A 71,688-nucleotide genomic window follows, 5' to 3' on the forward strand; every position below is an offset into this window, starting at 1 on the left:
ATAAATAAGGTTGACTAAGAGACTATATCTCACCTTACAGGTGAATTTTAATTTGGATATAAGTAGTAGTAGTTGTATAAACAGAGGGAAGTGAAAGTCGCTCAGTTGTGTCTGCTAAAAGTGAAAGTCGCTCAGTTGTGTCTGCTTCTTTGTGACCCCAGGGACTGTAGCCCGCCAGGCTCCTCTGTCTGTGGAATTCTCCAGACAAGAATACTGGAGTGGGTAGCCGTTCCCTTCTCCAGGGGATCTTCCTGACCCAGGGATCGAACGCAGGTCTCCCGCATCGCAGGCTGATTCTTTACCATCTGAGCCACCAGGGAAGCCCAATAGGCAGGGGACCCTGGTCCAAACCATTCTATTAGCAACATTTCTTTGTTCTAGAATGTCACCCCATAGCTTTCCTTTTGAGAGGAGAACAAACTTTTCTTCTGGAAAAAGCCTGTATGTCTTTTTAAAAATTAAATTCATCAGTTGAATGCCTGAGCTGCATTCTGTGGTTCCTGAGCCAGAATCTCAAGGTGGATGAAAGTATTTTTACATTCTATTCATGCCAAAGGTGATCCATGGGGTTCTTTTCCAGCACTGTTCCAGGGTTGGCTGAGAACTACCTAATGACCGTATTCGATGCTAAGGCTCTAAAAGCCTGTTCTGTTTTTAGCCAGAACTTTTCTTCTAAATGACAAAAGAACCAGCTTTTCTCTCTCAAATTTCATCTGGATATTTTTCAAAAGCAAATGAACTCTGGGGCAGGAGAGGAATCCGAACACGACAAGGTTCAGTGAAAGGATTGTATCAGCCTAGTTGTTGTTAAAGTAAATTCAAGGTAAGATTTTTTGGGGAGAATAAAAACGTTTCCTGTCATGCTAAAGCACTGTAAGTAGATATTATATTATATATTCTTGTTGCATCTTTCGGTGACACTTTAAAAGCAAAGAAATAAAGAAAAAGGAAGCTGTGTTAGTTATATATCTCAACTCAGTCTGCTGCACAAGAAAAGGCTGAATGTGGGGGAAAGTGCCTTGAGGTTGGAAACCTATTACTAATTCAGTAGCAAATACATTAGGAGGTGCTCAGAGCAGTGATCCCATCAGATACTATCAAAGAGCTGCACATGGAGACAAGCCTCTTCATAATTCATGGGGTAATTCCACTGTCTTTCCGGGGAGGTTTCTTATCAATAGAAATGTGTTCTTGTGAGTGAATTGTTAGGAATACCAATTATGTGCTTGACTATTTAATTCTACAGATATTCTTAGTTGAGTCATGAAAGTGTGTAGCTGATCAAAATCGAATTTCAGCATCTTCTTACAGTGTCATTCTTCAGTAGCTCCAGCCTTGTTAAATGTGGGTTAATATAAAGTAACATTTATTAGGAATTTCTTCTTTGATATTCAAAATAGCTTTAAGACCTCTTCCCTCCAAATCACTGAAGTGTCAGTGCTCCATCTCCCCCTAAATTCTTCTAACTTTGATGCCACAAAAGTAACATTTATTTTTTTAATTCAGTTTGATGTTCTCTTCTTCTTGATTTACAACAAAAATAATTCCCAGCTAACACTACTGATGAAAGCAAGTGAATTCACCTATAATCAGTTGTTTATATATTTTAAAATGTTGAAAAGAAAAAAAACTTAGGGTTTAGATTGTGATTTCTTGTGCATATATTTACTTAACAACTCTGTGTTTTTTTAAAAAATAATTTCCCATCTAACACTAAGAGTTACTGAGTTTTAAGTGTTCATTTATTGGAATTCACCCCAGTGCTGAATTCAGCATTTAAGTGCATAGTCTTATATAACGTTAGTTCAGTTCATAACTAGACAGGGCAAAAAAAAGTAAACTTTAAATAGAAAACAGCAAAAAGCATATATAATCTTTGAGATTAAAAAAAACCTAAATATTGGATCTTCAACAAAATATGACATAAAGGAACTGATTCTTTTTCTCCACATTGGAATAATCCTGGAAAACCAAAAAGAGCTTTGAAATGAAGATACTTAGGGGAAAGCACTCAGTCTTCCAAAAATTTATAGTGGGGAATATTTTACTGGAACATACCCAAATACTTTTGCCTTTTTATTCCCGAGTGTATATTTTAGAATTCTTAAAATAGAATTCTTGAAAAAGACATCAAAATCATATGCAGACACTGGGAAAATGAGGTCTCTAAGATTTATTTATACTTTGAGAACTTAAAATTAGGCATTAAATAGTCAGGGAGAAGTTTGGGCTATGACATTTCTCTGGAAGTTCTTCCCTGGTGGCTTAGTAGTAAAGAATCTGCCTGCCAATGTAGGAAACGTGGATCTGATCCCGGGATGGGAAAGATGCCTTGGAAAAGAAAATGGCAACCCATTCCAGCATTCTTGTCTGGGAAATCCCATAGACAGTAGAGCCTGGCAGGCTATACAGTCCATGGGGTCACAAAGAGTCTGAAGACTTAGGACTAAACAACTTTTCTCTGGGGGCCCCTGGTGGTGTGACCTAGAAATGATCAGAACAAAGGGGATTTAGGGGAGAGAGAATTTCCCAAGTGGATGGAAACTAGCAGTGCCTCCTTTTCTATGAAAAATGTTAAAGGAGTCAAGATTCTTGTGTTATGCAAGAGGGCAGATTTCAGCATCCATGAAGAAATAGCAGTTTTAGGAAGGGAGTCCCACTGATAGACATTGAATGTGGTAAGCTGTCCAAATTCAGAAAGCAATAGGAAAACCTGATCTGGATCAGAAGGGTGATTGGTCTGAAGATGGAGCTGCAAAGGTAAAGCAAATCCTAGGTTAGCATGCTTTAGTGAGAGGACCAGCGATTCAAGACCTAGATTTGGGATATATTCAATTTTAGGATAAAGGAAGGTGGGAGGAGAGTACATCATGTGAAATGTCAGGCTGGATGAAACACAAGCTGGAATCAAGATTGCTGGGAAAAATATCAATAACCCCAGATATGCAGATGACACCACCCTTACGGCGGAAAGTGAAGAGGAACTGAAGACCTCTTAGTGAAAGTGAAAGAGGAGAGTGAAAAAGTTGGCTTAAAACTCAAAAACTTTTTGAGTTTTAAGTTTTTAAGTTAGCATCCAAAAAACTAAGATCATGGCATCTGGTCCCATCACTTCATGGCAAATACTTGGGGAAACAGTGCAAACAGTGACTGACTTTATTTTCTTGGGCTCCAAAATCACTGCAGGTGGTGACTGAAGCCATGAAATTAAAAGACACTTGCTCCTTGGAAGAAAAACTCTGACAAATCTAGACACATATTAAAAAGCAGAGACGTTACTTTGCCAACAAAGCTCTGTACAGTCCAGTTCAGTTCAGTTGCTTACTCGTGTCCAACTCTTTGCAACCCCATGAATCGCAGCACGCCAGGCCTCCCTGTCCATCACCATCTCCCAGTGTTCACTCAGACTCACGTCCATCGAGTCCGTGATGCCATCCAGGCATCTCATCCTTTGTTGTCCCCTTCTCCTCCTGCCCCCAATCCCTCCCAGCATTAGAGTCTTTTCCAATGAGTCAACTCTTTGCATGAGGTGGCCAAAGTACTGGAGCTTCAGCTTTAGCATCATTCCTTCCAAAGAAATCCCAGGGTTGATCTCCTTCAGAATGGACTGGTTGGATCTCCTTGCAGTCCAAGGGACTCTCAAGAGTCTTCTCCAACACCACAGTTCAAAAGTATCAATTCTTCGGCGCTCAGCCTTCTTCACAGTCCAACTCTCACATCCATACATGACCACAGGAAGAACCATAGCCTTGACTAGACGGACCTTTGTTGGCAAAGCAATGTCTATGCTTTTGAATATACTATCTAGGTTGGTCATAACTTTTCTTCCAAGGAGTAAGCGTCTTTTAATTTCATGGCTGCAGTCACCATCTGCAGTGATTTTCGAGCCCAAGATAGTAAAGTCTGACACTGTTTCTACTGTTTCCCCATCTATTTCCCATGAAGTGATGGGACCAGATGCCATGATCTTCATTTTCTGAATGTTGAGCTTTAAGCCAACTTTTTCGCTCTCCTCTTTCACTTTCATCAAGAGGCTTTTTAGCTCCTCTTCACTTTCTGCCATAAGGGTGGTGTCATCTGCCTATCTGAGGTTATTGATATTTCTCCCAGCAATCTTGATTCCAGCTTGTGCTTCTTCCAGTCCAGCATTTCTCATGATGTACTCTGCATAGAAGTTAAATAAGCAGGCTGACAATATACAGCCTTGACGTACTCCTTTTCCTATTTGAAACCAGTCTGTTGTTCCATGTCCAGTTCTAACTGTTGCTTCCTGGCCTGCCTGCATACAGATTTCTCAAGAGGCAGGTTAGGTGGTCTGGTATTCCTATCTCTCTCAGAATTTTCCACAGTTTCTTGTGATCCACATAGTCAAAGGCTTTGGCATAGTCAATAAAGCAGAAATAGATGTTTTTCTGCAACTCTCTTGTTTTTTCCATGATCCAGTGGATGTTGGCAATTTGATCTCTGGTTCCTCTGCCTTTTCTAAAACCAGCTTGAACATCAGAAAGTTCACGGTTCACGTATTGCTGAAGCCTGGCTTGGAGAATTTTGAGCATTACTTTACTAGTGTGTGAGATGACAAAGCTATGGTTTTTCCAGTAGTCATGTATGGATGTGAGAGTTGGACTATAAAGAAAGCTGAGTGCAGAAGAATTGATGCTTTTGAACTGTGGTGTTGGAGAAGACTCTTGAGAGTCCCTTGGACTGCAAGCAGATTCAACCAGTTCATCCTAAAGGAAATCAGTCCTGAATATTCATTGGAAGGACTGATGCTGAAGCTGAAGCTCCAATACTTTGGCCACATGATAAAATGAACTGACTCATTGGAAAAGACCCTGATGCTTGGAAAGATTGAAGGCAGGAGGTGAAGGGGATGGCAGAGGATGAGATGGTTTGATGGCATCACCAGCTGGATGGACATGAGTTTGAGTAAGCTCTGGGAGTTGGTGATGGACAGGGAAACGTGGTGTGCTACAGTCCATGGGGTCACAAAGAGTTGGACATGACTGAGCAACTGAACAGAACTGAAGGTGGGAGTACATAGTGCTAGAGACAGGCTTCTCTATAGCTTTTAATTCAATGCACATTTAATTCTTAGCATCGAGAATTAGATTATTTAGAAAATTATATTCTTGATATTGGGTACAGAGAATTTCTAAGGGTTTATGGTAATCACTGAAGTTATTTAGGCTTAAAAATAACACAGCATTTCACAGACTCCCACTGCAGGAGCACAGCGTAGTAAATAATTTAACACTGTTCAGCCAGGCAGGTTTTTTTTTTTTTAAATTAAAATATTGTTGATTTACAATATTACATAAGTTTCAGGTGTTGAACATAGTGATTTACAATTTTGAAACATTATACTCCACTTATAGGCATTAGAGGATATTCACTATATTCCCAGTGCTGTAGCTTATTTATTTTGTACATGGTAGTTTGCACCTCTTAATCCCCTGCCCTTATCTTCCCCCTTCCCCCTTCCCTCTCCCTAGTAGTGAACCACTAGTTTGTTCTCTATTACCTGTGAGTGTATTTCTTTCTTGCTACATTCACTAGTTTGTTTTACTTTTTAGAGTCCACATATCATATCACAATGTAAGTGTAATCATACAGTATTAGTCTTTCTCGGCATGACGTATTTCACTAAGCATGATACCATCCAAGTCCATCCGTGCTGTTGCAAATGGCAAAATTTCATTCTTTTTTTATCAGTCAGGGAGTTGTTTTCTTTCTACCCTACCACATCTAAAGCTGAGCAGCAATTTTTCTCAAGACAAGGTTACTCTCTATTTCTTTATCTTCCTCAGAGGTTTTGAGTTTGAGCAAACTCCAGGAGATCGTGAAGGACAGGGAAGACTGGCGTGGTGTTGCTGTCACAGGGTCACAAAGAGTCAGACTCATTAACATCAACAGGTAGTGAGAATATTTAAAATCGAAATAGTTGAAAGGTTGCTGATTTGATACATCTTTGCATGTTTGAGTTGTAACGATATTGTTTCCTTCCAAAGACATTTTTCTGCCTCTGATGAAGGCAAGTTTATGCCTCAGTTAATAGTATCAGATGCTAATAGAATGTCTTTCTAAAATCAGAAGCACTTAAAGGACAACAATGATGTTAAATCACATTTTTAAGATTTAGTTTTGGAAAGAAAAATCATTCAAATCCCTAATAAGGCGTTTACACTTCAGGGCTTACACTCATGTGGTCCCAGTAGCCAACACAAAGGCAAATTCATGATATGGGAATGAAAGCCTAGGCTTCCTTCTACTGAACCGAGCACTTCTAGTTGGTCGATCTAACCCTTAGAAGAGGAAAGGTGATAGCAGGGCCACTGGCCCACAGTGAGGTTGGTCTCCCAGATGGGAGGCTGGGAGCGGGAAACTGCCTCCTGGGAAAAGTCAGAGAATGGGGCAGTTAGAGAATCCGAAGTCCATAAGTGAAATGGTTGGGGGAGTAAAGGTGGAGCCAGATCAAGATGAAAGCGGAGGACTTTCTTGGTGGTCCAGTGGTTAAGACTCTGTGCTTCCAATGCAAGAGGCATGGGTTTGACTCCTGGTCAGAAAAGTCCTACATGGCACATGGTGAGGCCAAAAAAAAGAAAAAAGAAAGAAAGCTGAGCTTGGGATTTGAGAGGCGAGTAGATGTGAATAGGAGACCAGGGACAGGGGCCTCAAGGTGCTTTCTGGAAAACTACTTTTGGAAGGCTCCTTTGACCCCTCTAGCTAGTGTCTCCTCTAATTCTATTAGTGTCTTTTTATGGCACACCTAGTAATGTGCTTTATGATCTATTGAGGGTATATTCTCCTCGCCAAGTCCACGGGGGCCTTCATCCTGTTCTTAGTAAAGGTAATAAGGAGATAAGAAAATGGGCATTTTCGGACCACCTGCTATGCAGTAGGTACCAGCGGAGGTACATTTATGCATTGTTTAATTAACAATTTATGTAGGGACATCCTTGTTTTTCCAGTGGTTAAGATTTCACCTTCCAAAGCAGGGGTGCATTTTTGATTCTGGTCAGGGAGCTAAGATCCCACTTGCCTCAAGGTCAAAAAGAAAAAAAAAAACATTAAAAAAGAAGTAATATTGTAGCAAATTCAATAAAGACTTTAAAAACGGTCCATTAAAAAAAATGTTTAAAAAAGTTATGTAATTGACAGACAAGGAAACTGACGGCTCATGGTCACTGAACTAAGAAGCAAAGGGAGGAGCCAGGATTGAGTTCACACCCTGCCCTGCTTCTCAAAGCACCATCAGCCTGCTGGGCATGAATGAGTGATCCCTGTTCAGAGACCTGCAAGCCACAGTTCACTCCCACTTGGTCCCATGGGAATGCTCCAGCTTGTGCATTATTCAAGCCCCAGCTTCTTCATTTGCCTCTTCTCATCTTACTCCATCTTTACCATGACCTTCACTCAGGGAACAAAGGCAGGACAAGGAAGGAGAACTCTGGTGTGGATTTTACCCTTCATTGCAAGCTCCGGAGGCTTTTGAAGACAGAAATTATTTTAAGTTAGTTTCATGGAGTAAATTTCTGACTTCATAGAAGATTAAATTTTCTTTTTTTTCCTTTTTTTTGCCACGCATGTGGAATCTTAGTTCCCCAACCAAGGACTGAACACTTGCCCCTTGTGGGTTCAATGGGTTCAGTGGCAGGAGAGAATCTTAACCACTGGACTTCCAGGGCAGTCCCAAATTTCCTATTTTGAAGGCTTCTAAGAGATTATCTGTATTACTCATTTGCCTCCTATTTCTCATGAGAGATAAAAGTAACTTACCAGCACACTCTGGAGATCTCTGGAGATAGAGGTGCATTGTTAAATACTGTAGAGAATATATTCTTATTTGTTTTTTAAAAAAATTCTCTATCACTTTAATAAAGAAAGGGGGAGAAGCTAAGTCTCTAGAATGCCTTCCTTTTTGACTATAGAACCTCAGGAGGTAGATATTTAGCAAGAAATCAGCTAAACTAGAGATTAATTCCCTCCAACTTTGGTTTAATTTCTGACCCTTTCATCTAAACCTCTGAAAGTTGTTAGGAATATTTATTTCTGTCTAAGAGCTGAGCATGGACCCCAGATCTGGGTTGTGAGCACAAAGGACCTGTGCACAGTATTTGCAGCATCATTGAGAACCCTTCTAACTTCTCACTCTAAGAGAAACTTTCTCTCTTGTGGCTTCCACTGTTATTATTTGACCCCAGGCTCCATCTCCTCTGCAACGACAAGTAAAAACTGCACTCTTGTCTTTGAATGCCAGGAAATAAAATGAACAGTAATGAGGAGTCTCTGCCAGAGAGGTTTTGTTCTGATGCTCTCTCCATTTGCCTTTACCTCCCCTGGGGTGGAAATTAAGGCAATGCATTTATCAGTTTTTATTATCTTGATTTATAACCTTGGGTTACAATTAGGAGATAAAACATAAAGGCATAGATTTAAATAGTGCCAATCTCGCCTTCTCCATTTCATTCTTTTCTCTCTTTTGCAAGAGATGAAGTTCCTCTTGTCCTGTAACGGTGTACAGGTCTGTCAGTGCAGAGTGTGTGTCACTGCTCTTTATGTTTACTTAACACTACACTTTTCTGCGTTAACTTCAACCCACAGACTTTACATTTGTGTCCTCACCTTCCTGGTTTACACTCATTCAGTTAGATAAACAGTGTGCCTCCCCTACTTTAATGAGTTGATTATGACAAGAGTTGTGACGAGTGGCACTCAGTAGCTTCAGCTGATCATCCAGAAATTTTCATTTTTTCCAACATCCATCAAAGAATTTAAAAATAGCTAGTATGGGGACCTATTGTGAGGCTTCATTCTTTTACATCATTTCACATTTACTATGGTTCATGGTATAGAACAGTGACATTTACTCATCCATTCAAACAAGGTTCATTAAGTTGTGGCAGATACCAGGAGAGGTCCAGGGGCAACAACAGAGAGATAGGCAAAATCCTGGCTTTCAATTGGCTAAAAAGCAAGTAACAGGAGGATAACAGATCAATGAAAAGCATGTTTGTAATACTAGGATGACACTAGGCAAAGGGCTCCTGCAGAAGAGAAGGGAGCTGAAGTCCCAGTAGTCAGGAAAATCTCTCTTAGATGGTGACCTGGGACAGAGGCCTGAATGAAGTGAGGAATACACTGTACAGCTTCAGGCAGCCTTCCAAGCAGAGGGAGCTGTGCACATCAAGGAGCCCAGGACTGAGCAGGGTTGGGCATGTTTGATGAACAGAAAGGACAAAATCTGAACACAAATTCTGAAGCACAGGGAGCAGAGGGGAAAGTGGTTGGAAGAGTAGGTGGCTGATAGACAGACTTGGGAATGGACTCGAGGCCCAAAATAGCAACTTACATTTCATTCTGATAAGATGTGGATGCCAAGGGAGGGTTTTGAGCAAAGGAAACATAATCTGACCTTTTTTCAAAAGAATTGCTCCAACTGAGAGAAGAATGAAATATAGGGGTAACAGCGGAAAGCAGGAGACAAGTTATGAGTCAGCACAAGAAGACAGTGAAGGATAATGGGCTGGGATGGGGGTGGAGGAGGGGCTACAGACAAGGTCAGGTTCATACTGAACTTTGAAGGTAAAGCCAATAGGTTTTGCTGAAAGACTGGATATGTGTAGGAGAGGATAACTCCAAAAATGGGAGATGATTAATGCTAGTGTTTACTGAAAGAGGGAAGCCTGAAGGAAGAGAAGATCAGAATGAAGGAGAAAGATCAAGGGTTGTCTTTTGGACATATTAGCTTAGAGAAGGTTATTGGGTCTGTAGGTAGAGATGCAGTTTAGCATTGAGGTTATGTTGAAAATGTGAACCAAGCCTTTTTTTTGGCATCTATGTATCAGGGTTTCCAGTTGCGGTGCTGGAGAAGACTCTTGGGAGTCCCTAGAAATGCAAGAAGATCAAACCAGTCAATCCTAAAGGAAATCAACCCTGATTATTCATTGGAAGAACTGATGCTGAAACTGAAGCTCTAATATTTTGGCCAACTCTTTGGAAAAGACCCTGATTCTGGGGAAGATTGAGGGCAAGGGAAGAAGGAGGTGACAGGGTGAGATGGTTAGATAGCATCACCGACTCAATGGACATGAGGTTGAGCAAACTCAGGGAGACAGTGAAGGACAGGGAAGCCTAGTGTGCCACAGTCCATGGTGTTGCAAAGAGTGGGATACAATGTAGCTAACAAAACAACAACAAAAAAATATCAGGCTAACCTTGAGTCTTTGTTTATGTCTGAAGTTTAGTTCCTTTTTTCTCTTCCCTTATAGCCACATCCATTTATTTCCCCTCAGAAATACACTTTCTGAATTCCCCTGCCCCTTAACCCACAAATCAGATATCCCCAGAGTGTTGCATGTGAACTCAAGCACTCCTTCAGAAAAAATATAAATCAAGAGAGGGGTCCTTGTGGTGATGGATTTGTTCAGTATCTTAACCATGATAAAATTATTTAGAGCTAAACACACATATACAGTCACATATACAAGTACAAGTAAAACTGGGAGAATCTGAATAAGTTCCGTGGATTGTTTGAATGTTGATATTCTGGTTGCGATATTATACTACAGTTTTACAAATGTTACCCCTGGGGGGAACTGAGTTAAACTACGTGCATGATGTCTCTGTATTATTTCTTACCATGTAAAAATTAGCATATCATCACAAGGAACTTTTAATGCTCAAAATATAAGGAGAAAACTTCAAAAACTCAATTTTTTTTTTTTTTTGGTGGAGATGCCAGAGAACGAACCCGGGGCCTCATGCAGGCAAACAAAAACTCAATTGTTATGGAAAGTTTTAATGCATTACTCCTAGATTGAGTCAACAGATAAAAAACATGCATGGATGTGACTAGTTTTATTATGGTTTAGGTGAATGGATATTTCTGAAAAATAAGGGCAAAACTTGATTTAATAAATTAAAAAAGCAAAAGAGGATAAAATTTATAAGTCCAAAAATTGCTTCTTTTGAAGAGAGCATCATAAAATAGAAATACATCTGCAAAAAAATGTATTCAGTGTTGGTGATGTCACAGTGAGATGGATCTTTACGTGCAAGCCTGGGGAATTGTGAATTAAGTTGCCATTCATTTAACTAATATTGTCCTCTGTATAACATACAGAAGTGAGTGCAGCACCGAGGAAACCAGAATTGAAAGAGACACGTGTACACCAATGCTCATCGCAGCACTGTTTATAATAGCCAGGATATGGAAACAATCTAGATGTCCATCAGCAGATGAATGGATAAGAAAGCTGTGGTACATATACACAATGGAGTATTACTCAGCCATTAAAAAGAATACATTTGAATCAGTTCTAATGAGGTGGATGAAACTGGAGCCTATTATACAGAGTGAAGTAAGCCAGAAAGAAAAACACCAATACAGTATACTAACACATATATATGGAATTTAGAAAGATGGTAATGATAACCCTGTATGTGAGACAGCAAAAGAGACACAGATGTATAGAACGGACTTTTAGACTCTGTGGGAGAGGGAGAGGGTGGGATGATTTGGGAGAATGGCATTGAAACATGTATACTATCAGCTAAGAAACGAATTGCCAGTCTATGTTCGATACAGGATACAGGATGCTTGGGGCTGGTGCATGGGGATGATCCAGAGAGATGATATAGGGTGGGAGGTGGGAGAGGGGTTCAGGATTGGGAACTCATGTACACCTGTGGCTGATTCATGTCAATGTATGGCAAAACCAATACAGTATTATAAAGCAAAATAAAGTAAAAATAAAAATTAAAACAAAACAAAAAATAATAATAATTTAAAAAAAAAGAAGTGAGTGCAGGATATGTTAACCCCACCATTTTGATACCAAGGACATTTTAGAGATTGATAGTGTTTAGAGTGAACTCCATCAACTTCATTTAACTCCTTGATTGATTTTCTGTAGAGCAGTGGTGTCCCATGGGCCTTTCTGAAATGATGGAAATGTTCTACATCTGCACTCTTCAACATGGTAACCCTAGTGTTACAAGGAAATCACCAGGTCTCGTAATTGCTACTGTTTGTATAAACTGGCATCATAACCATGGAGAAAGAAGTATCATTACCTCCAGAAGTTACAATGACAATGTCTCATTATCTCAATTTTTGATGATGCTTTGTATTTATGTTATTTCTTGAAAAATGGACATTTTAAAAGTCAAGTGTGGCTGGTATTACGGTCCAGGTAAACAGTTCTAGACTCTCATCTACCATTCATTGGTTTTGTGATCTTGGGTTAAGTCTAGGCTTAAATTTCCTGAGCTTCAGATGAAGCCACTGGACTAAGTCATTTCCTTTCAAGCTCAAATAATCGATTCTACTATGAGTATCCATATGCCATCTGGGAGACTGGCCAACATTTGTTCCATAGAATTAAAAAGAAAGGCCTTAAGATGAGCACATAGCCACCCTGTGGAGGCCGTGAGGCTCAGGGAAATAGGAGCCAAGGCCGACCTTAGATCCCACCTCCCCTCTGTGAGCTCTAGGCTGTAGGTGATTTTTGGTCATTTTTACCATCTGTAAACCCAAAGGTGGTCTAATGATAAGCCCCTAGGATTTTGCTCTTTTTTCTCTTTTTATTTTTGAAGTGTAGTTGATTTACAATGTTGTGTTAATTTCTAATGTATAGCAAAGTAATTCAGTTATACACACACACACATATATACCTTCTTTTTATATTTTTCCATATGGTTTATCATAGGATATTGAATATAGTTCCTGTGCTATACAGTAAGACCTTATTTTTTTAACCATTCTATATATAACAGCTTACATCTGCTAATCCCAACCTCCCACTCCATCACTCCCCCAGCCTTCCCCTCTCGGCAAACACAAGTCTGTTCTTTATGTCTGTGGGTCTGTTTCTGTTTCATAGATACATTCATTTGTGTCATATTTTAGATTTCACATATAAGTGAGTTCGTATGACATTTGTCTTTCTCTTTCTGACTTACTTTACTAGGTCTGATAATCTCTAGTTGCATCCATGTTGCTGCAAATAAACCCCTAGGATTTCAGATTTAGAATCAGTTTAGGCTCAAATTGTAGTCCTTCCCTGTATGACATCGGGCAGGATTGCTTCTGCACCTGAGTCTACCTCACAGAGTGAGGCTGCATTCCATCAGGGGACTGACCCAGCTGCCAATTCAGGGGTCACAGGTCCCACTCGCTCCCACCATACAAACATATGCAGCTCCCTACCTTTCTCAAGGATGCCTTTCCTCTTTTCCCTTTAGATTTTGGAGGATTTACCTAGTGACAAGAGACAGGAGACAGGGCAGACATGGGTCTTTGGTGTCCACTGAGAAGCCATCATCCTGTCTGGCCCCTGGTCTTCTATCCACACGACCTGGCGCATCCTTGGTTCCTGTAAGCAAGACTTGTCAGGACCAGACCTTCTGTAGTTTTTCACCTCTCCATGATACTGCAAAAGGCCCATCTGCCTAAAAATATCATGCAGCCCCTTCTTCCCTGGAGACTTTCTGCCTCCCTGAGGCTGCACCCAAAGAATAAGACTCTAGCCCTCCTCCAAGGGTAGAGTGTGACTGGGGACTGGGTGGTACAGGCAAGGCCCAGGGAACTTTCTCCTACTCTCTGGCTCAGGACATTGAGCAAGTGCTTGGGGCAAGGAGTCCTGTTTACTAACATGTGCCTCCCCTAAGAGTTTATTTCTCTGCTTTCTCCCTTAAAGACCAGGATTTTTAAAAGCTTTCTTTTTTTCCTTTTTGTTTTTCCATCTTTGAAAAATTAAAATATCTGGCTTTCTGGATCAGATACAAGAAATATCACAGAAAAAAATCAGAATTTTACAACAATATATACTATACAAAAATACAATATCTATGTGAAACATTCAGCACTGGGCCCCATGTGTTGTACACACTCAATAGCCCATAGCTGTGGTGATTAATATCTGTTCTTCAATGTTATTTTAAAGATTATTTATAACATATGCAAAATGCCTGACATATAATAGATATTCAGTAAATGTTCACCAACGTATTGAAGTAAAATGCTTTAGAGTTTAATATAAAGATTAATACTGTTTTTGTTTGTTTTTTAAAAGGCATTTTATCTTTTAAATTTCGTTATATTATTTTTAAAGTTTTTATTGGATTTGTTACAATATTGATTCTGTTTTATGTGTTGGGGGTTTTTGGCTCTATCTTAGCTCCCCAACCAGGGATGGACTTTGTACCCCCTGCACTGGAAGGTGAAGTCTTAACCACTGGATGGTCAGGGAAGTCCCTAAAGACTAATATGGTTTCTGAATGATAGAGTTAACTGAAAATAATATTTTTTAAAAGGCTTTGAGAATTTATCTTTCCTAGTGCTCATTTTTACCTCCTATAAACCACATCCTAGGTTAGCTCAAAGTATACACTTAGATGTCCCTGGCCTTCATATTCTAGAAGATTGTATCAGCAGAAATAACCATTAAGCCTCTGCAATGGCACACGACACATAACATTAAATCATCAATATATCAGACCAAATGGAATTACTTGCTTCATCTAATGGCAGGAAAATGGGAAAAGGAAAATTGTAGAGGGGGCTGTCCTGAGGGCAGAGTCAGGGACCCAGACTTCTAGGCTTATTCCAGAAAAGTATGAAAGTGAATTAGGCTTCTCAGATTTCTTTTGGCTTCTCCAGCTACTTTAGTAAATGGATGTGTCTGATGGAGGTGGAGGTCTCACCATCTAAGTAAAAGGATACAATCTCCTCTTTGCTGCCAATGGTTAGGGTCAAGGGCACTGATCCTTGCAGTGAGTGCATGGGATCTGTCTGAGGAAAACTAGATAGTCTTAATTAGGGGTAGGAAATAAGATGAAATAAATAGAGAAAAATACTAATGTTGCTATGTATAAAGACTAAATATGTCAAATTCATTAAATTTTAGAGTTAATATTGTCCTAAGCAAAATCCTAATGAATATAACACTTGCCCAGATGATTATAAAATCCACTCTGGAAAATACAGAGCTTTTTTTTTTTTTTTTTTTTAAACAAAGAAGAGTAAAGAGGAGATACCTCCTTTACCTCACTGTAAAACGCATTATAATGTGGCAGTAATTAAAATGTCATTGTCCTGGTACATGAACAGAAATGGGAAGGAATAGCCTGAGACAGACATATCCTAGCATGTGGAAGAATTTATAGTGGAAAAGTGTGTAAACATTAAACAGTATTAATCCTTTGACTGCAGCCATGAAATTAAAAGACACTCCTTGGAAGAAAAGTTATGATCAACCTAGATAGTATATTCAAAAGCAGAGACATTACTTTGCCGACTAAGGTCCGTCTAGTCAAGGCTATGGTTTTTCCTGTGGTCATGTATGGATGTGAGAGTTGGACTGTGAAGAAGGCTGAGTGCCGAAGAATTGATGCTTTTGAACTGTGGTGTTGGAGAAGACTCTTGAGAGTCCCTTGGACTGCAAGGAGATCAACCCTGGGATTTCTTTGGAAGGAATGATGCTAAAGCTGAAGCTCCAGTACTTTGGCCACCTCATGCGAAGAGTTGACTCATTGGAAAAGACTCTGATGCTGGGAGGGATTGGGGGCAGGAGGAGAAGGGGATGACCGAGGATGAGATGGCTGGATGGCATCACGGACTCAATGGACGTGAGTCTGAGTAAACTCCGGGAGATGGTGATGGACAGGGAGGCCTGGCGTGCTGCGATTCATGGGGTTGCAAAGAGTTGGACACGACTGAGCGACTGAACTGAACTGAACTGAACTGAACTGAATCCTTTGTGCATTAAAGGTTGCCATCCATAGACTGAAAAGGCAACCCATGAGAAAATATCTGCCAACCATATATATATTTTATAAGGGGTTAATATCCAGAATATATGAAGAACCCCCACAATTCAACAAAAACAATAAAATCAAACAATTTGATTCAAAATGGACTAAGGAGTTGAATAGACATTTCTCTAAAGATGAAATCAGTGATGCACCTGAGGGTAAAAACAGAATCATGTTAGTCTGTCTGTATATCACATACCAAAATTAATTCCAGAACTTCCTTAGTGGTACAGTGGATAAGAATCTGCCTACCAATGCAGGGGACGTGGGTTTGATCCCCGGCCTGGGAGGTTTCCATATGCCTCAGGCAACCTAAAATTCATGCATCACAATGACTGGAGCTCAGGAGCTCTAGGAACCACAACCTGCAACAACCAAGCCCAAGTATTGCAGCTACTGAAACCTGTGTGCCTAGAGCCTGGGCTTTGCAACAAGGGAAGCCACCACAACGAGAAGCCTGTGCACTGTGATGGGGAGCAGTCCCTGCTCACTGCAACTGGAGAAAGCCCACGTGTAGTGACAAAGACTCAAAGTAACCAAATATAAATAAATAAAATTTAAAAATTAATTCCAGATGGATTGAAGCTTTCCTTTCAGTTCAGTCTCTCAGTTGTGTCTGACTCTGCAATGCCAGATCTCCCTGTCCATCACCAACTCCCTTTGCTTCAAAGTAAAAAAAATCAAATCATAGAAAAATTGAAGAAATTATTTTTGTTAATCTGACAACATGGGATAAGGTTGTAAGCATAAAAATAAAACCAAAGAAAAGTTATCACACATTTGGCTAACAGCCTGGGGATTCAAAAGAGTTAGGCTGAAATCGTGTCTTTTTCAAAACCAATTTTAAGCTCCTCCCCATAAATACTACAACTATTCTCTACTCATTTTTTAAAAAATTTATATTGGTGTACAGTTGATTTACAATGTTGTGTTAGTTTCAGGTATACAGCAAACTGATTCAGTTATACACATACATCTGTTCTTTTTCAGATTCTTTTCCCATATAGGTTATTAAAAAATATTAAACAGAGTTCCCTGTGCTATACAGTAGGTCCTTGTTGATTATCTATTTTGTATATAGTTCTACTCATTACTTTTAATGAGCAAAACCATTTCCTTGATATGAAGTTTGCACAGTTTTGTCCCAGGTCATCCTCCCAGTTTAACCTTCAGATGTTAGGTTAGAGGATGCATCCCTCTTCTAAAAAAAGTGAGCCGTGGACCTGTCCTCTTGTTTCACTAAAGATATCCCTGTATGTTTGAATGGCTGGCTGTCTTCTTTCCATCATTTTGCCAACAGTCTCCTCTTTTACTGGATAATTCTCATAAGCATAAATACATATTTGCTCTCTCAGTTTCCAACACACACACACACACATTGGCCCCTCCATCCCTTACCCTCCTCTAGTGATCATCTCACTTCTCTACTCCCCTGCAGAGGACGACTTTTGGAAAGAACTGTCTAGGAACACTGCCTCCGCCTCCTCAGTTCACCTACTCTTCAGCCCACTCCAATCTGGCTTCTGCCACCAGCACACAAATGAAATCACTTTTGTCATGTCACAAGCCAATTCCATCTGCCACAGTCGTTGGGCTCTTTTCGATCCTCATTCAGGCACATTTGACTGAATGGATGGCTCCCTCTTCCTGACATGCTCTCCTCTCTGGGGATATGTGGCAGCGCACCAAGTCCGCAGTTTATGGCCCTTTCTTTCTCTTGAGTACTTGCCCTCGATAATCTCATTCATTTCCATGGCTTTAGAAACATCCTATCTGGGGGAGTTCCCTGGCAGCCTAGTGCTTAGGATTCCGGGCTTTCACTGCTGTGGCCTGGGTTCAGCCCTTGGCTGGGGAACTGAGATCCTGCCCCCAAAATTCCATTTGCTATTTCTGAATTTACACACTCACATGTCCATTAGCTGCCTCTCTATCTCAGCTTGGATGTCCAATAGTATATCAAATAAAACGTCAAAAATGGGTATCCTCAGTTTCCCCCATAGCCAGCCCTCACCTCACATATGCTTCCTTGATCCCATCTCCTATGTTGCCGAGCTGGAAACGTGGGAATCATCCTTGATCTGTAATCACTAAGTCAAAGATTCTGAAATATATCTCAACTTCCCCTGGTTCTATGTCCACTGCCCCCATCCTGGCCTGTGCTGTGTCATCTCTGACCTAGATTACTGCCAGAGTCCCTTGGCCTGTCTCTCCAGACCCATTCTTGCCCCTCCCTAATCATTCTCTGCATCCCTGCCTTTGGCTCCAAACCATTTGCCCCAGGTCTCAGATATGTCCTAGGGGTAAAATCAAGAAGAGTTGCTTTTGAATTGGGTGTCTGATGGGAAGGGAAGAGAAAAATCAAGAAGGACTAGGGTTTTGCGTGAACAACTTTACACGAGACAATGATTTTTATCAAGATGGGAAAGTTTGGGTCAAGTACATGTTTGGCTGATGGGGATGGGTTAGAGGGGTGATCAATAGTCTTCTGTGAGCTAATCTGGAAATGTCAATCAGCCAAGCAGAAGTATGCTATTCAGTTCAGTTCAGTCGCTCAGTCATGTCCGACTCTTTGCGACCCCATGAATCGCAGCACGCCAGGCCTCCCTGTCCATCACCAACTCCCGGAGTTCACTCAAACTCATGTCCATCGAGGTAGTGATGCCATCCAGCCATCTCATCCTCTGTTGTCCCCTTTTCCTCCTGCCCCCAATCCCTCCCAGCATCAGAGTCTTTTCCAATGAGTCAACTCTTCACATGAGGTGGCCAAAGTATTGGAGTTTCAGCTTCAGCATCAGTCCTTCCAATGAACACCCAGGACTGATCTTTAGGATGGACTGGTTGGATCTCCTTGCAGTCCAAGGGACTCTCAAGAGTCTTCTCCAACACCACAGTTCAAAAGCATCAATTCTTCAGCGCTCAGCTTTCTTCACAATCCAACTCTCACATCCATACATGACTACTGGAAAAATCATAGCCTTGACTAGATGGACCTTTGTTGGCAAAGTAATGTCTCTGCTTTTGAATATGCTATCTAGGTTGGTCATAACTTTCCTTCCAAGGAGTAAGTGTCTTTTAATTTCATGGCTACAGTCACCATCTGCAGTGATTTTGGAGCCCCCAAAAATAAAGTCTGACACTTTAAGTATGCTATAGTTGGAAAGAAATAAGAGACATGATAGATGTTTGATGAAAAAATGATCCAAGCTAGGTTACCAGAGAAACAAATTTTGAGGGAAAGATTTGGAAGTTGTTAGACTGGGAGGTAACATCCTGATGGAAATCCCTGGTATTATTTGGATACGTAGGTCTGGTGATCAATAGGAAAATTAGACTGGAGGCTTAGACCTGAGGGTCATCGTGAGAGTTTAAAGTATGGAAAAGATCAAATGGAAGTGAAACTTCTAGAAAACTAAACTATTTTCTTTTTACATATTTTATTCAAAACAAAATTAGTTTTATTGAGTTTGATGGGGGCTTGTTTAGTGACATCCCTGTCTACTCACTAGAAACCAGTAACTTTACTCCTCCCCCACTCCAAGTGATGACAACCAAAAATGTCACTAAGACGTTTCCCGTTCCAGGGGTCCAGGAGGGAATCGGCCCTGGTTCAGAACTACAGGATTAGGGCAATGGTACGTCTTATTAGCCACTGAGATGCTAATATTGGAGAACGCTGGAGAAACAGCTACAAAGTAGTGGCGTTCTGAGCTTTTATCCTGCAGAGAGCACTTGGAAAGAATTTCAAGACCCTGCACCGCAAGGGTGTGGAGTAAGGAAAGAGGGTGGAGGGGAGCCCCCACGGAAGAGCGTCGCTGAAGCGCAGGGCAGAGGAAAGAAGCCAGCACCTGGGCTCAACGTTGCAGAAAGCCCTGTCCCTCTGCAGAAATCCTGTCTGCTTTCCACATGCGGACGGCTTTCCTAGCAACAGAGGACAGGTTCTCAGCATTGCTGGACCCTAGGGATTTTTATTTCACTGGAGATGTCAGTACAGTTCACCTGCTGCCCCCTAGCGAGGCGGCTCGGGATGCCCGGTAAATTCCGAATTGCATTTCCAGATTGAACTGTCAAGCTGGCTTCTGAGAGTAAATAACAGAACACATTGTCCTTCTAGCTTTCTTCCCGTCCTTGCTCCAAATAGCATCCTTAACACTAGCGACTTCCCTAACGTGGTGAAGAGGAAGGCACAGGACGTCAGCAGGACAGCAAGGAGCAGGAGCTGGGTGACGGAAGAGGCACGACCATGGAAAATGTTTCCAAAGCAGTAAAAGTCGCCGGGGGAAAAGTGGGCTGGGTTAGCCCCTAAAGCACCAGGAACGTGCTCTCGGCTGCCCTCTGCTGTCGAGACGAGTGAAGCCAGGCCCTGGAAGAGACAGCGTTCTGTTGCAAGAGGCACAAATTAAGATGCTAGGCACTGATATAGGCCACGGGATGACATTGCTTTTTACCAGCTGCAGCTAAAGACAGAGCATCTATTTTGGTATGTGTGCCAGGAAAAGAAATGCTAATCATAGACAGTAGAGTCCCAAAACACAGACTTGGAAATACTGAGGGACTATTCCTGTCTCTGAAACATAACAACTGGATATGGGAGGCCAGGTGTAGGGGTAAGAATTAGTTCTCTGAGGGGAGTGTTGGTGATCCCTATGCCAGGGATGTATGAAAGACCCCTACTCTTTGTATTTCTTTAACAGGAAATCTTAAAAGTCACACCACACAAATTATGAAAAAGTCATTCATATATTTAAAAGATTAATTAAATCTTTAGAGGTCATTCTGTAGTAAATCTGAAACATTTTTGATTTTACCAAAACTCACAAGGAATATGTATATTTACATCTGTGTATCAACATAAAGCAAAAATCCTCTTGTACATACCTACATGTTTCATCTGAATTAAGGGTTTTTTTTGGCCACTGTTTTTAATTGAAAGATATTTGCTTTACAGAATTTTGTGGTTTTCTGTCATACACCAAGAAGAATCAGCCATAGGTATACAATAGAATACTACTCAGCCATAAAAAGGAATGCATTTGAGTCGGTTCTAATGAGATGGATGAAGCAAGAGCCTATTATACAGAGTGAAGTAAGTCAGAAAGAGAAATATAAATATCGTTTACTGACACATATATATGGAATCCAGACAGTAGTGATAAATTTATTTTCAGGGCAGTAATGGAGAAACAGACATAGAGAACTGACCTATGGACATGGTGGGAGGGGAGGAAGGAGAGGGTGAGGTAAGGTTTTAAGTAGGAATTTGAAGAGAGAAGGGACATGCCTTGATGTGCTTTGAAAGGATTCTGGGTGCTGCACTGGGAATGGACTATAGGAGACCAAGGTGGTGGCAGGGAGACCTTTTAGGGTGGTACTTTGGTTTTCTAGGCAAGATGATGACAGAGGTGCAGGTGGTGATGAATGACCAGAATCTATTTTAAATGTAGAACTGGTGGGATTTGTTCATAGATTGGATATGAGAGACAGAGAGACACACACAGAAAGAGGGACTTCAGGAGTCAAGGATGACCGAACGATTTGGAGAATAAGAGTTGGCATCAACTGAGATGGAGAAGACTGAGGGAACAGCAGGACCTATTGAGAAGAGATTCTGAGTGCAGACACTGGGTTAAGACATCTGATAGACATTTGACTGGAAGGCCAACTTCACAGTTGAATATGAATCTGGAGCTCAGGGGAGAGGTCCATGCAAGAAATACCGAATTGGCAGGCGTCAGACAGAGTTGCTGTTTAAAGCCACAACAGTGTATGACAGCCTCGAGGATGGGGACTTGGGGACTCTAAAAGAGGTTGGGGAAAGCGGGTGGATCAGAATTGGGGCCTGGGAGGGAGACTCAGTGATGTAACACAGAGTGGAGCCAAGAGGAGCAGCGGGAGTGATACGTGTTCTGCTCAACCGCCTGAGGGCAGGGTGTGCACCGCACTGTGTACACACATACAATGCTTTGTGTAGGCACAAAGACTGGGACAAAGCCTGAGGATACCAGACAGGGTTTGATCAGGAGCCAGGTTTTTATCAGGGAGGGATACCATCAAAACTGTTTCGGAAACCACCTCTTGGCGGTGTGGCATTTAGAAGCATATACTCCGTGGTGGTAGATAAATGATTCTTAACTTTCCGTTATATACTTTGCGTTGTTTCATTAATTATAGTATTATTTCTGTAATTTAAAAACTATTAAGATATATGAGAAATATGAGAAGACTGCAAACTAGTAAGTTCATTGTTAACAGCTCAGGAAAGAGATGCTTAGGGTTCAAAGGACTCTGGCTGGGAGATGCAATGAAGTCAGATGCTTAGGTTTTCAGAACTTGGCTATCTGCTAGGAACCAGCTTTAAAAAAAAAAAAAGGGGGGGGGGAAGATGGAGGGAGGGAAGTGCCACCAAGCTCAGAGGACATCACCTCCTCACCATACCTCCCTCCAAAAGTAAAATGTCTCATCTTAATGAAAGGGGCAAGTAGGGATGAGGGTCACTGCTAGTGTTCAAAACATGAACAAATCTTTTACACAAACTAATGATTTTTGTTTCTGATAGTAAAAACTGGAGGTATAAATTGATATAACCTATTATAAAGATAACTTTGTGGGATAACCTCTTCAAAAAGTGATAGGCACTCACCTTTATGTCATGGTTTTTTGACATGAACTAGGTCATCTGGTTTTGCTAATTTGGGGATGCATTTAGTAACATGGCACCCCACTCCAGTACTCTTGCCTGGAAAATCCCATGGATAGAGGAGCCTGGTAGGCTGCAGTCCACGGGTCACTAAGAGTTGGACACAACTGAGCGACTTCACTTAGTAACGCTTACCTTCCATGAATAGCAAACAGAAAGTGGCCCTGATCACATGTTCTCACTAGGTTCAGCTCTGTAGCCTCCTGCCCAATCTATGGAAAATGTGCACCCAGACGTACTTTGCAACCTGATAGTCAACTGAGATGCTGAGTAGGCAGCAGAAGATTCAGGTGTGTACCTTGTTAGCCTTAGCCTCCATGAATCATGTGGGCTTTCCTGGTAGATCAATTGATAAAGAAAGTGCCTGCAATGCAGGAGACTCAGGTTCGATTTCTGGGTGGGGAAGATCCCCTGGAGGAGGAAGTGGCAACCCACTCCAGTATTCTTGCCTGGAAAAATCCCATGAGCAGAGGAGCTACAGTCCAGAGAGTCACAAAAAGTCGGACACGACTGAGTGACTAAACCCCCACGAATCACGACTCTACCTCAAGTATATATACCCAACACTAGGCACTAGGCACTTCTAAGGCTTGTCAGGGGGAAAAATCATTGTCTGCAGAGGACTGCCGGAATAAGAACAAGCAACCAATTCCTTCAGAATGTTTTTTTTTTTTTTAAATACATGAAGGTGCAGCTAAGTCTTCAAAGAGCTAATTACTGAGACTCCAGTATTTTGGAAGATTTCAGGATGTGCTCTCACTGAATCACACTCTAATAATATATCTTTAGTCTATACTGTACGGCATGCAATTGGTCATTTTACTTCTAGGAATGTTTGTTAACATGGATCACAGAATCCTCGTGACATCTCAGGGGCAGGACGTACCTCAGGCGTTTGTCTACAATACCAGGGTAGAGGTACAGTTCTGGATCACGTGTCAACTTGTGGAGACTCATGTATGGATGTCCTTTTCAAGCAAAAGCAAGTTCAGTGCTGAATTCACTGCCTAATTCTTGCAAGTATTCAGGACACTGCAGCATGCATTTTGTTTTAAATATATCCCTGGGCTTTATCTTATTTTGCATACTGATTTTTCATTCAACTATATTTTTTTTACTTTGTGTTTTAATAAGCTATTTCACTTCTAATATTTTTTTTTTCCCATGAGGCAGAAAACACCAAACTCTGGACTCACAGTAGACACAGAAATGGGGGAAGGAGAGGGAAATATGAATTGCGTTGCTAAAAAAGCCATTGTTATAGAGATAAATATGATGAAATGTGAAATAAACTAAAAGGTCATATTAGAAGGAAAATACAAGAGCAATCTCTTCAGTACATTTTCTGTGTGCTATTGAATTCACTTACATCTCCTTTAAAAAATCTCTCTCCCCAAACTATTAATTACAGATCTCATAAACATCTAATGAATTCTGAATATTATTGTGATTTAATGTAAAATGTCAAGAACTGTTCCATCTAAAAAAAGTAATGTACTATGTCTCATACAAAGTGCCATACAAAGGTAATTTTAATTTGCTAAGACAAAAGAAAAACAAGAAACAGAACAACCTTTTTCTTACTGCTACATCAACCATCTTAAAAAAAATGATACCAAGAATTTACATAACCTATTTCCAGGTGTTACTTAAACAAAAGCATACGTGTAAGTATTCTTAAGTAAGAAAAACTAGTCGCAAACAAATAAAACTAGAACCCAGACTCCTAATTTGGGCTATGAATTTTAAATTATGTTTTATCTCTCAGTCCTGAAAATGTTATCTTTACTGAAACTTCACTATATAATAGAAACAGACCCAGAAATATATTGAGCCACTGCAGAAACATTTCGACTTTACTCCTGATGCAAATTACCTGCAAAAAACTAACTGCTTATAAAGGATGTTTGAAGCTACATCGATGACTTAAAAATAAGCACACAACCAATGCAAAAGCAAAGAATCTTCCTTTTTCAGGAGAAAGGTCTTATGTGAAGCTATCCTCTTGAAACATGTTTGCTGTCAATTCTGGGTGAACCAGGACGGCCGCTTCCTCTCTCGCTCAATGATCCTCTTGCCTTGATCGTGCTCGGAGGGTGTCTCCCCTGAGTACAGCACCACGGTCTCCACAGGAGGAGCCTTGAAAGGGCCCCCCTCTTGCTTCCCTATCTGTCTTCTGATTTCTGCTGTCTCCTTGCACACCTTCTCATAGCAATAGCCACAGAGGACATGTTTCTGTTTCAGGTGACCACATTCAGGACAAAAGTCTATATTGTTCTTTAAAAAGAAAGAAAGAAAATTTAATAAGAGGCAACAAAATGCACACATCATCAAGGATGAGGCTTATATTTAAACTTCTTTGGAAATGTTCATCCTGCACAAGGTCACAGAGTACCCAGTTCAACCTCATTTTAATCAGGAAACTAAGGACACATACTGATTTGAATTAATCAATTTGAATTCCAGGAAAACTGGAATTAGAATCCAGGTTTACCAACTTTGAATCTGGTACATTTTTATTTAAATATAACAGTCTTACTATGTGAAATGGTACTCCATTCCCCCAGCCTGAAAAACTAAACATCTGGTAAGGAGCCCATGGGTGATCCACACAGCCAGCATCTTAACTAAGAGACCAAGGCAAAGGGAATTCACTCTTCCTTTCAATCAATCCTGGGAAGAACAAGATGACAAACACATTACAAGTGGGCTTCCCCTGATTATCACACTGCAATTCAAATTCCCGTATGATGTATAGTTGGTATGGGGTGTGATTAACGAACACTGATTATTTCTTAATGTAAAACTCTTGATATATTACAACTTAAGGGTATTTTAATGAGTTTTTATACATCTATCCAATTTTAATAAGACAATTCTAACCTCTAAAGAAGTCCTTTCAGTGGGTTCTAAAGGAAGATTTGAAATATAAAGAAAAATAGTAAACAGGAACATCAAAGAAACTCTAAACATGTCTGAAGACTAACATACAATCATTTATGAGCAGATGACAACAAGAACTTCATTTTCTAAAAGAAACAAGTGTTAGTCGCTCAGTCATGTCCAACCCTTTGTGATCCCATGGACTGTAGTTTGCCAGGGTCCTCTGCCTGTGGGGTTCTCCAGGCAAGAATACTGGAGTGGGTTGCCATTCCCTTCTCCAGGGGATCTTCCCAACCCAGGGATCAAACCTGGGTCTCCAGCATTGCAAGCAGATTCTTTACAGTCTAAGCTACCAGGGAAACCCTGAAAGAAACAAAGAACCTTGCAAATCATTTGATCCACCGACTTCTCATCTTACTCCAATACGTGGAAAACTGGACTGTACATTTAACTTGAGGAATTGAAAAAATACCCATGGTCAGTAAGTGCTCTTTTCCTAACAAAGCCCTCAGCATAACAAATTATATATTAACAGAAAACTGTCTAAATTAATGAAGTATTTTACAGTTCAACATTTTAACTGTGGTCCCAACCATGACTTAGTAATACTTTTGACCTTATGTTCTAAGAGTTTGTTTTAATACTGAATGTGGAGGCTTATAGAAGTCAATTTTCTGTCCTTGAGTTCCATCTGCACTGCCCTGGGGAATGCCATGGAATAAACATGAACTCAAATCATGGCTGTTAAAACCATAGATTAATAAATCAAAGGTAATAAACACTATAGTTTTTGTTACTAGATCAATGAAGAAAGTATACCCATGGGAGATGGTAGGTGGGTGCTGGGGGTGGGGGTGGGGAGCTGGAGAAGGAGCACTGAGATCTAGAATTGTCTAAGGATAGGAACACACACAAAAAACGTTTCAAGAGAATAGGACTTCGATAGGATGCTGCTAAGTCACTTCAGTCGTGTCCGACGACCCCATAGACGGCAGCCCACCAGGTTCCCCTGTCCCGGGATTCTCAAAGCAAGAACACTGGAGTGGGTTGTCATTTCCAGGGCTCAAATCCTGGTTCTACCACTTCAGTTTGGGATCATAGGTGAATTCTTTTTGTCTCAGTTTCTTCATTCTCAAACTGACCAAAACATTATTTACTTCAGAGAGCTGTTCTGAAAATATAATTCATGTAAAGCACTTAGATACATCATAGGCACTTATTAGCTATTTTTACTACTTATCTAAGGATTTTTACTTCACAGTATCTCATTGGACTCAGGAAAAGAAGAGAATAAATCTGTCGGGGTTAATAAAACCTCATATCGAACAGATCTACTGCTTCTGACTTTAATTTTAGGCTCTGCAATAGTTAAAATGTTTATTTACATATAGTTCAAAATCACACAGCTCAGGAGTGGCACAGGTCACAATACAAAAGTCACACAGACTCTTTATAACCCAGTCCTCTGTCCAGACTCTGAACTCCCTCCTTGACTGTGTTCTGAGTATTTAGCCTACAGAACAGTAGACGCAACATATATAACAAGAATATTGGATTTATTTAGACCAGGGAAAGGTAGACATACAGGATCTAAAAATAATTTACTCATAGGTTATATGGACAAATCAAGAGATGATGCAGTGGTGGACATGAGAAAAAGTACACCCACAAAAATCACCATATTACCTTAACTTTAATAAGCTTATGAGGGTTTCTTCTCCTACACCGGTTCACTTCAATGCTGCGCCTGTTTTTAGGAGCTGCCATCCAAAATATACTATCCAAAAGGCTGGACGTCTCTGTACTTCCACTGGTATCATTTGTTGGTTTTGAAAATATAGCTGGACCTTGGACTGCTAACGCTGGTCCTACAAAATAAACCATGGAGATACAGAATCCCGTTTCCAAGTATCATTCTCTTTAACAATCAAAAGTAATGTATCAGCAGGCCTATGTAACTTAAAACATTACATTCAATAGACATTTAACAGGACACTTTAGTAGCTATTAAAATATACTTAAAGTTCATACCTGAATTAATCTTAGAACAGAATATTTAGTGGCACTTGCTTAAATGAATCAGTGAAATTCTACCAAAAGTTTCTCATCTTAAAATACAGAACTCAGGGGTTTAGTAAACATGAATAAAAGTGTGAGAGGCACCAAATTTAAACAAACCAAGGCAAAAAAAAAAAAAAATTTCACTCAATTGTCCACATTCTATTTGATGGGCAGTACCTAGTTACAAGTAAATCTTAAGCTTGAGGCTTTCAAAATCCACTTCCTACCAGCACAGATATAAATGCTGACTGTCTTTTTTTTTTAATTATATTCAAATTGAGTTAGCTCCTCAGTCATATAACATGATAGGCACTTTAAGACACTTAGTTCTCATAGTATTTAGTCTTGTTCCCTATGGAAAGTACTCTAAGGAAAAGTGTAAGTGCTTTACATCACTCTTTCTAAGATACTAATTTACTCTTGTGACCACCAACCTGTTTCACTTTTGTTTTTCTAAACTGTTTATAAAAATTAGTGTGAGATGGGAGGGAAGTTCAAGAGTGAGGGGACATATGTATACCTATGGCCAATTCTTGTTGATACATGGCAGAAAACAACACAGTATTGTAAGGTAATTATCCTTCAATTAAAAATAAAATAAAACTTAAAAAAAAAAAGATTTCTTTACCCTCTCCTTGCTATATTCCTCAGGCCTGTAATATTTCTTTTGATTTTAGGAACTCTTAAAAATATACAACGCTGTTTAACACTTAACAACCGATACTCCTTTTCAATATACCTGAAAGTATTGCTAAGCACAGACCAGTGGTTAATAGCACAGGCTCTGGAAGGTCTGTGTGACCTTGGGGCCTTTCTGAGTCTAGTTCTTCAGTTGAAAAGTGGAGACACCTAATGGGATCGTAGTGGAGATTATCTTACGAAATATATGTTGACTTTGATATTCAGTGGGACATTTCTAGTGGCTGAGACGGTAAAAGCGTCTGCCTGCAATGCGGGAGAGCCAGGTTCGATCCTTGAGTCGGGAAGATCCCCTGGAGAAGGAAATGGCAACCCACTCCAGTACTCTTGCCTGGAAAATACCATGGACGCAGGAGCCTGGCGTGCTACCGTCCATGGGCTCGCAAAGAGTCGGACACGACTGAGCGACTTCACTTCACTTCACTTGACATTTAGTGAGCTCTCCTGAGTGTTATATTATGTTCGGGATAACTTCGAAGTCGAGTAGAATGTAAATATCAAAGCAACGACAATTTTAACACCCAAGATATTTCCATTTAAAATTAGTTTTCAGGGGAAATAGGAGTCAAGAGTCAATTGACACAGTTCAAATGCTACAGAAGGCAAACGGCTTTAGGTGGTGGACTGGACTGGAAAGAAAAGATAAGATCTAGAGAGCGGTGTCCCTTGATGCTAAGTTAATGCACTTCGGTTACATTCTCTGTAGGAATGGGACAGTCAGAGGACGTTTCTTTTCCTTTTTGCAGGGGACTGGCGTGCTGCAATTCATGGGGTCGCAAAGAGTCGGACACGAGTGAGCGACTGAACTGAACTGAACTGGGGAGCAAAAACTGCTGTCTTTGTTCCTAAGTAAGTGAATGTCCGGGACAACGATCCCTACACGCAGCCAAAGATCAGAACACCGGAGCAGGCTAAACACGAGCAGACTTCACCACGCTGCCTGGAGTCCCCAGTCCAAACCCCTCTCCACGGAGGCCTTCTTTACGTACCCCATGGAGGACTGGGAAAACATGGTCGGCTCTGCAGAAGTTTTCGCTGCAGCTGCTTCCAACAGTTCCGGAGAAGTCCTCGGGCTACCGGTAACTGCGGAACCAGCAGCACCAGCATGGTGGGCGCCATGTTGCTCGGCCGAAAGCCACTCCCACCAGACCTCTGGGTCCCGCCTCTACCTTGAGCATGCGCATAGACACAGAGTCGGGCAAACGCGCACCTGGAACTATAACTCCCAGCATGCTTCTGGAGCGGCTCTGCCTTTCCTCCAATCAGAAATCTAGAAAGGAACGCGCGGGGCGGGGAAAAGAAACGAAACTGGCTTCAGTGCGCATGTGCGCGGATGTGCATTGGGTCTTCGGGTAAAGATGGCGGAGCGTGGTTACAGCTTTTCGCTGACTACATTCAGGTATGGAAGGGACTCCCGAGGTCCTCCACGTAGCCGAGGTTGCAGGAGCTCTGCCAACCAGGTTTTTACCTTCCTGGTCTCTGACTTGGCGCTTGCTGAGGGCCTAGTAGGAAATGGGGGTGGAAATGCGAGTTTGCCAAGTCATTTGCGGGGCCTTCCCGCGGCCTGGGGAGCATTGGTGCCTGGGGACCGTGGGAACGCGAGTCAGGGTATCCTGGGAGATCTAGGCGCTGTGGGAAGTTGAGGCCCTCACCCAGGGATTTTCTTTCGCTGTGGAACTAGAGAAAAAGGCAATTTTGAATGAGCTGCTTCCAGGTTTCCTGTTCAGAACTCAAAAAGATTTCCTTCCTGACTCAAGTAGGCCTGATTCAGGAGTTTTTGGAGGTCGGAATGTTGGTCAGCCCTGTGGGGTTCCTTTTTCTTGGAAAGACCCAACTTTACAGTTCAGTTCTAGTCTTAGCTTCCATTTGGCGCTAATGTCTTTGGAAACCTTTTCCCGCTTTCGATTTCTTCGGTGCCCCTACTGGAAGCTTAAGAACTGAAAGTGAAAGTGGTAGTGTTTCTAGCCCGTTGTCTTTGTGGGCTCCAAAATAGGCTGTATTTGCGTTGGGGCTGTTACTTTTGAAAGGGGATATGTTTATTTAAAGAAAGATGGTAGGCTTTTAAACTTTAGAATATTTATAAATCTGAGATGCACTATCATCGTTCCCGGTGGAAGAAAACCGTCACCAAAGGCTGTACTGACGGGAGAAGGATTCAATTTGGCCGTTTTCCTACAGATCAGTAATGGCCTATTTAATTAAAAATATTATCTGACAGCTAAAGACGGGCGGCATCTAACTTGTTGAGTACTTTCTGTGTGGGTGGAGCTTACTCCCATCTCTTTAGCCTACCCTGTGTGGTACATGTTTTCTAAACACCTTACAGATTGGCTCACCACAACTCAAATTCAATAACTCCTCCCTGGTCATAGGTTAGTATTTAACTGGGTTCTTTCTGACGACAAAATTAATACACTTGCATTACTGTGTAATGTCTTCTTAAAATACTAGAATATTTATCGTTTAAAAAAAGATCTCCTCATATACAATGATAGGAAACAAAGTTTGACAGGTCGCTACTGTTCGTATTCGGAGACAAAACCTGGACCTTTATCTTTAAGAAAGTCTTATCCTAATCCTAGCTGAAACATGAAGCAACCATATGTTATGAGGGGCTGAATCTTTCTATAATAAATTTCCTTGTTTAAACACACTCTTGTTTTTTTTTTTACTATGATGGTGCAATTCTGTTTTGGATTTTAAAAATTGTTTCTAGCCTATTGTAATCAGAATTATTAATGGTAGACGTGATAGGAGACTATACTATAGGATGAAAAGGTGTTCTTGAGGATAACATTTAGTTGGAGATATTGACAACCAGTGGGCTTCCCTCATAGCTCAGCTGGTAAGGAATCCTCCTGCAATGCAGGAGACCCCTGTTCAGTTCCTGGGTTAGGAGGATCTGCTGGAGAAGGGATAGGTTACCCACTCCAGTATTCTTGGGCTTCCCTTGTGGTTCAGCTGGTAAAGAATCTGCCTGCAATGCAGGAGACCTGGTTGGGTTGGGAAGATCCCCTGGAGAAGGGAAAGGCTACTTACTCCAGTATTCTGGCCTGGAGAATTCCATGGACTGTATAGTCTATGGGGTTGCAAAGAGTCAGACAGGACTGAGGGACTTTCACTTCATTGACAATCAGTGGGTAAACAAATGGGTGCCTACTCATACACTCTGAAGAATGTTTTTCCCTTACTCAGGAATTTTTGTTAAGAGAGGGTGAAAGAAGGAATGTAACTTTAGATTGGGTGGTCAGGAAAGACCAAAGCTTGGGGGTTGTTTGAGGGGACTGGAAGATGAAAAGGAGCCAGCTATTTGAAAATTGAGGGGTAGGGAGAGTTGCAGACAGGGAAAAGCATGTTTGAAAGTGCTGAAGTTGAGAAAGACTGAATTGATCGAAGGCCAGTGTGTTAGAGTATAGTGAGCAGGAAGTTATCCTGGGTCTGGACCAGTCTTGCAGGGCCCTGTAGGCCAGAGTAAGGAGCTTTTATTGTAAATGAATAAAAAGATTAAAGGATTTAAGTGGAAGATGTTATGATATAAAAGTAACTCCAGATCAGGGAATGGAAATAAGAGTGGAAAATAAGAAAACTTGCTGGAGGGCTGTTTTTTTCAGTTATCCCTGATAGAGATCCTGGTGCTTTGGAACTGCACTGCTCAGATCAGCTAATTTTGTCATTTAACAGTCTTTAGACTGCTACCCCTAGGTTTATTCCTTAAATAGGTGTGGATGTATGTCTGTCTGTCAGTCAGATGAACCTGGTCATCAGTTATGTGTTGGTGTATTGATTGAACAGAGCTTATACTTTGTGAATATTACAAAATAATTCAAATGTGATGACTGGGCTAAGGAGGAAGCATAGGACACTTAGGTATGAGTGTGTGGGATTCAGTCTGGGTGGTCAGGGCAGCTTTCCTTGAGAAAATGACACTTCTACTAAGGATTGGAGAGTGACTTGGAAGGAGTTCACCAGGTAGTGGTGAAGTGCATTGCAAACAGGGATTGTCTTGTCAGAGGGGTTTTTTGAATTCTAAGGGTAGTTGTGTCTCTGGAGCACGATGGCATGGTGTGAGTTGAGACTTGAGTGACAGTATCTCTAATTTTATGAAGATGAAACAAATGACCTTCTGAAACTGAAGATTATAGACTAGGTATGTGGACCTAGCTTGGGTCTCACTTTGGACAAATTATTTTCATTCAAAGACTTTATCAATCAAATAGAAAGGTTGATGATGTTTATGGTATTTGTTCTAACACTCAACAACTAGACTGAAATAATATATGACCTAAAAAGCCAGTTTGGACCTAGTATTTGACTGTCAAACTCAGTGGAACCAGATATGTTAAGTATAACCAGCTCACAGCATCTTGAAATAGTTCTTTTGTTGTTGTATTTTGTTGTGACTGACATCTAGATCTTACGTGTTAGGTCATGTCTACTTTATAAAATGTTAAACTCCACCCACATGGAATATATACTGTTATTTGGTATTTAACAGACACATACATGTTCTTAATAACATTACTATTTGGTGTTTACTTAGTGCTACTTTTGTGCCAGGAACAAAAGGCATCATTTCATTTAATCTTCACAGCAACTTTTGAACTAGGTAACACTATTATCCCCATTTTACAGATGAGAAAACTATTGGTAAGTGGTGAAAGGAAAGAATAATGATGCTGCTTTAAATGGCAGACAAGAAAAATCAACCAAAGGAAAGAGATTAGTGTTTCATTATGAATATGTTCAAATCACCTAATAAATTTGGTTTCTATATGACTTCTGATGAATTTTCAAAGCCCGTCTTTTCCTTGATGCTTGATTAGTGGATTTGGCCTATTTGCCTGCCCTTTTCTCAGAGATGCTCCTATAATAAACATTTGAGAATGTGAAATTTAGCAATATCTTTGTTTCTTTTTAAGCCCGTCTGGTAAACTTGTCCAGATAGAATATGCTTTGGCTGCTGTAGCTGGAGGAGCTCCTTCAGTGGGAATTAAAGGTAATTAAATGCTTCGTTCACTTCAGATTCCTATTATTAGTTGTAATGTTCTTTGGAGATTAATAGGCCATTAATGTAAAAATAAATAGTTGTGGCAGCATAATTTTTAACAGTTCTTTTTGTTAATCTACAGTATTTTGATGTTTAAATAAGTAATAAACCAAAGAAGATGATTAAATTTTTTAACTGAGAAAAGGTTAATTGTAAAATTTAAGGATACCTTACAAAAATGTATCATTGGTTTTTAAGTTTCAAATTACAAGAACAGTACGCCAAGTAGGCAGAATTTCATAATTTTAAAACTTGTGTACCCTAAGGTGTCCTAGAATACTTTAGGAAAAGTTGCATAATACCTTTAACTGAGGGATTTCTTGTGCAATACAGATGACCATTGAGGGAAAGCTGATTTACCATTCCTTTGCTTATACAGAAAGTCAGAAGAAAAGGTTTTATAAATAAGAAAATAAAGGAGTTTGGCAGAAATCCTTCTATAGAAAACTATTAAAACAGAGTGTTTAAATAATTAGACATTCAAGTCTCTTTTCTTTTTTTTAAGCTGCAAATGGTGTGGTCTTGGCAACTGAGAAGAAACAGAAATCCATTCTGTATGATGAGCGAAGTGTCCACAAAGTGGAACCAATCACCAAGCATATAGGTTTGGTGTATAGTGGCATGGGCCCAGATTACAGGTACCTTGTATCACCATCACATGAATTCCTTGTTTTCGATACTTTGGGAAGAAAAAACAAGAGATGTTTTCCTTTAATCGCCTACTTTCTTGTTTTTTGCTTAGTTGAACAACAGCAGCTGAAGTTAGTTATTTACCAGTATGAGGCAGACTGGAGGTTACTTGAAGGAGAACTCAGTGCTCCTCACTTGTTAAAAGAGGAGATAGATACAGTACTTAGCCCTGTCATCTCTCTTCTCTTCTACCATCCAAGGCCTTAGCAATACATGTTATAATAAACTTTATTTTAAAAAAGTTTACCAGACAGCAAAAGAAAGCATACTATCCAGAGTTAACCTCATTGTATTTATTTCTGTTTTTAGCAAAAGGACAGAATTCTCAAAAAGGCCACTGGAAGTTGTAGAGTATGATAGCCAGTTAGGATCCAGACGTTTATGTAGTCTCTTCTTTAATATTCACAGGAAGAGAGTAATCTGGTTCCATCAGGGTACCAGCAAGTTTAAAGAGATTGACAGTTTTCTGTTTGTCATTTAATGATTGAAAGGATTATTGTTATTTTGTTACTGATTTTGTGGAACAGATAGGTAGAGCCAGAATTTCACTTTCGTGAGTTGGCAGCAGCTCTGTGCTCGGGCTTCACTGCAGTGGACCTGTTGCCACTGCAGGGAGGGAAGTTGTGATGCACCACCACTCACAGTGTCAACAGACACGGCAGGATGCTTGCTCACAAGGGTAATGTGGAGCTCAGATCAGTAGCACCTGAGCAGGGAGAGGTAAATCCTGCTTGTCTTGCCAATATACTTAATCGTTACACTTTTGACACATTTTACATGTTTTACATTATAAATAGTTTCATGGTACTCTTTGAAGTTCAGTCTGTGGACACGATTGAGGCAAAGTGTATTGCCTTAACACGTGTGTATGTGGGTTCATGTGTGTGCATATTAGTGTATTGCCTGGAGTGAGATATCAAATGCTAAGGTAGGTTCTCTTGGGGGTAAAGGGGGCATACTCTTGAAGATGCTGTGACAAGAGATAAAGCTCTCCTGTGCACTAAAGCTGTCCCTGTTAAACTGATTGATACCTCTAGTCCATAGTTTTCCTTTTGTCTTATTCTTGTTCATTTCCTGTAGTTTAGCTCTTCAGCGACGTTCTGATGTTTTCTTGTAAGTTAACTGTAATTGGATGTAAGAACAAGACTAGTTTACAGCTGAGAGCTACTATTAGAGATGCATGTCAAACTTGGGCTATAGTTGTATGCCTGTAGAAGGTGAATGAGTCTTGAGGATGTAAAGCATCTGAATTTTAATTAAGTCATTTCTTTTCTGTTTTCAGGGTACTTGTGCACAGAGCTCGAAAACTAGCTCAACAGTACTATCTTGTTTACCAAGAACCCATTCCCACAGCTCAGCTGGTCCAGAGAGTAGCTTCTGTGATGCAGGAATACACCCAGTCAGGGTAAGTTGATTTTATTATTTGAAATGTGTCATGAATTAGCGGGGAAAAAAATCATCTTAGCTTTGTAAAAGTAGACATATTTCAGGAAAAAAAAAAAAAAAGGGACTTAGTATTCCTGTATTTCCTTAATCAGTGAAGAAAACCACTATGAATGAATAGTTCTGATCTTAACTGGACCTGAAATATTTTCTTAAAGAGAAAGTGGGAATGTTTTCTTGCTGTTCATGTAACAGCAGAAAGCAGCTTCTAGATAAGTCCTTTTGACAGTGATTAAAACATTTCTTTATGGGCAGGCAGTCATTGCTGCTTCCAGATTTCATTGCTGCTTCTAGCTGCAAATGATTGTAAGCACTTGATGAAAGTAGTAACTGACACATCTGTATTCATTTTAATTCCAGTGTTCTTGAGTTTGGGTGTGAAAATGATGAGGTAATTGCTGATATGTAAAACCAGTGGAAAAGCTGCATTTGCTGAAATCTGCTGTTTTATTAGGACATGAAGTGTTACCCACACTTATTAACCCCAATATTTGTATCAGTCTATTTACCAAAATGATTTGACTATTGCTCCTCACTATCATAAAGAAAATTCATTTTGAATTGATTTGTTTAGAAAGGTGTTAAATGCTTTTTAAGGAACTCAGAAGTCTAATTTGGTTACCTGATAACTTGCTTTACTTGAGAGTATTAATAACTTCTTACATTAAGTTGACTTTAACACCATGAAGGTGCCGATTAATTTTCATTTCTCTTTTGTTCAGTGGTGTTCGCCCATTTGGAGTTTCTTTACTTATCTGTGGTTGGAATGAGGGACGGCCATATTTATTTCAGTCAGATCCATCTGTAAGTACCATTAGATGTATGTGAGGGTTTGTTAAAGTGCTCTTTGAGTACCTAATAAAAATAGAAGCCATAAAAACCTTACAAATTAGAGTATTTTCTCTTCCATTTGGGCTTTAGAAGTAATACACATACACTTGTACATTTAAAATGTTGATAACTTCATCTTCTGATAAGGAACCTCCTTTAGTTCTGCCCTCTGTTCTTCTGGCATGCTGATTAACTTTACATACTTAGAATGATTTGTTGAAGTAGTTGTTATCAAATCTCTGTAAATCTGTGGAATTCTTTTAAAAATTATGATTAAAGCTAATTTTAATTTTAAGTTCAGTTAAAACCTTTCTGGGAGTGGGCAGTGCCCTTTGCCATTAGTTTAATCTTGGGGTTGACTTGAAGTGACTCTTCTGCACAAATATTGATGTTACTGTCATGACTTTGATGTTTTGCAAAATGATTGAGTCGTCTGCTGTAAAGCAGAAGATTGGTGTCTGGGTTGGCAGGTGTCTGGAGAAGCACCACTCCTCCACATGTGTCTCATGTCTGTCACTCATGTTTGCTGTGAGGAGACCCAGAAGAAAAGATTCACTATTAGAAACTGATCTTTCATAGTTTATGGATCATTAGGTAATGGCAGGTTTACTCAATGCACATCTTATACTCTAGCTTTGTAATTTGAAAAAGCAAAAATATTTAGGTTGTTAATTAAATCAGAAAACTTAAGTATTTGAGGAACTTTGACAGTGTCTGTTATCCCATATCTGAGCTTCTGAAGCTAAATGCCAAGTTCTCTTATCTTCCTTTCCTGAGAGTAGCAGAGCCGCCATCATGGGAATCCAGCTTTCATCTTTTGCCCTTTCCCCCTGTTATAGCTAAAAGTCACTTGTTTTCTTTTAAAATATGGTCTGTTGCTTTCAATTTCTGTACATGTGTGCATATGTACTTTTTCAGTAGATGAGTCATATATGATGTGGTAGCTGTTTTCGTGTAACTTTAGATTACAAAAATCAACACCTTTGAAAATTTTTAGTGCAAAGCTGTGTCTTTTTAGTTTGTTCACCAATGGTCACCATTTTTCAGATAGATATGATTTTTAGAGCCTTTCAATCGTAGTAAGCTAAAATATTACTTTTGATTATTTGCTCTAAATTAACCTCATTTCTTTTTTTTACATAAATTTTGTACAGTAAATATACGTATTTGATGGGGTTTTGATGTATTAAATACCTGAGAAAATCATCAACACAATCAAGATGCTGTACCTCCAAAAGTTTCTTCATGCCTCTTTTTGTTATCACATTAATTTATTTTGTGACATAGCTCATTGCATTCCAGTAAATATTCTGAAAATCTTAGAAGTTAGAGACAAATTATGGAAGTGAGAAATAAATGTCAGAGTCATAAATAATTATATTAATGATTCAAAATGTGTGTTTTTGTTTTTGTTTCTTCTTCCTCTCCTGATTAGGGAGCTTACTTTGCCTGGAAAGCCACAGCAATGGGAAAGAACTATGTGAATGGGAAGACTTTCCTTGAGAAAAGGTAGATTTATAAAACTAGATTCATTACCACACTTACTCTACAGTCTTCAGCTCTCTGTAAATAATATCATTAATTTATAAACAAATTTGTTGCATGACTGTAGTCAAGCCTAGCTACTGATAGAACAAACTTACTTGTCTGTACTTGGGCTCCCCAGCCTTCAACATATTAAGTGGTAATATTCATTTCTTAAGGACTTCTCTTTCTACATTCTCATGTTTTCCTAAATGTTTTTTTTATTTTTTTTACTTCATGTTTTTTCTACCATCTCAAAAAAAGAGAGACCATTGGATTTGGAGTAAAAAATTTGGGAAGAAAATTTTTAAATGGTTTAAGTGATAACAGTTTGTATGTGTGCTCAGTCACTCAGTCGTGACTGATTCTTTGAGGACACGTGGACTGTAGCCCGCCAGGCTCCTCTATCATTTTCATTTTGACAATTACCAAAAAAAATATATATATATAGTGAACCCAAGTACCTGGTGTTGATGTTAGATTAAAGATGTGACATATGGGGCTTCCCTGGTGGTCTGGTGGTTAAGAATCCTTCTGCCAATGCAGGGGACACAGGTTTGATCCCTGGTCTGGGAGGATCCCACATGCTGCAAAGCGACTAAGCCCATGGGCTACAACTACTGAAGTCTGTGTGCCTTAGAGCCTGTGCTCCTCAATAGAAGAGTAGCACCTGCGCATGGCTACGAAGACCCAGTGCAGCCAAATATAAATTAAAAAAACAAAATTAAAAAAAGACGTGATGTATGTACTTGATAAAAGGTGGAATGATACATAAAAATCCGCCCCTGCCCAGCACAGCAGACTGCCCTCACTTAATTCCAGCTGTATTCTAGACTCAGCATTATTGTAGCCCACCAAAAAGTGTCCTATGTTTTGGATGGGAGGAGTCTGCAATTGATTTTAACCACCAAATGAACCTTTTCAGTACATTCTCAGATAATATTAATGCTAAGATTACTTAAAAATCTTAGACCTGGGATTACTTGGTAAGCTTAAATAATCTTAGGATCTTAAAGCACTTTCTTTTTCCTCTTACGTATTATTGGTGAGTCTTCCAAACATTATGAAATTTTACAAAAGGTTTGATTTCTCTGCTTTATTTTTATAAATTGTTATAATATTGCCACCACATGCTGATCATATTAAAATACTTAAGGAATTTCTTAAGTAAACTCGTGTTAGGGTTACACTCTTCATGATGTCAGGAATGCACCCCAAATAATTGTCAGTTTCTTATTTTGGGGACAGCTCAGTGAGGAGACTAGGAGAATTAATCCGTAACTTAATATTTTTAAGAATGTCTTATTAGATGTTTAAAAATCTTATGCTGTTGCTATCATTGTGTTTTCTTAGTCATGAATCATCTTAATAGTGCCATAAGTCATTGTTTTTCTTAAAAAAAAATTCTTTAGATATAATGAAGATCTGGAACTTGAAGATGCCATTCATACAGCCATATTAACCCTAAAGGTTAGTTCAATATCTAATGATTGGATTTGTAGTGATTTTATAATTAACTGTTGGGAAAATTGACCTTTTCCCCTCCTTCATCAGGAAAGCTTTGAAGGGCAGATGACAGAAGATAATATAGAAGTTGGAATCTGCAACGAAGCTGGATTTAGGAGGCTTACCCCAACTGAAGTTAAGGATTATTTGGCTGCCATTGCATAATAATGCAAATAATGAAGTGACTGAAAATCCAGAATTTCAGATAACTTCTCTACTTAAACATGTTTAAAGTATGTTTTGTTTTGCAGACTTTTTGCATACTTATTTCTACATGGTTTGATGGACTGATGTTTTTAAAATGAGACTTATAAATCATAATAAACTCTTAAATTAACTTCCAGCTTTTTAGGAGTTAGTAAACTTTTAACATAGTTATTTCCTGCTTTCCATCAGAGTTGATTTCTGGAAACTACATTGAAAAGCAGAATGGTGAAATTGGTCTTTAGTCTTCACACAGTTTGGGTTAAGTCAAACTTTGTCATCTTTACTGTCAGATGTTGTCTGCTTCAGGAAAGCAAAATCCTGATTTCAGTAAACACTGCTTTTGGAGCTGAGAGAATCTGTAGACTTTCATGGATTCTGAGGCAAGGTAGGAAGCATAGCTGTATTTCGGGCACCATTAGGTGTGGATCAGTGAAACCTAGGATCTTCTATGAGATTGCACTGGAGCTTCCTGGAGTGCTAAGCCAAACAGTCTCCTATAGGAGATGTACCAGGTAGATACATAAAAAACGGTGTGCTAGTTCCTGTTGACTTTTCCATCACTAGTATGTAAATGTATTTCAAAAGAGCCCCCTAGAGTCAACTAGATCTTTCTAACTCAAGGATGAACGTGAGTGCTGGAAATAAAATACTAATACTTAAATGTCAAAATTACGGCTTAAGTCTCTCCCTCATTCATGTAACCTCTGTAATCAGAACCTTCACTGCACATTAAGACTTCGAACAGCAGGCTAATCATGGAATATCAGAACCCTGTTTCCATTATATGTGAAGGCATAGCACTTAAAGCTTTCTTGTTTTTTAAGGCATTGTAGGATGAGAGAAATCCTGTCATTAGTCTTGCTCACAGAATGTAATTTATGAATGTCATTTTTCTTACCAACAAAGAGATGGGGATTTCTGTGACTTAAATGTGGGTCAAATCTCAAAAGATTTGGTTAAGTTTAGCCTTCTTAGGAAAGAGACTTATCTTGGAGTATTTTTGTCAGGATTCCCAGTTCTCCCTACTGGCACCGTAACCCCTAGAGTGGCAGGAGTGTTATGAGAGATGGGAGATGCCAGCTTGACCTGTTTCTAGACATTTGTCTTGAAGGCCTCATTTAATATTACAGCCTCCCCTTGTTGGCTCTTGGTACATTATGAATCCAGCATGCTAAAAAGAACTTAGTGGTTGAAAGGAATGGTTTTGGAGTTAGGTCTCACCTCTCCCCCTTAACTGGCCGAGTGGACTGCACACGGTAATTATCTCAGAGGGTTTTCTCAGGACTAACCTCGATTCTGCAAGTGAAAGACTTGGCAAGGTTAATGGTTAAGTTTCAGCTAGTTTCAGCTCCTTTGAATTTGCTTAGGCTTGCTAATGTCCAACGTTAAGAAATCAAAGGAATGCCAAAATTCTTCAAAGAAGGGAAGAGGCATTTTTATTAGGACAAAAAGCACATGGAGGTTCTTATGGAGTGCTAACAGAATAAATCCTATGGAATAAAGGGAGGAAAAATGAGCTGAAGCACATCTGTGTCCAGAGTCTCATCTCTGCCTCTTGCCCCATTAAGTCCAAAGCCCAGTTCAACTGAAGCTTCTCCATGAACACTTCTCCCTTGGTTCTCAGTTTGTTCTCTTCACTGACCTTAAGTTGTTCCCTTTTGTCTCAGTTCTTGGGAAACTGAAAAGTTTTTGGTTTAGAAACCGATTGCATGCGTCCCTACACATTTCCAAACTCTTCAGTCTTCTAGCCTGTAAGCTTTTAAAATCTTATTTTAAGTATCATAATGCTCCTCATGTACATTTTCCATTTTTGGTTCTCTTTTTTTTGTATCTTCTCTTAAAACATTTGCCTCCACTTGTTTTCTTTTCTAGTTCCTCACTGAACTGTGAATTCAAGTTTTTTTAAAACAATTATTAGCAGTGAAATGTGGACATATTCAATGTTCACATGTGTGGGGGTCAGAGGGAGTTCAAAAGGAAAGGGGGATCAGGAAGAAGAGTAATACGGATCTTTATCAAGTGCTAATTAGCTAATAAGTATGATCAGAGGATTTTTCAACTATTGCTCAATTATGTTCATGGCTGAAAATGCGTGCTCTCAGTCCTTATTGCAAATGTAGGCAAGCTCCGAGTCCCTGTTGTAAAGAAACACAAGCTAATATTCAGTGGACTGCCCGAGAACATGCAAGAGTAAGTCCTTTGGTTTAGAATCCTAATTTCCTGAAACCAGTCCAGTGGTCCTGTAGTAATGTTGTATTACTTCACACAGGCCCTTCAATTGATACTCCTCCCATGACTGCTCCAAGGACCTTATAGAACCAGCAATATTTGGCTACCAAATGATAGCTTCCTAAGCATGAGCTTAAAGTTGGACAGCTAACCCTGATCAAAGGCCTTGTCCCTGATCCATTCATCACTTTTCACTTTTTAAGTACTCTATCAGGTACTCCTGTATTTCAGAACAGTAGGCTTATATGGTCGATTCTGGACTCCAGAAGGTTAACTACCATATAAACATTTTCTTCTGCAATATGAGAATTTTGAACTCTTATACCTCCCTCAATTCCCCTGTGCTTTAATTAGATCACAATGTTGAGCTTAAAAGGTGTTTTTATTGGTATCTAAGTATACTGTGAGGGCTTCCCAGATGGCTCTAGTGGGAAAGAACTGCCTGCCAGCCCAGGAGACACAGGAGACATGGATTCAATCTCTGGGTTGGGGAGCTCCCCTGGAGGAGTGTGTGGCAATCCACTTAAGTATTCTTGCCTGGAAAATCCCAAGGACAGGAGCCTGGCATGCTATAGTCCATAGGGTTGCAAAGAGTTGGAAACGACTGAAGTGACAGCACGCAAGTATACTGTGATTGCTTTTCCTCACTTTTTTGCTTTGTTTTTTTCTGTGCCTCACTAATTCTTACCAGTTCCCCCTCAATAAGATTGTAAAACCCTCTTCAGTCTGTTTTCCTCTTGGTCAGATATCAGGTAATCTTAACAATTCTCACCCTACCCTCCACACCATTCCAAGAAAACAACCCTCTCTTCCTGCTATAAGCTAGCTGCATGTAGAAACTATTTTTTTCTGTTCCTTGATTCAGTTCAGTTGCTCAGTTGTGTCCAACTCTGCAACCCCATGGACTGTAGCACGCCAGGCTTCCCTGTCCATCACCAACTCCCGAAGCTTGCTTAAACTTGTCCATGGAGTTGGTGATGCCATCCAACCGTCTCATCCTCTTCCCCTTTTCTTGACTGGCTGGGTTTAAGAATTCTAGACTAGAAAGAATTGTCTCCACATTGAATCTCTTATTGGATACTAGATCCTTTTGTTATTGCTGTATTTTTCACCTGTTTTTAAAATCCACTTTTTAGTAGACTTTTCTACTTTTAGTAGACACTTCCTACTTTTCTATTGATGTTTTTAAGATTTGGGATAGCATTTTTAAATTTGAAGAACTCTTTCCTATACTCCATTATCTCCCCTTTAGAAAAAAATTCTCTTGATTCATCTGAGTGAAAGTGTTGGTCACTTCAGTTGTGTCCCACTTTGCGTCCCCTGGACTGTAGCCTGCCAGGCTCTTCTGTCCATGGAATTCTCCAGGCAAGAATACTGGAGTAACTAGCCATTCCCTTCTCCAGAGGATCTTCCCACCCCAGGGATCAAACCCAGGTCTCCAGAATTGCAGGCAGATTGTTTACCATCTGAGCCACCTGAGAATGTTTGTTTAAAGATATTTAAAAACAAAACATTTGTTCTGCTTTGTTTCCTTTAGATTCCAAACAAAAACGTTTGTAAGTGCTGTTTGTGAGTCTCAAACCTGCTTACTCTGCTGTGATTAGTTGCTCAGTCATGTCCAACTCATTGCGACTGTAGCCCACCAATCTGTCCATGGGATTCTACAGGCGAGAATACTGGAGTGGGTTGCCATCCCTCCAGGGCATCTTCCCAACCCAGGAATCAAACCCAGGTCTCCTGCTTTGCAGGTGGATTCTTTACCGTCTGAGCCACCAACTGGGGAATGCCAAATATCACCTATAAATCATTTCTCTGTGGTCCTTCATGTGCTCTGTTACTCCAGAGAAAAACAGGGTTTGGGGAAGAGGGTGATGAGGGGAGTGGGACAGGAGTGCCTTTGTTTTGTGAGGGGCAGAAAAGGGGCCAACAGCATTTTACTATTCAGGATAGTAACTTGCATTCTTTGTAATGTGTCTGGAACCTTTCTAATCCCCTATCTTCAACATCATAAATGCTAGACTTCTGCCTGGGGAAGGATGGGTAACAGTCCCAGCTTCACAGGACTGGAGAGAGGACATCTGTGTCTTGGATACACAACATAAGCAATGCCCATTTCCAGTCCTGCCTCAACTACCCCAGTATCCAGAACCTTCTGGGAGTTCTGCTTTGTGAGTCACTTGATGCAGTTTTGTCTATGCTAACTACTCCATCTGCAGAGAGGCTTCCTGGTTCAAATAAAGTATATCTTTTAGGCTAAAAGGATTGAATAAATAAATATGTGAAATGCGCTCAGAACAATGCCTGCCATATGTTAAGCATTGAGTAAGTTTCACTGCTCTTGGTCTTCCAAAAACGTATTGACATGTCTCCTGTGCAATCTTGTTTTCTTTTTTTTTTTTTTTTTAGCTTTGTGGGTTGGTTCCTTATTTTTTTTAGCTCCAAATTCACTGCAGATGGTAATTGCAGCCATGAAATTAAAAGACGTTTACACCAACCTAGATAGCATATTCAAAAGCAGAGACATTACTTTGCCCACAAAGGTCCGGATAGTCAAGGCTATGGTTTTTCCAGTGGTCATGTGTGGATGTGAGAGTTGGACTGGGAAGAAAGCTGAGTGCCAAAGAATTGATGCTTTTGAACTGTGTTGGAGAAGACTCTTGAGAGTCCCTTGGACTGCAATAAGATCCAACCAGTCCATTCTAAAGGAGATCAGTCCTGGGTGCTCTTTGGAAGGACTGATGCTAAAGCTGAAACTCCAGGACTTTAGCCACCTCATGCGAAGAGCTGACTCATTGGAAAAGACTGATGCTGGGAGGGATTGGGGGCAGGAGGAGAAGGGGACGACAGAGGATGAGATGGCAGGATGGCATCACCGCCTCGATGGACATGAGTCTGAGTGAACTCCGGGAGTTGGTGATGGACAGGGAGGCCTGGTGTGCTGCAATTCATGGGGTCGCAGAGTCGGACACGACTGAGCGACTTAACCGAACTGAACTGAAAGGAGCAGGCAGGCATAGGATAAATTTTAACTTCTAATTCTCTTTAATTTTTAGAATGAGGCTTAAAGACTTCTTTGGTGGCTCAGACGGTAAAGCGTCTTGCCTACAATGCGGGAGAACCGGGTTCGATCCCTGGGTTGGAAAGATCCTATGGAGAAGGAAATGACAACCCACTCCAGTATTCTTGCCTGGAAAATCCGATGGACGGAGAGCCTGGTAGGCTACAGTCCATGGGGTCGCAAAGAGTCGGACACAACTGAGCGACTTCACTCTACTTTATGGGTGACTCTGGACACTGTAGCAGGTTAATGTCAATTTCTCAGCCCTTCGGAAGCCACTGACCATTTGTCTTCTTTAGAAAGGCAGAGGATCTATGTATGACACTGCAGAGCCCGTGATGATGCAGTGGTGAATGCTTCGGCTTGGAGTCAGAACTCTCAGCTCCAGTACTTACCAGCTGTGTAACCTCTGACAAACCTCTCCAGCCAGTTTTCAGTTAAAATGAGCCAAGCCTTTACTACAACAACCGTCGTCTGGTACTCTGGGGATTTGAGCTTGATGGCAAAGAGATGTGCTTGGCCCGAGGAGGGAAGCTGGGCGCCACCGGGAGATTTTCTCCACCAAAAGGCACCGACTCCCGCCCCAGGCAAAGTCTTAACTATTAGATCAAATGCTAGGGTGCGGGTTCAGCCGACCAGGCACCCTGGGCATCGAGCAGTCGGTGTCCAGTGGGAGAGGCGCGGTCCTGAAAGTTCCACCCTGCCCCTCCCCTGGAGCCAAAAAGCCGCGCGTCCCTGGGTTCGCTCCGCGGCGGCAGTTAGGAAAGTCGGTGCCATCAACAAACATGGCCGCCATGCTAGCGTCAGCCCCGCTCTCGAGGCCGCGCTGCCGCCTGGGAATCGCGGGCTTGGCGTCACCCGGCGCGGGGCCACGTGACGCGTTAGGCCCCCGAGGCGGTAGGGCTTGCGCAGGCGGAGCAGCAGCGGAGGCCTGAGTTGGGTGGGGGCTGCCCGGTGAGGTTTCCCGGCGGGTCCGGGCCTCGCGCGCACGTGGCCCCCTGCTTGCGCTCGCAGTTCTGGGCGCTGCCGGTGAGGAACGGGGGAAGGGGAGAGGGTACGGGGCGCCCCTTGTAAGGTTCGGAGGGGACTTAACTGGCCTGGCCCCGCGGGGAGGGTGATGGGCGCCGGGCCGCCGAGCCCCCTCCGCCGCGCCGCAGACCCGGCGTTGGTCCCGGGGGCTTTTGGAGCCACAGCCCACCCAGCGGGGCCAGCGGTGCAGGTGGACCCAAAAGGGCCGAGTGCCCGCTTGGAAGGCCCCAGTGACCTCAGGCCCATCCGCTCGGGCCGCCGCGGGCTGCTCCGTGGAGTTTATCTTCAGGCTTTTCTTTTGGAATGGGAGCTGGAGGCAAGTCGGTGGGCTCCTTCGGTCTTTAGAAATAGGCTGGGTTGACGTCACAGGCAGGAACAGGCAGTCTTGATTGCTTGGCGCGTGTACCATATGCCCCTGGGAATCACGAGGTAGGAGGTTGAAGGAGACCCAAGTATGAAAAGCTTAGAGTGCTCAATTTAGGAAAGTCTCTTGTTTTGGATAATTTATTTTTTTTTGGACAATTTTTAAACCAGCTAGTCTATGTGGATACTTTAACCATTTTATCGTGACATTCCGAGCCTTCTAAAATTTCTTGACAGCCAAGTAGTAAGGCTGCTTATAAGGAAATTTCTTATGTAGCAGGTTGCCAGCCCGCTGCATTTTATCCTAACCTGGGTTATATTGTGGATCCCAAGACTTTCAAGCTGAAAAAATGAAAGTGTAAAGAGTCTTGAAAACCAGCGTAGGTAAGAAGTTCGGAAGTATAGCTGTCATCCTTTCCTTAGCTCTCAGAAGAGGAAGTCACTGCAGACACCCAGAATCCCAGGTTCATAGTCTCGGGGCCTCCATAATCTTAGTTGTCCGATTGAAATCTTACAGTCCTGAGTGAAAAACTGCTTGCGGTTGGTTTGTTTTGTTTTCATAGGAAAGGAATAATGCTGTCAGCATGTCTGCACACTCCATGCTCTGTGAACGCATCGCCATAGCCAAGGAACTGATCAAGAGAGCAGAATCACTTTCCAGATCAAGAAAAGGGGGCATCGAAGGTGGTGCCAAGCTGTGCAGCAAGTTGAAGGCAGAATTAAAATTCTTACAGAAAGTAGAAGCTGGGAAAGTAGCTATTAAGGAGTCCCACTTGCAGAGCACTAACCTGACACACCTCAGAGCCATTGTGGAGTCAGCAGAAAACCTGGAGGAGGTGGTCAGTGTTCTCCATGTCTTCGGTTACACAGACACCTTTGGAGAAAAGCAGACCCTTGTGGTGGATGTTGTTGCAAATGGTGGTCATACTTGGGTGAAAGCCATTGGCCGCAAGGCTGAAGCTCTGCATAACATTTGGCTGGGCAGGGGCCAGTATGGTGACAAAAGCATTATTGAGCAGGCTGAAGACTTCCTCCAGGCCAGTCACCAGCAGCCCGTGCAGTATAGCAACCCTCACATCATCTTTGCATTTTACAATAGCGTCTCCAGCCCCATGGCAGAGAAGCTGAAAGAAATGGGCGTATCAGTGAGGGGGGACATAGTAGCAGTGAATTCTCTGTTAGATCACCCTGAAGAGCTCCAGCCCAGTGAGAGTGAATCAGATGATGAGGGCCCTGAACTTTTGCAGGTGACCCGGGTAGATCGAGAAAACATCCTAGCAAGTGTCGCGTTTCCTACAGAAATCAAGGTGGACGTGTGCAAAAGAGTCAACCTGGACATTACTACTTTAATCACCTACGTATCTGCCCTCAGCTATGGAGGCTGCCACTTTATCTTCAAAGAAAAAGTGCTCACGGAACAAGCAGAGCAGGAGAGGAAAGAGCAGGTTCTGCCACAGCTGGAGGCATTTATGAAGGACAAGGAGTTGTTTGCTTGCGAATCTGCTGTCAAGGATTTTCAGTCTATTCTAGATACCTTAGGAGGACCCGGGGAGAGAGAGCGAGCTGCGATGCTGATTAAGCGAATTAATGTGGTCCCAGACCAGCCTTCTGAGCGTGCCTTGAAACTAGTGGCTAGTTCCAAAATTAACAGCCGCTCATTAACAATTTTTGGGACAGGAGACAACCTGAAAGCCATTACAATGACTGCCAATAGTGGTTTTGTCAGGGCTGCCAATAACCAGGGTGTTAAGTTTAGCGTATTTATCCATCAGCCCAGAGCACTTACTGAGAGCAAAGAGGCCCTAGCTACCCCCTTACCAAAGGACTGCACAACTGATAACGAACACTAATGATATCCTTTATTGTCATGGAAATAAGTTATTTATACCAAAGCCTGTGTCTCCCCATCTTAATTGGAAAAAAAAATCTATGGTAAAATTAATACTTAGAACTCTTATTAAATCAGTTGATGGTGTGTCTCATCTATAAAGTAAAAAACCTAAAGTAGAAAAAGCATAAGAGACAACCTTATTTATCAAACTGGCTACGTTATAATTAGAACGGAAGTACATCTCTAAGGCTTGTAGCTGTGTCACAGTACTTTGATTTGTTTGATTCAGTAGGGCTCCGTCTCCCCTAATGGTCGTCGCCTCTCTTTGACTGTAGCTACATTGCATCTTGCATTAAATATCGAGCAACCTCTGAAGCTTGCTTTTCGTTATATTGATTTAGCATTTGATACGGGTTGAGCCTGGGAATTAATTGTTTACAGATAATTTTAGATTCCAAAATTATGGCCATTATTAACAAAAAAAATACTGATTGCTCTCTGATAGGTGTAGCCTGGTGGTTATGTACGTTAACATAGAAGGAAACAAAGTGAAGTCTGATCACAAGAGTCCCATGAATCTGAAATACCATTGTAAAAAGATAGACAACAGTCATACTACTGCACACCTAAGATGTGGAAGGTTAAATGTTAATTTGAATATATTGAAAAATATATAAAATAATTCATATTTTACTTATAAATAGTCCCCACATGGCCAGTATTTGGATTATGGATACTATTCTTGTGCAAGTGGCAAGGGATAGGCGCATTATCCCATTACGTCTCCCTCATGAAATAGCCCCAGGGAGATTCATGCCTGCTGCATGATACAGTTGTAATTAAAAAGAATTTTCATGTCCATATTGTGCTAGGTGTTTTATTAATGTGCAGCAAAAAGAAATTAGCATAGTAGGTAATGTATTTACATTTTAAAAATTGGGACTTGAGTCTTAAAGCTGAAGTATTAACTTGTGCTGAGTGTAGGAACCAGTGTTAAGAACTTGATTTTGTGATTCCACAGCCTGGCCTTTTCTACTGTGCCGACCCTTATTTTGTGAGTAAACTTATTTCCAGCCACAATGTTAAGTAGGTGAAATGTGATTGTCGGGGCCTGTGATAATGGAAATGAAATGCAAAATTAAGAGTACGAGGTGTTTCTCTAGGAGCGATTTTATTACTAAACACAGTTGCTGGGGGGAAATGGCTGTGATTGGGACTCCAATTTAGTGTAGAGAGGTAGATTTAACTCATTGCAACAGAAATTGTCTAGTGTTAGAAATTGCACTTAGGCCTTCTCAAGTACCTAGTAAAGTCCTAAAGTATTGATCCTTGGTACTATTAAGTACCTAGCATTATAACAGTTTTTGGTACAAAAGATGAATAATTGCTCTTTGCTCTAAGGAGTTCTTAGTCTGGACTGGAGGTGAACAATTGAAGTATAATTAATGTGCTGAATTTTTGAAAATAATGGTTAAAATACTGTGGAAACAATAAGGGTGTAATTCTTGATGTGGGGAGCAGAAGTCAGAGAGGAAGTAACCTCTGAGGGGTTTGGGTGTGAGATTTGACAAGAAGTATACAGGGCATGGATGGGAAAGGTACAGAAGTCTGACTATGAGGTTCTGTCCAGAGTCCAGGCATGTGGACACTATAAACCTAGAGGTGAAGCTAGAAAAGCAGGCAAAGTTCTCTGAAGAGTTTGGCATTAGAGAGCCATTGGTGATTTTTAAGATCTGGTCATGATCAAATCTCTTAGGAAAACAACAAAAACTTGTAGTGTGGAGCAATAATTGAAGGAGGGAAAGATAGGATTATAAAAATGATAGTGCAGTATGGTGGGATACAGTCAAGGCTCTGTACTAGAGGCATTCAAGGCGTGCAAGCTCAGTCGTGCCTGACTCATTGTGACCCTGTAGCCTGTAGCCTGCCGGGCTCCTCTGTCCATGGGATTTTCCAGGCAAGAACACTGGAGTGGGTTGCCATTTCCTTCTCCAGGGGATCTTTCCAACCCAGGGCTCGAACCCTGCATTGCAGGTGGATTCTTTACCACTGAGCCACTTGGGGAAGCCCATTCAAGGCAGTCGTCCTAATACTTATTTCTTTGTTGAACAGACATTTACCAAGTGCCTGCCATGTCAGACGGCATGCCATTGAGAAATAGAGCAATATAATTTTGGGTGTCAAACAGGAAATAGAACCAACACTAAAAAGTAAACCAAATTGAATCACTTTCAAGTGAAGGGCCAGCATGGAGAATAAATGTGGTCCATATAGTAAGAGAAGACAAAAAAACTCAAGGGAAGCAATAAAACCAGAAAGCACAACGTAAGAGTTACAAGACCAAGAAGGATATGAAACATCTTTGGAGAAGATTAATTATATGGAAATACATAATAGATATATACTATTTTAATAAGCTTAGAAGTTAGCCGTGCTCCCTATCAGGTTGAGATGTCATCTCTCATTAAATTCTAAATCAACTCAGAAAACATGTTTATTATTTTTCTAACACCATGTGACTGATTCTGGAGGAGCCAAGAGAGTCTTTGGAATAAACTGATTAAAAGATACTTCAAAGTATCAAAAAAATGATTTTCTTAGAGAATAGTTAAAATTGAAGAAGAACTAAAAAACCTACTTAACCCATAGTCATTGAGAAAATTGTTAAAATAGTTAATGACCTCCCCCAAATTTCCAGGTCCAGTTAACCTCCTTTAGGTAAGTTTTGCTTATGTTTAAATGTGAAATAATCTTGCTCTGAAAAATAATATGAGCAAACTGTACCTGACACATGACAGATACTTGATAAATGTTTATTAAATGAATGAGTATCAGGTCAGTTCTGCCCTAAACAATTTGTGGTGATGAAAATGTTTTGGAATTAGATAAAGTTGGTAGTTACACAACATGATGAATGTAAGCCAGTTAGTTTTATGTTTTCTGAATTTCACATCAATTTAAAAAATAGTACCCTGTAAGTAGGGTAGAAATATTTCGAGTATAAGATGTGTTCCAGTTACTCCCCATCCTTTGCCCCAAAATGAGAACTTTGGCTGTTCCTGTTTGAGGACAGGGCCCTTGTGAAGGCCTGCAGCCCTGTGGCTATATCTTAATTCAGGTAATTGCAGGCCAGTTGTCTCAAATCATTGTGTGTGTGTGTTCAGTTGTGTCCAGCTCTTTGTGATGCCATGGACTGTAGTCCGCCAGGCTTCTCTGTCCATGGGATTCTCCAGGCAAGAATACTGGAGTAGGTTGCCATGCCCTCCTCCAGGGGATCTTCCCAACCCAGGGATTGAACCCCAGTCTCTTATGTCTCCTGCATTGACAGGCTGGTTCTTTACTGCTAGTGCCACCTGGGAAGCCCCCAGATACACTACCAGCCAATTGAGTCATTTGTACACTTGATTTGCTTTGAATTACTTTACACTTTTTCACCATTTTTCTTAGTGCGTTTCTCCATCTTTTTACTGACTTACATGTACTCTTTGTATAGTATGGACATGAGTCTTTTATCTACCGTGCATTGCTAAATCTTCTAGTTTGCCTTTGTGTGTGTGTGTATGTGTGACTGGGAAAGTGCTGTTATGTTTTTGAAACCCTATTTCCTTTCTCTCCTGAGCACACAGTGGAAACACCTCTCTCAACCTCCTCTGAACTTAGTTGCGGCCATGGAATATGAGTGGGGCATACATAGGCACCACTTCCAGGCTTGGCTCTGGAACTTCTCTGATCCTTTGTACTCTTCTTCTCATTTATAATCAGATACTAAAGATTCTGTGGTGGATTCTGATCCTCGGAGCATTTCTGCTGTGTGGAATTGAATCACGCTCGCATTTTTTCTTCATTGATGAACTCCATGCAGGTTTTAGGGGCATTATCTTAGTATATCATTGTATTTTGAAAGGACTTTGGATGTGACCTAGTCTCTTTCCATAGTTTTGGCTGACTCTTTGGATCTTCCTAAGAAGAAAGCAGTATAGACATTCATATGAAAGATTTTCCAATTTAGACATTAGGATTATCCCAGGAGACAAACAGTTTTAATCAGAAAGATTTCATTCCAGGAAATAATTTTTTTTTTGCTCCTCCACCTCTCAGATACATCATCAGAAGGGTTTAAGGAGTCATGCAAAATGAATAGAATTCTAAACTAAAATTAATTTCAAATGGAGCACTGTTTTTTATTTCTTTGATGACAACTGTTTCTGCCAGTGAGGTGTATAGCAAACACAACGCACACCTATAGCACAGACCCAGCATTGCACACATGTATGTGTACATTTGGCATGGTTTTCTTCCTTTAAATATGCAACCCCCCCCACCGCCCCACTGTTTGTAAGTAACTTTTCTCAAAACTATATTCAGTAAGGAAAATCAGTTCAGTTCAGTCGCTCAGTCATGTCTGACTCTTTGCGACCCCATGGACCACAGCACTCCAGGCCTCCCTGTCCATCACCAACTCTCGGAGCCCACCCAAGCCCATGTCCATTGTGTTGGTGATGCCATCCAACCACCTCATCCTCTGTAGTCCCCTTCTCCTGTCCTCAATCTTTCCCAGCATCAGGGTGTTTTCTAATGAGTCAGCTCTTCGCATCAGGTGGCCAAAGTATTGGAGTTTCAGCTTCAATATCAGTCCTTCCAAAGAACACCCAGGTCTGATCTCCTTTGGGATGGACTGGTTGGATCTCCTTGCAGTCCAAGGGACTCTCAAGAATCTTCTCCAACACCACAGTTCAAAAGCATCCATTCTTCGGCACTCAGCTCTCTTTATGTCCAGCTCTCACATCCGTACATGACCACTGGAAAAACCATAGCCTTGACTAGATGGACCTTGTTGGCAAAGTAATGTCTCTGCTTTTGAATATGCTGTCTAGGTTGGTCATAACGTTCCTTCCAAGGAGTAAGTATCTTTTAATTTCATGGCTGCAATCACCATCTGCAGTGATTTTGGAGCCCCCAAAATAAAGTCAGCCACTGTTTCCTCATCTATTTGCCATGAAGTGATGGGACTGAACACCATGATCTTAGTTTTCTGAATGTTGAACATTAAGCCAACTTTTAAAATTTAGGCTTGGTAATTACCAGCTCTGGCCACTGGGAGGCAGCACACAGTAATGGTCAGCTCTTGCCTGGGAGGCAGAGCTGGTTGGATACATTTTGCCATTCTGTGTGAGCCCTGGGCAAGTGACAACCTCACCAAGCTTTAGTTTCCTTATCTGTAAAATAAGGATATGAAATAAGACACTCTATGGATAGCATTTAAAACTATCTGACACAAAATAAGGCCTAGTAACTATCAGGCCTTGGCTAGTTGTCATACTTTCAGTTTTTTGACATATGATTGGTTTGAATTTTCATGCTGATCATTTCTTTTTGGAATAAATTATACATTTATATAGACTTCATATGCTATATACACATGTGCTTGCATGCACACACAGACTTTTGGATCCCTTTATTTTGCATCACTTGACCCTTTATTATTTTGCATTTCAACTGTGTTTCATTTTGAGAATTCCAATTCCTTCTGATTTTTGTTTGAATCCTAAAATAATTATTTGCCTTTCCTTAACTCCTGGTCGTAATTCTGGCAATAATTCAGTCATGGCAAGTAGAGGACCTTGAGAATAGCACTGCATGACCACACAGGTTCCTGAACAGGGTGGGTATTGTTAGGGATCCTAACAATTTTAATATGGATTATTTTCTGTGTCTGTGGGGGAGAGCACACACAGGTTTGGGACACCTGTCCTGTGTGTCTTTATGGGGTAGAGTGTGGAGTAGGGGGGGAGGTTGACATTTTTGTGGGAAGATAAATTGTATAGGGGTGGGGTGTCAGTGCTAATGGCAAATAATTCAAAAACTCAAAGTGGCATTTATTCCTAAAGATCTACTTCAGTTCTGATTCTAGGTAAAGTTCTGGCCTTTGTTTACCCTTTTTCCTTTTCACTTTATAAACACCTTAAATCCTTTTTTGATTCAAATTGGTGATACAAGCTCATAGTGAATAAGTAAAATAAGCTCATAGTAAATATTCTGTGATTTTAATAACCATCAATTTATTATCTAAAGGCATCTGCAATAAAAAGGAGTGAAACAAACAAGGTCACCAGCAGAGCATTTTCGGATGTGATGTGTGGTTCCGTGTTCTGTACTTTACCATGAATAATGTGGAAGAAATGAAAATATTTGGCAATAGGCAGAGTTAGGGATGGGGGAGCTATCTCACAGTATTTATATTCTTTGTGTTGTTTTCAGACTTGTGTCTCTATCATCAGTTCTCATTTGCTCCATTATTAATGCCAATATCTGCTGAGATTCTAGCCCTCTTGGCATTTCTTCTTTTGAAGATTCTTGTGGTCTTGGTCTACGAAAAAAGACAAATGGGCACAATGTGAGTTGAGAATAGAAAGTAAATTTATTTCTGCTTCCTAAAAGGGTGTCTGCATTCTCTGCTGTGCCCTTTCTCTTTGTGTTTTGCACAATGTGTATTGGATGTAGGGAATATATATTCTTTCTGCAAGATTTCTAGAATATAGAACAGCAGTTCAAAAGAAAAAAAATGTGATGGTAGAACAAGGTTACAGTCCTAACGAAAATTCTGCAGGAAGAACATTAAATAGGAGATGCTATAATAATAGATCCTACTCATTTTTGTATTTCTGAGGGCTGAATGAGGTGATGGCTTGATTACAGTGGAGTGGTTGTTTTATTTCCGTATTTATCAAGGGTGGTAGGGTGGGAGCCAAGCAGAGTGGTGGATTGTGAAAGGTACGTGAATGAAGAGGGAAAACTGACAAAAAAAATAGGCCAATTGAAACAAAATGGAATGCCAACCAGGAGTCCCCATGTAAAAGTCAGGGAACAGAGTGCTTATAGGGAATGGAATTCTCAGTGGGGCTGTTGATGTTTCCACTGGACTCTAAGCATCAATCATCCAAGTTGGTAACGTGGCTGACTTCTGGTTCCTGGCTTCATTCTTTTTTTTTTTCATTGCTAGTTTCTTTTTATTTTTTTTAATATACATTTATTTATTTTAATCCTGTCTTGGTTCTTGACTGGTCTCCTGAGAGTGAGGCCAAATGGTCCCTCCATGGTTGCTTCATGTTTATCTGGCTTTGTAACCATAGTATAATCATCTGTTGAGCATTAGCTAGATGGAATAGTTATTCCTTCTGTAAGTATTGGACTTAACGTTCTCAGGTGGCAAAGTTTGAGATAACTCTGAAAAATAACGACGATGATGACAACAGCAAATGAAACTTGGGTCTCTTTTATTTTCTTCATTCAGCTGAGTTTATCCCATTCCTAAATCAAGGCCATTACATAGGAAACAAGGAGAAAGACAAGATATTTTAGAAAGAATTTGCTTGCACCTAAAAAAAAATCACACCTGACATGAAAAAGTGTTTAACATTGGTAATTATTAGAGTAATGCAAATCAAAACTACAGTGAGGTATCATGTCACATGGATCAGAGTGGCCACCACCAAAATGTCTACAAATAATAAATGCTGGAGATGATGTGAAGAAAAGGGAACCCTCTTACACTATTGGTGCTGCTGCTGCTGCTAAGTCACTTCAGTCGTGTCCGACTCTGTGCGACCCCATAGACGGCAGCCCATCAGGGTCCCCCGTCCCTGGGATTCTCCAGGCAAGAACACTGGAGTGGGTTGCCATATAAAATTGGTACAGCTGCTATGGAAAACAGTATGGGGGTTCCTTAAGAAGCTAAAAATAGAGTTACCATATGATTCAGCAATCTCACCCCTGGGTACATATCCAGAAAAAATGAAGGAAGTAACCTAGGTGTCCAGCAACAGATGAATCGATAAAGAAGATGTGGTACATGTATATACCATGTATATATGTAAATATACATTCATATAATATGTAATATTTATGTAACATGTAAATATATGTAAACATGCAAACACACAAGTATATATGTATATATATGTAAAAACACAACACACATTGTATACATATGTGTGTATATATGTATGTATGTATATGTATATACATATGTATGTATATACAATGGAATACTTCTCAGCCAGGAAAAAGAATGAAATATTGCTATTTGCCGCAACACGGATGGACCTAGGGATTATCATACTAAGTGAGGTAAGTCAGAGGAAGACAAATAATATATCACTTTTATGTGGAATCTAAAAATACAAATGAGTTTATTTACAAAACAGATTCACAGACAGAGGAAAACTGATGTTTACCAAGGAGGAAAGGGATAAATTAGGATCGTGGGATTAACACATATGCACTACTGTCTATATAGTAGATAAACAACAAGGATACACTGTGTAGCACAGTGTTCAATATCTTATAGTCACTTATAATGGAAAAGAATCTGAAAAAATATAGTATGCAACTGAATCACTTTGCTCTACACCTAAAACTAACACAAGTGCCATAAGTCATAGATCTGGAACTTATACTTCAATAATAAAAAAATAATCATGCATGTATCACATTGAACAAATTTTCTTGTCAATAAACAAAAGATATCAGAAAATACAAAAGAAAAAGATTTCAACTTCAAGATAGACATAACAAAATACACTCTAAAATGTCTGGCTACCAGGAGTCAACTAGAGTTTAAAAGCACTGTTTTGCTAAGAACTTGAACATAAATTCATTTGCCCTGAAAATGTCAGCTTCTCTAAAGTGTTTACAGTGACTAGGAAATGAAAATTTTAAATTCAAATTGGAAAGCAACTCAATTCAGGTGCTGAGCTAGAAATAATAGACACCAAATGCAGACTGGAGGGATTGCTGTCATGAATTATGCTGCCCCAGCAGCTGATAATTAATATTGTGTCTCATTCATAATGCCTGTGACTTCAGCCAGCTGCCAACTAAAAACTGGCACTTGCCATCTGCCTCTACAAGGACTAAGTCACAAACCGCTGTAGCTGTTGACCTTCAATACCCGCTGAAAGGAGCTCAGGGTGGAGATCAAGAATGAGGCCCTCTGTGCTCTGGGAAAAGCTAGCAGAACAAGCCTTTAGATTTTTTTTTTGGGGGGGGGGGTGAATTTCTAAAAAAAATTTTATTGGAGTATAGTTGACTTACAATATTGTGTTACTTTCTGCTGTACAGTGAAGTCAATCAGTTGTACATATATCCACTCTTTTTTAGATTCTTTTCCTAGATACATCATTACAGAGCAGGAGAGGATTTTATGAGCCTGATTCTTGCATCTCCTATGTGTTTATTGTTGTTGTTCAGTTGCTCAGTTGTGTCTGACTCTTTGTGACCCTATGGACTGCAGAACACCAGGCTTCCCTGTCCATCACCAACTCCCAGAGCCTACTCAAACTCATGTCCATTGTGTCAGTGATGCCATCCAACCATCTCATCCTCTGTCATCCACTTCTCCCAACTTCAATCCTTCTCTTTTCAAATGAGTTGGTTCTTCATATCAGGTGGCCAAACTTTCAGCTTCAACATCAGTCCTTCCAATGAATATTCAGGACTGATTTCCTTTAGGATTGACTGGTTTGATCTCCTTGCAGTCCAAGGGACTCTCAAGAGTCTTCACCAACACTGCTGTTCAAAAGCATCAGTTCTTCGGTGCTCAGCCTTCTTTATGGTCCAACTCTCACATCCATACATGACTACTGGAAAAACCACAGCTTTGACCATATAGACCTCCTTATGTCTAGAAAAGCACTAAAATCATTAAAAGTGACATCTGCTCCTTGTGTCTAGTGTCCATAAGATGTTACAGAAAAACCCAAATTAAGTTTTTGGCCAACCCAATACAGTTCCAAGGCCACCTGGGGTTGGGACCCTTCCCAGTGCTCAGAGAATTTCTTGACTGCAGTGATTGGGCTCCTAGGGCAGCAGGCTCATCCTGCTGTGAGCTCTGCCCCCTGTACCCTTCCTGGGTCCTTATTGGACCCAGTCACCTCTGTCACCCAAGTGGCCCAGTGACTCAGGCTCAGAGCCACACTGGGCTTTAAGACATATTGCCTAGTGGGCAGAAATGGAAGCTTTACAAACATAGGTAAAATGAGATCTTAGTCTCACCCTCAAGGATATTCTCTATCATCCATTTGATTTTTCATCCCTCTAATATTCATCTCAGACGCTACACAATCATGACGAAAGAGGGAAACTCTTTGGACATTGTTTAGGAATTTCCTTCTTTCTGCACGCCCCCTCCCCCCCATTAATTAAAATACAGATGAACTGAGCATTAATCATTTCAACTCCAAAAACGTATTTGGGCATCGTAGCCCAAAGGACCAGTTTCTTCACAGGAAAAAAATACTGGTTTGCTTTCTATGGAAATGTACCTTTTCCTTATTTTTTACCTTGCCAGAGATCTTTTACTTTATAGCTTGGCATCATTTCGTGATGCCAAGCAAAGACTGTGTGTATCTGCCTTTTATCTCTATGAGAACAAGGCTGAGACAAGGATAAAGCAAGAAACTGTCTAAAACAGACCCCATCACCACCTTTAGAACCAGTGGACACCCATTTCTGAAACTTTTATAAGTTCTCTTTCCTTGAAATTTTAGAGTCCCATGAAAGATTCAGAAATATTGTGGGCCAGGCTCAAAGTAGCCATCTGTTTTCTATAAAATTTGTCATATTAATAAGTAAGCATTTGTGTGAGCATTAATTATTTTTCATTTAACTAGACAGGAAGAAAAATCCTGGACTACTTTGTCACAGGCATTGAGAAAAATCCATAAGAGTTCATTTAGAATGAATTCAGAATCATTGTCTACCAAAGTCATTTTGGATTTCCTTGCTGAAGTTTTGTTATCTGTTTGACCCAGTCATTCTATCCTTAGCCTGTGAGATTGTTACTTGATCTTGCTGATTCCGACAGAGAAAACCCCTCCTTAGGAAGATTATTCAAGACATCTTTAAATAAACAAAAGGGAAGTCAAAAGGACAGAGAGACAGGCACTGTGGAAGGGCTCACCAATTAGCCATCTGGGTTAGATATTCAGGAAACGTGAGGGAGGCAGTTTGGTCTATGAGCACTTTACGTTTCCTTTGAAAGATAATTGTTGATGTGCTTGCCCCTAATTTGCACACCATCCCTCTATAGAGTCTCTGTTGTTGGGGGATTCATCTTGCTCTGTAGACAAAACAGCAACCTTTTAACGCTTTGCTCAGTGATGTCCCTGCAATGACTGACCCTAAGTGTGCTGTATGGAAAGGTTTCACATTTCTCTCTGCTCAAATCCCATCCTGCACGTGGGAAAATACACACTCCATACATCCTGGATCCCCCCCCACCAGCTGCTTTCCTATCACAGTATTTTAGTAGATCATCTGGCGAACCAGGCACAGCAGCTATGGAGCTTCACCCGCACCTGAACTGCAGGCTCTCATCATGTTCCACAGTCCCTCTGAATCACTGAGAGGAAACAGGAGCTGGGCTGGACGATCTGGGGGGGGCCTTTGTATTTTTAAGCTCATCTTATTGAAGTATAGTTAACTTACAATGTTAATTTCTGCTGTACAGCAAAGTGATTCAGTTATACACACATATACATATGTATACACATTCTTTTTCATATTCTTTTCCATTATGGTTTATCCCAGGACATTGACTATCGTTCCCTGTGCTATACAGTAGGGGCTTGTTGTTTATCCATTCTCTGCATAATAGTTTATGCCTAAGCTGGCCTTTTTAAGGGGCTTCCTGGGGGGCTCAGTAGTAAAGAATCGGCCTGCCAATCCAGGAGATGTGGGTTTGATCCCTGGGTTGGGAAGATCCCTGAAGGAGGAAATAACAACCCGCTGACATGAGTTTGGATGAACTCCGGGAGTTGGTGATGGACAGGGAGGCCTGGCATGCTGCGGTTCACAGGGTTGCAAAGAGTCAGACATGATTGAGTGACTGAACTGAACTTAGTATTCATGCCTGGAAAATTACATGGACAGATGGGCTACACTCCATGGGGTCACAAAGAGTTGGACATGACTGAGCAACTGGGCAGTCCTATTTAAGACCTTCACCAGGGAGGCTCACCGGCCACTGCTCTGTCCTAGCTGTCCCCAAACGAAAGGCCTGCCCTAGCACATCACTGGTCTTCATAGGGACTGCTTTGTGAAAGTCTGTCACTTTATTCCTTCAACTGCCCATGACTTTGGGAAAAGAGACCAACAAATGTTCCTTCGAGGAGAGTTTCCCTTTCTCCAGTCTCTCCTTTGGCATCCATCAAAGCGCCTCCTATCTCAGGATATAGTTACCCTCTGTGGCTCTTCTTGTTTCTGTGCTTTGAAACATTTTCGCGAAGCTTGTTGAGAGGATTGTCTGCTCCCGGGGCCTCTGCCTTCTCCCCAAGAACTGTGCACCTCTCAGGGAGAGGGACAGAGAAGCTGCAGCCACATCAGAGGCCAGCATTTCAGGTGGTTCCATGCAACAGGGCCTCACAGCAGTGCGCTGAGGTGTTCTGTTAGGGGGACTCAGGTTTCAGGTGAGGACGCTGGGACTCTGGATGGGCAAATGAAAGCCTATAGGGACAGGCTCCTTGGTCCCATGGCTAGACTAGGACCAGCTCTCCTAATTCATTCCTGCCCACTCTCATTTTCACTATCTGCTGCGAACACAGCTCTGCTTCATATAGGTTTAACCAGGTAGGATGGGAGCCCTTGTCATTTTGAGTTAGAATCACATATGCTTCAGAAATGATAAAAATGTACATGTGTCTTTAAATCAGGAAATTCACCAAGAATGTAAGACTTCACCAAGCAACACTTCCTGTCACTCGAGAGATCTATCTAGATAAGGGTTTATTTTTCTAAGAATTAGCCAGATTTTTTTCCTACTTACAGATAATGCCTGGAAAGAGATCTTTTTTTTAGTCTCAATTATAGGTTTCTACTACTCTGACAGTTTCTAAATTTCTGTCATATTTAAAAACATTGTAATAGTAATAGATAACTCTGGTTTTGAAAATCAAATTAGGAAAATTTTGTTCTCAAAGTACCCTTGTTCTATTTGTTTCAGGCAGGATTTCATCATCAGCAGGCATTCATATATTAAAATATTTATGTTTATTTTTCCAATTATAAAAGTAGTATGTGTATTAATAAGAACTTTGGAAACCATAGAAAGTAGAACAGACTTAAAAATACTCCATAATTCTACTCCCATAATTTACATTTTAGTACCTTTTTTTGGATGTTTAATATTATATATAAAATATATATACTGTGTGTAATAGACATAAATTATTATATGTAAATGTCGTATACATGAAGATCACTGTGTTTTATATATATATGTATGGTAATTTGAACATTTGTAATTGAACTATTTAGTAGTAGTTCTTAAATAGTAAGAACTACTACTAAATAGTAAAATTATCCAAATGTTATTATAAAAATATGGATAGCAAAGAGAGTTTTTTTTTTTTTTTAATTAAAATAATTTTTTGGACCTGCTGCATAGGGGATCTTAGTTCCCAGAGGAGGGATCCAACCAGCAAGCCCTGCTTTGGAAATTTGGACTCTTAACCACTGAACCAGCAGAGAAGTCCTGAGAGTTGGTTTTTAAAAACAGGAATATGGTTAAAATGGTGGAGCCTGTTTTAAAATGCAAGTACAGACACTTATGGACTCAAATAGCTGTACATAATATATGAATGGAAGTATAAAAATATGCATACCAAAAGTCAAGGTGGAATATGCTGCTAAGTTGCTTCAGTTGTGTCCGACTCTGTGCGACCCCATAGACAGCAGCCCACCAGGCTCCCCTGTCCCTGGAATTCTCCAGGCAAGAACACTGGAGTGGGTTGCCATTTCCTTCTCCAATGCATGAAAGTGAAAAGTGAAAGTGAAGTTGCTCAATCGTGTCCAACTCTGTGCAACCCCCTGGACTGCAGCCTATCAGGCTCCTCCGTCCATGGGATTTTCCAGGCAAGAGTATTGGAGTGGGGTGCCATTGCCTTCTCCAGGCGGAATATAAGTAGTACCTATTTACAAAGCACTTTCTTCCAAAAGGTCGTTTGCAGAATGTGCTGGAAGATTGGCATTGAGAGCTGGAGGCTACCTCTCCTGGCAGAGGGGCAGGCAACTGGCGGGCAAACACTGGTGGGGAGTTGGGCCTGAGTGAGGCTCCAGAGGTGTAAGTGAGGGGCAGGCAGATTGGGGTGCAGAGATTGGGGACCAAGGGAATTTCCTCTGGGGGTGCATCTCTCATCCCCATTTGCCTTCCTCCTGCTCCTCTTCCTCTGGCTGCTATTCGGCGCAGCCTTGGGAGCTGGAGAATAGGAAAGGCCGGGGCTTCCCTGTGTCTCCTTCATCGTGTCCTCTCTTCCTCCTTCTCCCCTCTTTCTACCAGGTATGCTTTCAGGAGACTAGATGCTCCTGGCCTGGGTCGGAACCAAGGAAGAGTAAGGATGGTGATAGGTGAGGGTGGGCTTGAGTGTGTAGGTAGGTTAGCAGGGTATGGGCCAGGCAGGAGACCCTCTTGGGCTTTAGAGGGAAAAGTGAAAGTCACTGAAAGTGAAAGTAGCTCAGTCGTGTCTGACTCTTTGTGACCCCATGTACTGTAGCTTGCCAGGCTTCTCTGTCCCTGGGATTCTCCAGGTAAGAATACTGGAGTGGATTGCCATTCCCTTCTCCACGGGATCTTCCCAACCCAGGGATCGAACCCAGGTCTCCTGCATTGCAGGCGGATTCTTTACCAGCTAAGCCGTATGTATGCAAATAGCCACTGATCTACAAGGGGCATCTATGCCTTGTGTGGACAATCCAACTGCATCACCTTAATTAAAATCCTTGTTACATCAGTTAACAGACAAATCAGTAGGAATATCCAGCTCTAGGAGGTGAAAGGAAAGAAAAGGGAAAAGCTAATTCTGCAAGGTACAGGGCATTGAGATATTCTTGTTGAGGCAATTTCCCTGGTGGTTCAGTGGTTAATATTTTACACTCCCAGTGCAGGCAGCCCAGGTCCAATTCCTGATTCGGAACCTAGATCTCACAGGCTGCAACTACGAAATCCCACCTGCCACAACTAAGGTCCAGCCAGCCAAATAGTAAATAAATAAATAAATAAATATGTTTTTAAAAAAGAAGTTGAGTACACATGGGAATTCTTACAAATTTAGAAAAAAGTGACTCATACCATACACGTGCACTTAGAAAATTTTAACATTGGTTCCTCCTCAGTGATTCTTATACCTCCAACCTGAACATTACTTTGTTTTTAGGAGATTCTGGTATGTGCTATCTTTTTCAGATTTAACCTTCTTATTCACATGTGTTTATTGTCCTGTTGGGCCAGATAACACTAAGTAATGAAATTTATCCAGATCCAACATCACAGAATGCATGATGGGCAACCCTTCTGTTGTGCCACCAAGTATCAGAAAATGTCATACCAGGATAATAGGAGAGAAAGTTGAACAAAACACTATATTATTTCCAGATTACCTCGAGGGTGGAAGGAAGGCCAGGAGCAAGTGATGATAAGGCTGAGTAGTGAAATTATAGTGCTTTGGGGAAAGAGGTTCACTGGCAAAGGTGAATGAAGACAGACATAGAAAATGGAAAAATAATCAAAATCAGGCATAAACAGAGAATAACTCTGTTAAGTGCCCACAATGTGATGAATGGTATTGCAAAGAGAGGCTAGAAAAGTGTGAAAAAATTATAAGTACATCTTTCTAAATGATTTGGTTGGTTAAATGATTTTAAGAAGAAGGAAGGTCTTCCTTTTAAAAAGAAGAAAAATTTAAAAGAATTAACTGAGCCTCAATTTCAACACAAGATTTTGTTCTTGGCTAGAACACTGAAGTGAGTAAGTCAAGTTCTAAAGCAGTAAGACCTTGGGAAAGGCCTGGAGAGCAGCCTTGAAAAGTCTACAAAGGTGGGTTGTTCCTGAGGCAACAGAACAGGCCTCCTGGCCCCAGGGGGCAGTTGCCATGGCCCATTATTGGATCTTGACACTGTAAATCTATAAATTCAGTCTCACTTGTGGCAAGGGCAAAAGCATGTGCAGAATCGCCATAAACAAAACTCCCAAGACAACGAGAGGGAATCTCATGTATTAGTCTTTTCTTAAAAAAAAGAAATTTTATTTCTTTATTTGGCTACATTGGGTCTTAGAAGGCATTTGGGATCTTAATTTCCCAACCAGGGGTCCAACCCACATCTTCTGCTTTGGAAGGTGGATTCTTAACCCCTGAAGCACAAGGGAAGTCCCTGGTATTAATAATCTTTATCAAATCCTGTGGCTGTCCCACTGGATGAAAGGCTTTTGTCAGCTGATCTTATGGTATCAGGGAGTTGATGACACCCAGGAAGCCCAAAGACCCTAGAAGTCACCTAGAAGCAAGGGTACCTAATTTAACTGGATGATTTTAAGGGTTCCCTCTGCACCCCCGAGGGGTACAAGAGACAATCCTGGGCCCTGACCTGCTTTTCACATTTTGTTACACTTTCTTTCTCCAGATTATCCGGAGCTGTTTGCTTCACTGTTTGGTCATTTATTTCGCCTCTTAGCCGGGTTTCTCCTGATTTTACTTGGGGAGTGGCATGCCTTTTAAAAAGCACATTTGAGCAGATCTGTATTGTTTTTACTAGTTAACTCTTAGGCTAGGGACTGAGCATGCCTAATCCCCAACAACAGTCATGGATGGGCGACAAGGGCATTATCACAGAGGGTCCTTGGAGGATGTACCTTCTCTAAGGGAGGGAGCAGGCTGAGCAGAGTCCAGGGTTGCTTCTGCGCTGCCTGGCGTGTGTCTGAATTTATAGGAACTGTGACTAAAACTCTGCAGAAACTTTTGCTTTCCTATTTTCCCTCAGTCCTCCTTTAAACATCTGTGCCGCTCTCGTCACATTCGCTTTATTGCTTCTAAGTACGTGTCCTATTTCTTTATCTATTCCCTTGTGATGGACTTCTAAGTATCTTCCAAATTCCCATGACTGCAAATAACTCTGAGATAAAGATCCTGATGTGCTTAAGAGCCGATTCATCAGAGTCTCTTGGGGCATATCCTGAAAGAGGGATTTCTGGATCCCAGAGAATGAGCTTATGTAAACTCCAGAGTAATGTGTAAACTCTCCTTATACTTACCTACACTGCCAACAAATGCTTTTTCCCTGCACTCTATCCTGCAATCTATATAGAAGCACGTGGAAGCCCACTTTCTAGCATGGAGCCCGTGGTTGTCCAGTGTGAATATCAGTGTGACTCCTCCAGACTGGGGTCAGGATTAGACTCAGGCCAGTGGAGTCTGTAGGTGGGGTCAAGTGGCCTCAGCCAAAGGAGATCGTGTGCTCGAGGCAGGCTTCTCAGCCTGGCTCTCTAGACCCACCAAAAGAGGCATTTAGGCTCCAGAATCTGCATCTGTCACAAGCAACTCCTCCCCACCCCTTTACCTTCCCAGTGATTGATTCTCACAGTGTGAGAATCACCTGTTTAAGTCAAGCTTTGACAGAACAGAGATAGTGAGTCCGATGAGGTGGACCATTAAGCTACTCTCATTCATCAACATCAACGTCAGCATCATCACCTAATGTTAATAACATTAAGAACAAAAAAATCATTGAGCTCCTTTCCCTGTGCCAGGCACCATACAACATCCCTTACAACACAGTCCTATTTAATTGTTTTGAGAACTTACCCCAGAGTACAACCACCACTTCAGAGACACAGGGCCCTGCCAGGGAGATACAGGTCTCATATAGACCAGGAAGACAGCAGGCTCCTGGGACGCTTCCCTTCCCTCTGCACTGCCTTTGATGAGCTCCTTCTGAGATGGGGGTTTGTGGGCCTGCAAAGGGCTCTCAGGGGTTGCCCTTGAGTTCAGCACTGCAGGCAGTGAGTGGAGGAGGGCTGTACAGAGGGGCTAGCTAACATTCGATGCTGTCACGACAGAGGCAAGGGAGCCTGATACAGTGGTGGTGCTTCAGAACTGACCAACATGGGCGCTGGGGCTGTGCCTCTGTGCCCTTTTTTTGGTTAGTGGTGTGATCTACTCCCAAGGAGGGACATCACTTTAAGGGAGAGAGGCTTGTGTCAGAGCTGAGCAGTAAAGTGTAAAGGCAGATTTTTTTTCAAGCACATTTTATTCTGAGCACATTCACATTTCAATCATTAGAGAAATGATAAAGGTTTAGCCTTTGAACAGAATGATCCTCTAGCCCAATGCCCTGATTTTGCAGAAAGAGAATGGAGGCCAAGAGTGGTCATCACCTGCCCAAGGCCTCACAGGCAGCAGAGGCAGGCAGGATATGACTGGGTGAGGCAGGCTGGGCTTGCAGGTCTGCTCTGCCAACTGTTCTTGGGTGAGTCACCTCCCCTCTGGACCACAAAGACAGAAACATTGGCCCTCTGGAGCTGCCGCAGGGACTGAGTCCAGAGCGGTCAATCCCTCTTTCCCTTTCTGATTCCCAGGCTCCTTCTGCTGCCCTGAGGCTGTCCCAATCATTAATGCTGATGGAGTGCCTTCTCAGGAAGTCAGATCCTTTCAGTTCAGTTCAGTCGCTCAGTAATATCTGACTGTTTGCAGCCCCATGGACTGCAGCAGGGCCAGGCTTCCATCACCAACTCCTGGAGTTTACTCAAACTCGTCCATTGAGTCGGTGATGCCATCCAACCATCTCATCCGCTGTCATCCCCTTCTCTTCCTGCCTTCAATCTTTCCCAGCATCAGGGTCTTTTCAATGAGTCAGTTCTTCACATCAGTGGCCAAAGTATTGGAGTTTCAGCTTCAGCATCAGTCCTTCCAATGAATATCCAGGACTGATCTCCTTTAGGATGGACTGGTTGGATCTCCTTGCAGTCCAAGGGACTCTCAAGAGTCTTCTCCAATACCACAGTTCAAAAGCATCAATTCTTCTGCACTCAGCTTTCTTTATAGTCCAACTCTCAAATCCATACATGACTACTGGAAAAACTATAGCTTTGACTAGACAGACCTTTGTTCGGCAAAGTAATGTCTCTGCTTTATTATTTAGGATTATTTAGGATTCTTCTTTATTTGACGTGTAAGTTCAGTCGCTTCAGTTGTATCCAACTCTTTGTGACCCAATGGACTGTAGCCCGCCAGGCTCTTCTGTCCATGGGATTCTCCAGGCAAGAATACTGGAGTAGGTTGACATTACCTTCTCCAGGGGATCTTCCGCACCCAGAGATGGAACCTCAGTCTCCTGCACTGCAGGCAGATTCTTGCCTGCTGAGCCACTGGGGAAGCCGTCTCTATTTGGACCTGTAAATAATTTGCTATAAAACAGAAAAAGTACTGACACTCTTTTAAATCTCAAAGAGGTGGAAATCACCTGAGACATTTGCAGGAACTGACTCATAACACCATAAATACCCAAAATATCCAAATCTTTTAGAAATACCATGATTGAAGACTTTTTCATTGTTGGCCTCTTCCAAAGAGAAGTAATTGATTTTTAACTGCGATTAGGATGGGATATCTGGATTAACATTTAAAAGTGTGTCAGACCTGACAGAGTGAGCTCTCTTACAAGATCTCTGGTTGTATCTGCCGTTTTTTTAGGACCGATATATTGGGAGACATCTAGCCGCCTGTTTGCATTCAGGAAGGCACGACTTGTTTTATCTGTAGTGACCACACGGGGGCGCTTAAGGCCTTTTCTGCGTCGTCTAGTGGTTCTTCTGACTCGTGGCAGCAGCTCCAGGACCAGAAGCATGTTTTAACCAAATGGGTGACCCTTCTTCTGACAAGACCACCAAATCTGGTCATTTGTAGCCGCCCGTGTCACTAAAAATCAGTGTCAATTTAAAGATACGTAGGAAGGCAAGGCAGACATTGCAAAGATTGCCTTGTGGAAATGACCTGTGTGGAACAGGTTATCTTTGAAGCTGAAGAAAATTCATAAGTGCGCCCCAGACTGCGTATGTTCTGTTTTTACAGGATCAGTAAGAAGAATATATTGCCAAGTTTGGAAGGGGGAAAAGACTCTACTTTAAAAGGGTTCTTGAGCTCTTTTAAAACTTTTTTAAATTAAAAAAGGGACCATTACTTATTCATGTAAATCCTCTGCAACTGTAATTATCAATACCAAGGCAATGGCACCCCACTCCAGTAGTCTTGCCTGGAGAATCCCATGGATGGAGGAGCCTGGTGCGCTGCAGTCCATGGGGTGGCAAAGAGTCGAACACGACTGAGCAAGTTCACTTTCACTTTTCACTTTCATGCATTGGAGAAGGAAATGGCAACCCATTCCAGTGTTCTTGCCTGGAAAATCCCAGGGACGGGGGAGCCTGGTGGGCTGCCGTCTATGGGGTCGTACAGAGTCAGACAGGACTGAAGCAACTTAGCAGCAGCAGGGCAATCTTTTTTTCAGCTACATTTTCTTCAGTGTTATTTTGAACCCAAATCCAGACCAAACCTTCTCATTTCATCTGAATATTTTGTTATGTAACTCTGTAAGAGAATCATAATACTATCATTCTACCCAGATAATAAACATTAATTCCTTAATATTCCTGGATATCAAATGTCTAGTCAGTGATAACAGTTTCCTGATTTCTTTTTAAATTTTAAATTTTTTGTTTTAATCACAATCAAGCTAGAGTCCGTATGTTGTGATATATCTCTTATGATCTGTATGTCCTTTCTGTTGTTGTTGAGTAAACTGGTTCTTTCATCCTGGAGAATTTCTCAGTTTTGATTTTGCTCTTGACTTCCAGCAGTATTGCTTCACATGTTTTCCTATCCCCTGTAATTCCTCCTGGAAGTTCAGAGTTATAGGCTTGGTTAGGTGCAAATTACCACAGTTGGATTCATTATTACTGAGCAGCTGCTAAGTAGTGATCCTCAAATTCTTTTTCTATTAGCTGAAGAACTTCTGTAGAGACACTGTGGCCCTCATCCATCACATGGCTTGTTTAGGTTTGGGTCATATGGAAAAGAGGATAAATGGTGGAAGACTTCTCTTTGTTTACCAATTTTCTTGACCAGCTTAGCGTCCGCCAGAGATGACCAATAAGGTTTATATTGTTGCATCATTAGGGATTTTAAACATATTTCATGTGTTTCAACCCATGGCAGTTGTTGTGTTATCTTTGCCAGGTGGGGGCTTATTTAGGTTGACTTCTGTCACGATCCTAGTCATCTCAAGAGCTTCATTGCTATGTGGTAAGGTAAGGTGTCCCAGAATCATTTTGGACTCCCGGTTTCTTTGGTGAGAAATGGTATTTAAAGACCGTGAGATGGGTGTGTGAGGTGTTTTATGCTTTTTACCTCCTGAAAGTCATGAAAAGATTGGGCATCATCCACCTACTTGGAGATGTAGGTTGCAAGATCCAGCTGCAGCGTGCCTTGTTCTGCCTGCATCTTTTCCTCTGTAGAGTCAGCCAGTACTGCTGGGATACTGCCATCAGCAAGGGACGGGGGACTTCTGCTCAGTGTGCACTTGCTTCCTCTTGGAACCCAGTGGAGACCACCTCGACTACAGATAGTAGCCTGACATGGTGGGAAGAAGCATAAGCATCTGGCTCACTGACAACCTAAATCCAGGTCAAGGCCAGCTACTTACTAGCTCTGACCTATGGCCAAGTTAGTTAAACTCTTTGAGCCTCAGTCTCCTAGTCTGTAAAATGGAATGAATAGCATCTATCTAATACATTTTTAATGAGGATTAAAAAGGATGATCTTTTCTATCTTAATGATAACCTGTAAAGAGCCTAGCACAGAGCCAGAAACACATTAATTTAGACTACTACCTCACACCCTAAAATAGTAAGTTGGGTTTGATCATTTTAACCCTAGATAGTAATTAGATACTATACTTCTAATTAAATCAAGCACCATACTGCTGTGAAAATAAACAGTGAGGAAGAAGTCCAAACAAGGGAGCAGGTGAGCTATTTACTGTTCTGGTATTATCCATGAGATTAAGGTCTAAAACTTTTTCTGACTTTAGATACATTTGTTAAGGTAAATACCTTTCCACTTCTCATCTCCAAACAAATTAATGGCAAGCAATAATAAACCTTCAATTTATGAAATCAGGCCAGGGTCCATTTCATAAGCATAAAGCTGAAATGTCATGTTCAGATGGAAGAGCACCAGAGACCAGTAGGTTTCCAAGAGTCTCCAACATGGCTCCCTCTGTGTTCCTGTCTGGTCACGTTTACTCCTCTCTGAGAGGATGCCTTCTTCCACCTCTGCTTTATCTTTCTAGTTTGACCGAGTGCAGTGATCCCATACTTTCCAAAGTCCTATTCTTTTGACTCTATTTCTCACACTCATAAAATTTCTGAGAAGTAAGACTGGGACCATTGCTCGTGTAAATATCTCTATGAAACTAAGCCTGTGACCAGCACTCTTATGCCTTTTGAAAAAAGGAACCAAATATCTCAAAGGAAGAAATAGTGCTGGTAGAAATACTTTTGTTTATTTCATCATCAATATGCAAATAACATATTCTAAAAGGAAAGATATAAGCATCTGAATGCAGAGTTCCAAAGAATAGCAAGAAGAGATGAGAAAGCCTTCTTCAGTGATCAATGCAAAGAAATAGAGGAAAACAACAGAATGGGAAAGACTAGAGATCTCTTCAAGAAAATTAGAGATACCAAGGGAACATTTCATGCAAAAATGGGCTCGATAAAGGACAGAAATGGTATGGACCTAACAGAAGCAGAAGATATTAAGAAGAGGTGGCAAGAATACACGGAAGAACTGTACAAAAAAATCTTCATGACCCAGATAATCATGATGATGTGATCACTAATCTAGAGCCAGACATCTTGGAATATGAAGTCAAGTGGGCCTTAGAAAGCATCACTATGAACAAAGCTAGTGGAGGTGATGGAATTCCAGTGGAGCTATTTCAAATCCTGAAAGATGATGCTGTGAAAGTGCTGCACTCAATATGCCAGCAAATTGGGAAAACTCAGCAGTGGCCACAGGACTGGAAAAGGTCAGTTTTCATTCCAATCCCAAAGAAAGGCAATGCCAAAGAATGCTCAAACTACTGCACAATTGCACACATTTCACATGCTAGTAAAGTAATGCTCAAAATTCTCCAAGCCAAGCTTCAGCAATCCCTGATGTTCAAGCTGGTTTTAGAAAAGGCAGAGGAACCAGAGATCAAATTGCCAACATCTGCTGGATCATGGAAAAAGCAAGAGAGTTCCATAAAAACTTCTATTTCTGCTTTATTGACTATGCCAAAGCCTTTGACTGTGTGGATCACAAGAAACTGTGGAAAATTCTGAAAGAGGTGGGAATACCAGACCACCTGACCTGCCTCTTGAGAAACCTGTATGCAGGTCAGGAAGCAACAGTTAGAACTGGACATGGAACAACAGACTGGTTCCAAATAGGAAAAGGAGTACATCAAGGCTGTATATTGTCAGCCTGCTTATTTAACTTATATGCAGAGTACATTATGAGAAACGCTGGACTGGAAGAAACACAAGCTGGAATCAAGATTGCCGGGAGAAATATCAATAACCTCAGATATGCAGATGACACCACCCTTATGGCAGAAAGTGAAGAGGAGCTAAAAAGCCTCTTGATGAAAGTGAAAGAGGAGAGCAAAAAAGTTGGCTTAAAGCTCAACATTCAGATAACGAAGATCATGGCATTTGGTACCATCACTTCATGGGAAAAAGATGGGGAAACAGTGGAAACAGTGTCAGACTTTATTTTTTGGGGCTCCAAAATCACTGCAGATGGTGATTGCAGCCATGAAATTAAAAGACGCTTACTCCTTGGAAGAAAAGTTATGCCAACCTAGATAGTATATTCAAAAGCAGAGACATTACTTTGCTGACTAAG

General features: G+C 41.1%; 3 protein-coding genes across 3 annotated transcripts; 2 read left to right on the top strand and 1 right to left on the bottom strand.

The window, feature by feature from the left end:
- Positions 1-24,015: 24,015 nt before the first annotated feature.
- MRPL32 (mitochondrial ribosomal protein L32) lies at positions 24,016-29,311 on the bottom strand. Its single transcript, XM_040260127.1, has 3 exons — positions 29,146-29,311; positions 27,083-27,264; positions 24,016-24,790 (listed from the first exon to the last, which is right to left on the bottom strand). Exons 1-3 carry the CDS (start codon positions 29,273-29,275, stop codon positions 24,536-24,538), a joined length of 567 nt encoding a protein of 188 aa, XP_040116061.1. The 5' UTR covers positions 29,276-29,311; the 3' UTR covers positions 24,016-24,535.
- Positions 29,312-29,452: 141 nt separating this feature from the next.
- PSMA2 (proteasome 20S subunit alpha 2) lies at positions 29,453-40,073 on the top strand. The gene is made up of 8 exons (XM_040260128.1): positions 29,453-29,555; positions 33,076-33,152; positions 33,709-33,841; positions 35,176-35,298; positions 36,059-36,140; positions 37,603-37,676; positions 39,104-39,161; positions 39,246-40,073. Exons 1-8 carry the CDS (start codon positions 29,515-29,517, stop codon positions 39,360-39,362), a joined length of 705 nt encoding a protein of 234 aa, XP_040116062.1. The 5' UTR covers positions 29,453-29,514; the 3' UTR covers positions 39,363-40,073.
- Positions 40,074-45,538: 5,465 nt separating this feature from the next.
- CUNH7orf25 (chromosome unknown C7orf25 homolog) lies at positions 45,539-48,289 on the top strand. The gene is made up of 2 exons (XM_040260129.1): positions 45,539-45,720; positions 46,647-48,289. Exon 2 carries the CDS (start codon positions 46,668-46,670, stop codon positions 47,931-47,933), a length of 1,266 nt encoding a protein of 421 aa, XP_040116063.1. The 5' UTR covers positions 45,539-45,720; positions 46,647-46,667; the 3' UTR covers positions 47,934-48,289.
- Positions 48,290-71,688: the final 23,399 nt, after the last annotated feature.

The sequence above is a fragment of the Oryx dammah genome, unplaced genomic scaffold, assembly GCF_014754425.2.
Source record: "Oryx dammah isolate SB20612 unplaced genomic scaffold, SCBI_Odam_1.1 HiC_scaffold_18, whole genome shotgun sequence".
Taxonomy (NCBI): Eukaryota; Metazoa; Chordata; class Mammalia; order Artiodactyla; family Bovidae; genus Oryx; species Oryx dammah.

What these genes read in the sequence shown, in the direction of transcription:
- CUNH7orf25 (XM_040260129.1), top strand. Translation starts at nt 46,668, where the DNA reads ATGTCTGCACACTCCATGCTCTGTGAACGCATCGCCATAGCCAAGGAA.
- MRPL32 (XM_040260127.1), bottom strand. Translation starts at nt 29,275, where the DNA reads ATGGCGCCCACCATGCTGGTGCTGCTGGTTCCGCAGTTACCGGTAGCC. An exon ending in TTTTCCCAGTCCTCCATGGG is followed by an intron (nt 27,265 to 29,145) that starts GTACGTAAAGAA and finishes TTTATTTTGTAG; the next exon opens with GACCAGCGTTAGCAGTCCAA. An exon ending in ATAAGCTTATTAAAGTTAAG is followed by an intron (nt 24,791 to 27,082) that starts GTAATATGGTGA and finishes TTCTTTTTAAAG; the next exon opens with AACAATATAGACTTTTGTCC.
- PSMA2 (XM_040260128.1), top strand. Translation starts at nt 29,515, where the DNA reads ATGGCGGAGCGTGGTTACAGCTTTTCGCTGACTACATTCAG. An exon ending in TCCTTCAGTGGGAATTAAAG is followed by an intron (nt 33,153 to 33,708) that starts GTAATTAAATGC and finishes CTTTTTTTTAAG; the next exon opens with CTGCAAATGGTGTGGTCTTG. An exon ending in GGCATGGGCCCAGATTACAG is followed by an intron (nt 33,842 to 35,175) that starts GTACCTTGTATC and finishes TTCTGTTTTCAG; the next exon opens with GGTACTTGTGCACAGAGCTC.